We start from the raw sequence: 70,981 nt of genomic DNA, 5'->3' as shown, positions 1-70,981 counted from the left end.
AGTCTTTTTTTTCCATCTTGTCTTTTTTTTCTATGCAAAGAATTATTTTATGTATAATTTAGATCATGTGGCACATACAACTTTGTCTTCTTTTTTTTTCACTTAACATTGTCACTTGAATATATTCCCACGTCATTAAACTGACTTAGAAAACGTGATGACTGCCTATGATTCTCTCATGTGGGTCATAATGTATGTTACCACTTGCTTATTGCTGAGCATTTAGTTTGTTATCAGAGGATCATTATCATGTACCAGTTGCAATGAACTTTTGCGTTTAGGAATCTTTGGTTAGCTAGTTCTTTTTGCAAGGTGGATTCTTACTAGTGGAATCATCGATTCAAATAATTTGGACATTTTTAAAGCTGTCAGTTTTTCTGGACAGATCACTACCTGTGATTGGAAAGACTGTGCCGATTTATGTCCCTACCATTCAGCTGGTTTAAGTCACATTGGGTATTGCCCCTTTGCCTCTGCTACTGTTTCCATGCTGACTTTTGTGGGAATCAGATATGGGGAAATAATCAGAACTCTTTTTAAATGTATTTTATGAGTATCTTTGGTTATATGTCAACTATTCCACATGTCTAATACTTAGGAACTAAAATGCCTGTAGAGTCAAGCTGAATAAAATGTTCCCTTAATTTCTTTTTTTTTAGTTTCCTTAGATAAAAATGTTGCCATTTAGTTACTGACAATGAAAAAGAACAGAGATGATATTTTGGTGTGTTTTCCAAGGCACTTGCAGCAAAGGGTGTCCAAGGGAAGCTTTGTGGGTACTTGCTGTGCCTGATGGCACCAATTTCAAACGTGGGAAGATTTTCACAAGCTGAATGCATGCACTTACGATTGATCTTGGGCTGGTTTCATCCACCTGGCTCCAACTTCTTTGCATGTCAGCAGGAGATAGGCATTTACTCCATTTTCTGCTCGTTGGTCTCATTATTTTAATTACCTTTCTGTGCATTTATCTGCGAGACCCACATCACTGCACTAAAACAATGATCTTTCTGTTGACTCTGTATCTGAGTGTATTGAGGATATCAGAGGTTTGTTCCAGTTGGTGAGGAGACCAGACCCAAGAGCCTGAGGGCCAGAAGAAGGTCAACAACCTGCAGGACATGGCAGCAGGGCGCTGGGCAGAGCTTGCTGGCTGGAGCCCCCCTGCGGTTGGTGGCGGGTTTTTCCAAGATGGCGGCTGAGGATGGTACCAGGTTCTCTGAAGTCGGAAGTAGGGTCTCCCCTAGGGCAGCGATGCATTTGAACTCTTCCGAGGCTGACTCTGTGTTTATAATTACCAATCAGAAGCAAAGACAAGAAGGATTGTGGCAAGCTGGGGTCAGAGTTGCTGGGGCGTTTGTGTTGGGGGTCCTTCAGGCAGACACAGGTAAAGCTAGGGGGAGGGGTAGAGCTAGAAGGAGCTGCAATAAATACCAAGTCAAACTTTGAGAATGGAGGTGAAAGCTAGAAACCCAGCCTCTGACAAAACAGAACATGGTAAGTATACGTCAGCAGAAGCCAGAGGGACGATTGGTTTTCACAGGGAGGAAGTCATAGTGGTTGGTGCTTTAATTGCTGGGATGAATTTCTGGCTCTGCCCTTTTTGGTACAAAAAGGGCCTAGGCCCTGAGAGGCCAAGCATTAATTTCTGATAAGCCTGGTGTTTCTTCATTTATATGGGCATTGAACAAATGTTTATCGAACACCCACTACCTGTGATGCCAGGTGCCTGTACGCAGTGACAAGAAGACACCATCTGCCCTAAAGGAGCTCACCTGGATTCATGTGGCCCAGCAACATCTGATCAGCCAAGAACTATAAATTATTATACAAAATTATTGTAACATTTGTCTTGTGGAGACAGACTGGACTTTATTTCTGCAATGTAAAACGTCGGTCAATCGAATGCAAATTACCCCTGCCCAAGGACCCATCAGGTTTTTTATGAAGGTAACTTAGCACCAGTTGGCCTGGGAGATATTTTGGAAAAGCCCTTTGTAGTCGGTGCCAACACACCAAAATTGGGAGATGTGGGCCCAACTACAGCATGGCAAAAATTATTAAATCACAGTGACCAGCGGTGATTAATTATTCCCTTTCTTTGGGTGGAGAGGGGGTTCTACAAGCTCTCCCCAAATCCTGCACTCATAACCATTACCAGGCTCTGCAGATCTAAACCCCGAAAAGAGACTGCATTTGAGTGAATCAGTGGGGGCAACAGTAGGGCCTGGACTAGGGTGGGGCAAGGGAGAGGGTGAAGGGGTAAAATTTAAGGAGGTGTTCATCCTCAGGTTTGCATCTCCTTAAATCTTATGCCCTAGGCCTCTTCTGTGTCACACTTTGGACCCAGTCCCAGTTTGGAGGAAGAATTCCTACTATTCTTACTATTCACTGTGGCCTTGACACCCATGCAAACATCCTGAACAAAACACAGGGTTAACCACTGTAGGGTTAAAGAAAGGATAGGGAGATTGGGCTTTCTGAGGGTGGTATAGCTCCTCCTCAAGAAAATGTCATCATCCTTGCTAATGTTAACAACTCCTTACTCTGTGGAAAGCATTGTGCTTTAATCATCATAACTCCCTGGGAACTCTCATCTTTCCTCCTTTATAGGAAGAAACAGGGGCTCAGAGAGGTTCTGCAACTTGACTACATCACACAGTGATGAAGCCTGGATTTAGCCCAATCATTTTTTTCTCTATTAACCCCAAACGAAAAGAATAAATGGTCCAAAGAGAGCTGAGAAAGTTGATTGCTGTGCATTGCCTATAAGTGAGCAAATCCTTATTCTTAATAGTAGAAGACATGGCTATGTGCCATAGTTGAAGAAAGGTGGGGGGAAAATGAAAAATGTACTGAGTTTGGTTAACAATGAAAAGAATAAATAAATTAGCTTATTCCCATAATTTCAGTCGGTGGAAAATATCTGGAAATCAATTTTGCGGAAGAGACTTTGACCTATTGACTGAAGTGATGACTCAGCTGGTGTTGAAATTATCTTGACTTCAGATTTAGAAGGTAAATAGAAGGTAAGTTATTACATTATTTCTGGTTAAATGTTTTCTAAGGGAATGGGAGTCAATGCAAAAAATTGTATCTGCTGGTTTCTGTCATCAACTTTTGATATCTTCAAAACAAGGTGAGTAGTACTTTCAGGCGAGAAGGAAGATGAGAGGTGAAATGGTCATCTTCTAATGGGCCCTGTGATGGGCTTTGTGGGGCTCTTGGACATAGAGATGCTCAGAAGAGCTGCCTTACCATTGGAGGGTCCGGGGGTTATAGTGAGGCCACTGAAGTCAAGTAACTCATCCCACCTTAGAAAATCGAGGCACTTCTTTATCTATCATGTCGATTACTGGGTTTGGAATGGGTCCCTTTGACAGTGAGTGAATATTTTAGATTCTCTAGATCCATTTATTGCCTGGGATTCAGTATTCTCTGGAAACGCATTCATTAACTTCAAAGGGATTTCTCAGACATTTACATTGTACAAGGTGCTCAGGAGACACAGATGAGAGATACAGCCCTTGTCTTCAAATGGTCACCAGTGGGTCTGGCTCTACAGCACGATGTTGGTTATGATGAACACACAAGAGAAGTGTAAGCTGTTCCTGTCCTCAGCCTGCATTAAATCCCGAGGAACACAGTCCCTTGAGATGGAAGAGTTCTCACGGAACAGCAGTGTCTATGTCATTTTTAATCTCGTATCCCCGGCACCTGCCTCCTGCCCAGTGCAGATTGGGCCCTCATGACCGTGACCGAGAGGCACTAGGGCAACTTCCCACTCAGCTCAGAGGCACCCACCATCCTCTGTTTGAGGACGTTTAGATACAGGAATCTCTCCACCCCGCCGGTAGTCCATTCTACTGCAAAATTGCTCCAGTTCTCAGGAAAACTTTCCTTCATATTGATCAACATCTGTCTACTTGTAACCTCACCAGTGGGCCCAGGTTCTCCCCTCAAGATCTGCATGGACTAGGTCAACTCTCTGGTCTATATGGTGGGCTTTAGGGATTTAGAGACATCCATGTTTTATCCCGCTACCCTTCTCTGACCTCCATCATCTCTTTCTGCACATCCTTCTCAGGTGACTTCGTTTTGAGACCACCTCATCATCTAATTGAATAGGCAAGTCTGGCACCAGTGGTTAAAAACAGGGTGAATGATCCTGTAATTGGGAGTCCAATGAACTCCACAGAGCTCTGAGGGGGGGCAGACTTGGGGATGCAACTGTGTGCACAGGTGAAAGACAATTCAGCAATTAGTAGGCAAGAAGAGAGGCCACTTGCCACTCATAGGACTGGAGAATTTCTCCTGGTTTCCAGGGACTTATCTGGACTCTCAGAAAGAGTTACCATGAGACCAAGAAACAGAGAGGCCATTTTCCACAGATTGCCTTGATCGGACTTCTTGAAAGTTGAGGGGGGAAAATGTGTGAGGTTAGTGGAAGACCTCTAAGAGGGGAACAAGTTTCCATTCATCGTGAATCTGACAAAGCTCTCAGCTGGTGACATGTCTTCACTGCTTGCTCCCCGATCTCTAGAAGTTGTGTGATGATACAGAATGTCATGGCTTCTGGCGTTCCTGTTAGGACATTAGGAGGCCACGACTTGAAATAGAGAAGGTGCCAATCATACGGCCAGGGCAGATAATGGGGGCAACTTTCCCTTTCTGTGCTGGGATTGCGCAACAGGCAGCCAAAGCATTCGGCCGGTTAAGTAACAGTTGAGCCTCCAGGACTCCGATTCTAATGGAGGCTGAGGCAGTGTGAGGATGGAGACTAGCAGGAAGGTAAGGCTCAGTAAGATGGAGGGGGCCAGATTGGGGGTGGGAGAGGACGGGGACGCGGGAAGGAGAAGACGTGGGAGCAGCTCAGCTTGATTAGGAGCCCTGCCGTTAGAGTCAGGACCGACCCCGGTGCCAAGATTTACTAACTACGTGAACTTACGGGAGATTTCTTGCTAAGCCTTAGCTTCTTCATCTGTGAAACACGGGCAGTGTTAGCAGAGATGTGCTAAGGATTTAATGAGAACATTCGCAGATTCTCAGCCTAGGGTAGTACACGGTGAACTATCAATAAATGGGAGCTCTTAATAACCCCAATAGCACATGAGGACTGAACGCAAAAAAGTGGTACCATGGGGAAGAGAGACCAAGATATGGTCTTTGCCTTCAGTTAGCCTATAGACAGGCAACACAGCCCAGTGGGTAAGAGTAAGCACGCCTTATTGTTATCATCTTGGGCAAATTGCTTAACCTCTCTGAGTTGGCTTACTCATCTATAAAAGGCAGAATAATAGCAGCACATATTTCAAAGGATTAAGAGCATTTAATGAGATAGTACACTTCACATTCCTGCATCAGCTGAGTATCTATATTACCACTTAGAATAAAAAGAACAGGTGGGTGCACCCGGGTGGCTGTCAGTTAAGTGTCTGCCTTCGGTTCCAGGATCGAGCCCCAAGTGGGGCTACCTTCTCAGTGGAGAGTCTGCTTCTCCCTCTACCTCTGACCCTCCTTTCCTTGTGCTCTCACTCTCTCAAATGAATCTTAACAAATGTTTTAAAAATCTTTAAAAAAACAAAACAAAAACGGGGCACCTGGGTGGCTCAGTTGCTTAAGCAGCCGCCTTAGGCTCAGGTTATGATCCCAGGCTCCTGGGATCAGGCCTCGCATTGGGCTCCCTGCTCAGCAGAGAGCCTGCTTCTCCCTCTCCTTCTGCCTGCCGCTCTGCCTACTTGAGCTCTCTCTCTATCTTTCTGCCAAATAAATAAATAAAATCTTTGAAAAAAATCTTAAAAAAAAAAAAAAGGAAATAGAACAGGTAGGAGAGTGTTACCGCGTTTTTGCGCCGGCATGCTGGCAGGGACAATCATGTGTAAGGGACAGTGGGCATAGGGCAGCATAGCTGGGGGGCTCAGGGAACAGCACCTTTAGCTAAAAGCCAGGCATGTGGGTGCTGGGGTGCCTAACTGGGTTCAGGAAGGCTGGCAGCTCAAGAGGCTCCCTAAGAGGAGATTTGAATAGGCATTTAAGTGATCACGTTTGTCCCCTGGACCTCACAATTTCCCCTGGGGTGTCCCAGTCATCATCCAGCCAGCTAGCAGGGCGAGTATCCTGCACAGTGATGTGTGACTCACACTTCAAAGGGCCCTGCCCTTGGTATAATGCTCTGCTGTAGCCATCCTGAAAAGTTTTAGTACGTTTTGAACAAGGGGACCTGTGCCTTCATTTCACGTCGAGCCATGAAATCACGTATCCAGTCCTGTGAACGATAAGTGGGACGTAAGGGGAACCCAGGACTATCAGCATTCACAGGAGAAGGGGAGACTCCTTCCCAGCTGAGGGTGGGCAGGGGAGAAGAAAGAACAAGTCATGGATGAGGACACATTTTTTAATCTGACCCTGAAGGATGGACAGGTTTCAGACAGGTAGAAATGAGAGTATGGTTGTCTGATTGGAAGAAGTATATTGACCAAGTCGGGAGGTAGAGACGGAAGGACTGTGTTTAAGGAATGGTAGGACCCCTTGTAAACCCAAGTTCCTGACCCTGAGAGGGAGTGCCATGCTTAGCTGGCCTTCCAGGGGCCAGCCCTTTCCCCAAGGTCTTCCTTCGTCTTTCCTCCCAATGCCATTCTGCTAGATGGCTGCTCAACTAGTAAATGAAAACTAGCTATGTTATTCATAAGAACCAGAAACAAGGGAAGGGCAGGGATGGGGAGAGGCAGATATAACAAATAATCGAATAGAAGTTCTTAATTGAAAAAAAGAAGAAATTCTTAATTGAAAAGTATGGCTTTTGGAAAAAAAAATAAAAATACTGAAACAAGGAAAATAATAGATCAAATACACACCCAGAGAAAATTCAATCTGGAATCCCCATTGTCTGACTTGTCCTCTCTCTTTTATAATGCAAATTCTGTGCAGACATTTGCCCAGCAGGCTAACAGTGGAGGTGGAATTCGGACCAGGGTGCATGTCTTGCCCTCTTCCCACTACTGCACATGGCCATGACCCCCATTTCCTTCCATAGCACTAGGTTGCCCCAACCAGAAGTCTGGAGTGGAACAGGGAACAATGCAGGTGTCAGCATTTATGCAGCTGGCGACACGGATAAGGGACAACGCGAAGGGGAAAACATCATTTTCTTTTAAACATCTGTCTCTTCCTCAACCTTATTGTCCTAAAATGGTCATTTCGGATTTTATTTCTGTTAACACATAGATCATGAATGACATGCCAATATACATTTTGCTGTATTCCAGTGTGATTTGCATGTGGACTAAAGTTTGCCACTGGATCAACATGTTTGATTTTTCTTTTATTGAATGATTGATTGAATTTTTTTTCTTTTCCAATATAAATGTGTCATGGTTTCTAAAAGTTGGAGCTTCCTCTCTTAAATTCAATGGGACCAAGTTCCATAGATAGCTAGTAGGTTCTGTGTGGCCCCAGAGCCTCAGCCTCGTCCCAGGCTGTGTTGCCGCACGTCTGAAGACTGGTGAGCCAGACACCAGGACACCATATGCAGAAGGGGCCTTCCGGGGGGAGCCCACCTCCCTGGAACAGAGCCAAGACTGAAAGGCCTGCCTGGTACTGAAGCCTCCTCCCTGGTCAAAGGGAACAACAAAATATTGTCTGTCACTGGCCCTGCTTTGAACTCATTATCTGAGCCCTATTATGAGGAGGAACTGAAGAGGGGCTGTCCCCAGAAGACCTCAGGAAGTTCAAGCATTTCTCTTTTGATGCATGTTGACAGCCTGTAACACAGAAGAGCAAAGAGAGCTCCCTGCACTGTCTGCCCAGAACTCACTGGGGGCCTGGATGCTCCTGGAACAGAGCTCAGGCAGAATAGGGTGGTGCCTAGCAGTCAGGGTGCCCAGACAAGGGGCCAGCAGGCGGAGGTACAGGGCTGTGGCGTCGGGGGTGGTATGCAGAGGAGCCTGGGGACAGGCAGAGGTGCCCTGCAGAAAAGCATTGCTCTCACACAGCCTGTGTCATTAGATCACTGTTAGAAAACAATGTCTACTCACTCCAAATCACTAACAGTATGTTTTGAGAAGTGAACAGAAAATAGGACATTTAACGAAAGACATGTGGGAGTATCACATTGGAAAAGGAATAGGAAATGGTTACTCAGGACAGTTTAAACCAACAGAGAGGGGGTGGCAGCATTATCTCTTTGTATAAAATCCAAGACTAACAGTTCAAGGTTGATTTACTTTCTGATGTAATAAAACGTAGATCGAAAGTCAGTTTGTTATTCTTATGTCTTCTGTCCATAAGTGCAAAGACAGGAGCCAGGGAGTTTACTGACTGGAGAACCTGAGACAAGGTGGGCTTGCGCCCGTGGGGGGCGTAGCCCTGACCTCCATCAGCACTCCCCTTCCTTTGCTATGCCTGACTGCTCTTTCCTCTGTAGCACATTAAATGCTATGTGAGTGTCACATCGGACACTCAGCTGCCTTCCTTCTCCTCCCAATCAGGGGACCCTGAACCCCACAGCTGAGTAGCAATGTAACACTGCCGTGCCTGAGAGCCTCTGTCCCACCTCCACTCTGCGCCACCAACGGTGTCACCAACGCCCTGGGACCCGGTTCCCCACTGGGGTGCAGAAAACAGCCTTAACCCCCCAGGGAGGAGTTTTTGTGCCCTGACAGGCAGTGGCAGGGTCTAGCTCTGAGCTATGCAAAGGAGAGGCACGCAATACCATTTTCAAAGAAGGCGTGTGAAGGAGAGAGTAGGTGACCAAGGCCACGGTCTAGGAGCAGACTCAGCGTGTCATTAGGAACTGTCCTCTCCAGAACCAGAACCTTCTTCAGCAAACACTGGCCCAAGGATGACCCAAGGTGCCTCCTTGTGTGCCCATGGCCTCGTGGACTGGCGCACATTGCTCGCCCCAAGCTCTGTGTTGGCAGGGCGTCTGAGCTGAGGGGTCAGTGGGTAGGTTGCGGAGGGAACGAGCCTGCACCCCCACACTGGACTGGCCGGGCTCCTCCTCCAGAGGCGGGCCCCTAGCCATCCCTGCGCCTCAAGGCCTCCAAAGGTCGCCATGCATATAGCGGCTGCTTAATAACTGTGTAATGAATCAGTATTGTTTTCCTCTCCTGTTTCCTTTGGACACAGTCTGCAATTGGTCCTCCTTGGTTTTATACCAAATGAAGTCTGTGAAGTCTTCCACAGTCCAGCTCTCTCTCCCCTTAGGTGTAATTTTGCTCACTCCTTTTCTCCAGCAGACACCACTGGGCTTGTCTCAGGCTTGACGAGAGCACAGAGAGCCCCTGCATGGGTCATCCGGGGCGGGACGGGTGAGCTAAAACGACCAGAGAACACACTGGAAACCTGGCAGCCAGTCTGTCCAAAATTCCGGGCGGGGCTCCGTAGTCCTCCGCTGTACCGCGGCCCCATCCCCTCCACGGTAGACAGCGCCCTCCAGTGGAAATAAGGAAACATTGCGGGTGCTGGGCTTTCCCCTCGGGAGGGTTTTTGCAACCTCTGTCCCCAAGCTCAGGCTGTCATGGGGCCTCTGAGACCAGCCAGCCGGCAGGTGCTTGCTGTTCTAAGCACAATACCACTGTTCACAGAAAACGGCTAATGTATTTTATTATGTAAAATTATAACCTTTAATGAGTGTCTTAAGCAGATGCCTGGCTCAAGACTCAAAAAATAAATAACCATACGCAACAAACAGACAAACAAACAAGAGAATAAAACAAGTCAAAGTGTGAGAACTGCACCAACATACAATCAGAAAAAATAATTTCAAAGATGTTTTCAGAGAACTTTAAGCCTAGCACCATGTAAGAGGTCTATATTCCTGGCATAAATGGATAAAGTTTTTCATTAAAATAAGCGGAAAACCAGGAAATGAAAGGCAATGAAGTTCACAATTTAATCATATAGTCAGTATATGCAATAATTCCTTTTTCTTCAACGTTCTAAACCAGGTGAATGTATAGCTTTTTCCAAAGAAAGTCATGTTCTCCCTGTCCCCTGTATAATCATCCAAAGTGGAATGTTGTTTTCAAGGCATGTCAATCTTTGAATAGTCCTGGGAGTGGCACTTGGGCACTGGCCTGCCTGGGCACACTCATCCTGTACTAGCTGCCCCGGGCCCTGCTTCTCTGGGCCTCTGTGCACGTGTCTCATGGCATCCTCCTCCAGCAAGCATTCTCAGGACTCAGCCAGGCTCTAACCCCTTGGGTCCCATCGGCTGTCCCTCTCCGCTGGCCCACAACGTAAATGACACGGACTCCACGGGTTTCTGGGCAAGCTGCCCTTTCAGTGACAGACCCTCCTGGTTTGCCTGAGACTAAGGGGTTTCTGGGATGGGGGACTTACGGCTCCCAAACTGAAACAAGTCCCAGGCAAATAGGGAGGAGTTGGTCCCATCAGCACCCCCCACACCATGTGCTGATGGGAGTCACACCATGCACTGTGAATCTTCCTGTCACAGCTGTGGGAGCAGAGGCGCACAAAATCTGAGGCCTCCTGATGTGTACATGTCGCAGGTGGGCTCTGGAGATAGCTGCTTTTATTTCTTGTAAGGCTCTGCGGTTCCTTCCTTTTTTCACCTTTCACTACTTAGCCTATGTCTCTCCCAGTACATTCCTCTTTCTGTGCCTGGAGCGGACTGAGAATGTAGTGCCAGTTTCCATTGCTTCTCTGCAGAAACCCTTCAGCAGATGCACCTGTTTTCCAAAGCAAGCGTGTGTGTGTATGTGGGTGTCTGGTGGGGAGTTGTCACAAAGTCAGAAATCCACACACGTGCAGGTCAAGGTGTGTTTTATAATGTTTGACAGTGGGGATAGCCAACCCGTTAGTGTTTCAAAAAGACGATGCTTTACCAGAAATGCAAATCGCTTCAAAAATAGTTGAGTCACATTTATTGTAGAACAGCAATAATAACTCTTCCCTCAAGCTGTTACAACAAATTACCATGACTGACACTTTAAACAACGAACATTTATTTCTCACAGTTTTAGAGGTTGGGAAGACCAAGATCAAGGTGCTGGAGGTCCCGTGGCTGGTGAGGGCTCGGTTCCTAATTCAAAGATGGCCGTCTTCCCGTTGTGTCTTCACATGGTGGAGGGGTCATCTCTCTCTCTCAGGCCTCTTCTTATCTGGACACTAATCCCATTCATGAGATCTCCAACTTCATGACCTGAGGACCTCTCTGGGACCCTCTAAATACACCTCTGATACCATCATACTAGGGATTAGCTCTTCAACCAATGAAGTTTTGGAGGGGGGCACACTCAGTCCATAGCAATGACTAATATTTAAAGAGTATTTGTGGGGCCCCTGGGTGGCTCAGTCAGTTAAGTGATTGATTTCAGCTGAGGTCATGATCTCAGGGTCTCAAGATCAAGCCCCGCATTGGGCTCCAATCTGATCATGGAGCCTGCTTAAAATTCTCTCTCCCTCTCCCCCTTCCCCTTGCTTACCCTCTTTCTCTCTCAAAAAACAAAGAGTGCTTGCTGTACATCAGGTACTGTGGTAAGTTTCAAATACATCATGTTGGTCAGAATATGGTCTGAATATGGTCAGACCATATGGTCCTAATGGTCAGAATATGAGATAGGGGAGGAGACGGAAACTCAGAGAGGTTAAGATGTTTATCCAGGGTCACAGAGCTGTTAATTGGCAGAGCCAGGATTTGAATCCAGACAGTCTCACCACATGTTCAACACATGGACTCAGAACTGCTGACTTGGGGGCATCTGGGTGTCTCGTTCAGTTAAGCATCTGCCTTCAGCTCAGGTCATGATCCTGGGGTCTTGGGATTGAGCCCCACCTCAGGTTCCCAGATCAGCGGGGTGTCTGCTTCTCCCTCTCCCTCTGCCACTCCATCTACTTGTGTTTTCTATCTGTCTCAAATTAATAAATAAAATCTTTAAAAAAAAAAAAAAGAACCTCAGATGTGGAGCTAGGCACTGCCTCATTTGAGTTAACTGCTGAGAACCCTGCAGATTCACAGACTGCTTTCCCGGTAACGGTGGGGCATATCAGTCAGTGTGTCTTCTTCCTGGACCTATGTCCAGATCACTGAGGAGGCTCTCAGGTTCTATAGTGAGAGTTAAAGAATATCTGTGTACTCTAGGAATTACCCAGAGTTTGGCCGGATCATCTGAAATTCCATGATCATTCTGGATTCATATACTGCCCCCCAAAATTCCAGGGACAACATATCCATGGCTACTAGCCCATAGCTACTTCTCAGCTTGGCCAGTTCCTCTTGAAAGTGAGCCACAGCGATAAGCTTGAAACCTCAGAATCACCCGAAGGTTTGTGCTTCAAAGGCCACCGAAGAAATGAAAAACTCAGTGTGCTATTCTGTGACAGTTTGGGTTTGTATCCCCTTTGATCAAATTCTCTGCATACTGGAGCAGACTGCTTGGGTTCAAATGCTGGTCCCACCACCTGTAGGCTGTGACATGAAACAATTTCCTCAGCCTCACACCGAGGGTAACAGCTTCTCTTCCATACAAATGAGTTCATCCATATAAAGTACTTGAACAGAACCTGGCCTATAGTAAGCACTCAATAAATATATTTTACTCAGAAAGAGGGCAACTTTTCACGGTTCCTCACTTGACAACTCTGTCATATGTAGAAGCTTCTGGTTGAAAACAACATACATACGATGGCTACAATCTCCCATGCCCAAGAACCCTCTCTGAAACGTTCCCAGATAGATGTTTATCTTTAGTCTACTTGGTAGGGAGCTAGCTGTCCCAAGGACCAGCACTCCAATTGTGGACGGCACAAAGTTCTGGGAAAACAGGTGTACCATAGTGCAAAAAGCTTGGGCTCTGGATCCTGGTTTTAAGATCTTCCCATCATTTACCACCACCACTATTCTGCCCCAATGGTTTATAACGAGAAGAATCTATGGAATTTTGATACAAATCTTTCCATGCTACTATGTGCTTCAGATAAAGCTTAAAGTGAACTGAAGCTGTCAAATGATAAAAGAATATTTTTTTTAACTTCTCAAATCATGGCTATCTGGACCATGGATTAACTGGACTGACAAAGCCCCCTTAACATTATTATTACAGCAAAAACACTATCTCTATGGGATCGTTCTAGCCAAGACTAGTAACACTAGCTCTTAGGATGTGACTGACTCTTGGAAAAGTCTTAGAAAGAGAGGGACAAGCAAGGGCAGGTAATGATCAACAGTTCTCTTGGGCTAAGAAATGGACAGGAAATTATTTCTAAGAAATGTTCAAGTAGTAACTCAGTACATAGTGAACATCAAATATACAAGTCCACTAAATATGTATGTACAAAATAGATTTCCAGCATTTCAAATAAGCCTTTTAATTTTGTTCTTTCCTTCGTAGGGGAACACACAGTTGTACTCACGTCCAAATATTATCTGACTGAGGTTAAAAGTGTGCCGCTGCTTTTCCTCTTAACTGTTCTAAATTGATGAAATTTTCTTTTTTTCCCCCATTCCACTCATTTTTGTAAATCAGGGCAAAATGCAATAAAATGGCAAATAGTAGCATTGGCTACCTGAACAGATGGAGATGGGAATGCTGCTGGAACTCCACAGATGGCAGGAAGGCAGCTGCACACACCCAGCAACAGAAATTGTTCAATACTATTGCACCGCTCACTAGCTAAGGTGAGAAGCCCGAAAGTGTATGAAGAATAGTGTGATGGGCCTGTAGAAGAGTGAAGAAGGTTCAAAAGTCAGACAGACTCAAGTCACATGCCTTCTGAATTAGGGGCCACTCAGGGAGCCAAAAGGATTCTGCAGGTCTACCCTACATTCATTTTCTAGAACCAGTGGTACTGCTAGTTCCTAACGCAAACCAAAGGCTTTTTAATCATGAGGTCAACTGAGATTGTATATATGAAAAGTGCTTTCTGAACAGTAAAGTATCTGTGTTAGATTATTCCCGGATTAAATGAGAGGAAATGTACTTTCTCAGGAACAGTTAGATCTTTGTGTAATCTTGACTCAGTATCCCAATCTCTAATCTACTCAGTTCCTTCAAGTTCCTTTCTAGAAGATACCGTGTGTGTTTACTTGGCCATGGGGAATGGATCATTACCACCCTTTTGCAGACTTATGTGTCCATCTTGCCTGATGGGAGGACAACCCAACTAGCCACAGGAAGCCAGGGGGACGCTGGGCAGATCAAGGGAAAGTGATCAGATGGAGATGGAAGGACAACAAGGTAGCTAAACCAACAAGAAACGAGTCAAGAAGAAAATAGCAACAAAATGTATTTAAAAACAGACTTCTCCAGTTGTCATTTTGAATGAAATAGCTAACAATTAACCCCAACCCTTTATATTGTGTTTCTTTTGCTCTTGGAGTCCTCTTGCGGCTTTAATTCTTGAAACTCAGGCAGCAGCACCAAACATTAAATCCCCAAAGGGAGAGGTATTATTAAACCTTTTGCTGGCCAGCCTTTTCTGAACACAAATGGACAAATTCTTAAGCCCTCTTATTCATCTCATGACGATCATTAGGAAAAAAAAATTAAGCCAAACTTGCATATTGAAAATAAGAACAAAAACAGACACAAAAAAAACCCCTGTAGATAATAAATATCGCTGATTCACTTATTTTAAACAAAGTCCAATTTTATTCACTCTTAATACCCTTGCAGTCCATTGTATACCTTCTGCACTGATCCTTGGTTCAGTAGCTGTTTGATGCCTGAAAAAAGAGGGAACAAGTGATTCCATCAATAAAAGGTGATTTCTGTAGAGTTTAAAGAGCAGGTTTCATGGGAAAGCTCACAAAAGGCTGTACGACAACTGTGGATCCAAATTAAACAAATAACTACCCATGTTCAAGTCTATTGCATGTGGATCCCCTCAACCCCCCACAGGCACATGTATGTCCAAGACTGCCCCTTGTCTCTTTCTGTCTCTCAGGCACACAGACCACACACATATCCCACAAAACCCTATCCAATGAGAAATGAGGAGAGGCCATCAAAAAGGAAGTAAAGCTCTTCAGTGATCTTCTGTTCCTTCTTCTTTGTCCTCTTTTCAGTTTTGACCTCTTTCACCACTCTCCTTCCTCTTCCTAATTAGGATGCACCAGCAGGCCCTTGCCTCAAGCAGCCCTTGCTGACGCCACCCCTCTGAGCCTCTAGCCCTGCTAATGTCTACCTGATACTTCCCTTTATGGTTTGGTCCAGCTAATTTTTTTATATGATTCCAATTCACATGCATTCACATTCACACATCCTCGGTTTCAAAGCCCAGCTCATACAGCTCTTTGTAAAACAGTGACAGAAGAATTCTGTATATCTCCTTTACAGGAAGTCAAGTTCATTTTCTGGTCCTGTGTTTGCTGTCTGATGTCCCTGGAGGGTTTTGTTTTTGTTACCCGTCCTCTTTAACCACTGTTCTCATAGTCACATACCACAGACATACACACATGCGCACACATGTTCTCTCTCTCATTAGACTGCTCACCTTCTCTTGCTTCCTCTGTTAACTGTTCTTTTGGAAAATCCACATCAAAAGTGATTATCAAAGAGCCCTTGATGTTGTTGTTGTCAAAGTTGGGGAGCCCTTCTCCTTTCTTCCATAGCTTGGCTCCTGGTCTGGTGATCTTATCCCGGGAAATATGTACCTAGAAAGCAAAAGGGTAGGGGGCACCTGAGTGGCTCACTTTGTCGAGCATCTGCCTTCAACTCAGATAATGAGCTCAGGGTCCTGGGATCAGGCCCCACGTCAGACTCCCTGCTCAGCGGGAGGCCTGCTTCTCTCTCTCCTCCTCACTCATGCTCTCTCTAGCGATCTATGCCTCTTTCCTCAAATAAATAAATACAATCTTTATTTTAAAAAATTTTTTAAAAAAGATGGGGCACCTGGGTGGTTCAGTGGGTTGAAGCCTCTGCCTTCAGCTCAGGTCATAATCCCAGGGTCCTGGGATCGAGCCCCACATCAGCCTCTCTGCTCAGTGGCGAACCTGCTTTCCCCTTCTCACTCTGCCTGCCTCTCTGCCTACTTGTGATCTCTGCTTGTCAAATAAATAAATAAAATATTAAAAAAAAAAAAAAAGAAAGAAAGAAAGCAAAAGGGTATGGGACTGGACTAGGACTCTTGAAATACAACACACGGCTTCTAGTGAGCACTGGTGTCCAGAGCTCCTGTCACAACTCAGCACAGCATTAAAGATGAAGTGACAAGGGAAACATCACTAGGACACTGCAAGCCAAAGAAATACGTTTTCAAAATAAAAAGAGAAATCAAACACGTATCCCCAAACCACCCACATGAAGGTTTTAAAAGGACAGGAAGCAGGAAAATTGGTGTGTTTACCTTGTGGCCATCCAAGTGAGTAATATCCATATCAAAGCCCACCAGAGACTCCACTAGTGAGATTGTCACATTTGTGTATAAATCATCTCCTCTCCTTTCGAATATTGGGTGTCTAAAAACAGAACAAGGTAAAAATCAAAACTTTCCATCTTTCTTTGGAAAGCATTCAAAAATGTTTTAGAAAAATCTGTGGAAAGGATGAATACCACTCTTTCAAACAATAAACATTTATTAGATATTCCTTTGTGTATAGTATTAATCGAAACTACAAAGTTCTCTAAGATTTATTAAATCCTAAGCTTAAGGAGCTTATAAATCAGGAGAAGGCAGAGCACATAAGTAAAAGTAGGAGTAATTAGATTACAGAAAAGAGAAAGACAACTTATGGCAGTGAGGACTGGGCGATGGGCATCAGGAACAGGTTTGCGAAGGTCTCCAGAGCTGGGCTCAAGGCCAGGTCGGCTATAGAGACGCAGATACAGTAGAAATGGGGGAGGGGTGTGGGGGAGTTGGGGTACGAGGGAATTCTGGCAAAGACCAGGACCTAAGAAGGTACCACATTTATTTTTATTTATTTATTTATTTATTTACTGGTACCATATTTATTCAGGGAATAGCACATGTTCAAGTTTCTCTGGGAAGATGTGAGAAAGATAAAGTATGTAAGGAAGCTGGGGAAAGTCCTAGGCAGTGAGGGCCCATTTCTCCATATTTACATGGGAAACTTGTTTCAATAAGTCCTTAGAAGCAGAGGTATCACTGCTTCTCAAGGTGGTAACAGGAAATAAAAAACCAGAAAGCTGGAGTCCCGGGCAAAATTCGTACATAACCAGCACTTCATGCTAAAGAGAAGCTGCAGATTATGTCATAGAAGGTACTTTCTAACCCAAGTCTTCCATCCTTGTATGGTGCCATGCTTCCTCAGTCAAAATCTCGGGTCTCCTTGAGTCGCATTTGTGTTTGCCTCTCTTTTACAACTCCTTACTTGTCTTACCAGTTTTTCCTTCCAACATCTTTTGGTTTTGTAGGTCCTGAGTAAATATGTTAACAGCTCAATCCTCAGCCACAACCGCAAATTTTCAGTATTGTTGTAGAGTTACAAACGATCGTTTAGGGTATGAAGGGCATGGACAGAGAGTAAACTCTAACAGTGTCCCGGTGGCTATCCATTTGTCTCTATCCTAATGCAACTCATCTGAAAAGCAGGGGCTAAAGAGAAGGTCTCCAAAATCTGATCACTTACTTGACAACTTTGATTCGGAACCGCAGGTCCCCTGGCTCTCCATCCACGTGAGGCTCACCTAGTTCGAAGAAATGATGGCACATTTAAGTCGCACATTGTGCATGCTGCAAATCTATCTGCAGTTTAGGAGAATTTTTTAAAGCCACTATCTTAGGTGTGGTCTATCGAGTCTATCTGTGAGAGCAGTGTCTCTAACTGGTTATATCAAGTTTTGGATTATTAGTGAAGATCACCTGTATCTCAGGCACAGCAATAAATAACTTGACCTGTTTCCTAAACAAAGAAAGATTCACTGATTTCTTGAACCTAAAGTCTTAAAGCTTCTTTTCTTTCAGAAACCTCAAAGGGGAGGTCTGAGAGCCTTTGATTAATGCCAACCAGAGCTACATATCTTCTTTCACTGCTGAGTTAAAATTAATCCATTAGGGTCTGAACACCCTAAATTTTGAAATAACTTAGACTACTAGATAAAAAGTTACCAGGTAGTTAACTTTTGGCCGTGGTATTCTAAAGATAATCTGTAGTGCTATGGTTTAATGTGGACATCCAGGAAGGCCATGAAAGGCTTTCTGCGCCCTAAAACTGACTGGAGAGTGTTGGAAATGATATGTGCATTTACTACGTGGCCATTAGGATATGATGTGAGCTGGGGGTGGCTGGTATTCACAAGCACACAGAGAACACAGAATTATGACAGTAAAACATCAATATCAGCGTTTCACCTTCTCCAATAAAGGGGTACTCCATGCCATCTCTCACCCCAGGTTCTATTTCTACCTCCAGTGTTCGTTCTTCATTCACTAGTCTGAAATAGGATTTAAAAAGAAAAAAATGAAAATACAAACCAAACTCCACACACTCATAATTAATTTTTTCTGTTCTATCAGAGTTGTTTCTTGAAAGACTATTCCATGCCTCTAGTTGAGCCATCTGAGATCTATTTATATCTCCTACATGCCAAAAGCCAGGGCAAAACTACTATTTATTATACAATCTTGTGGCTGTTGCCTCCAAAGAAGCCTGCAGTAGACTGATTACTTTAAGCTGAGTGATCAATAATAGAGAAAACTACTCACTCTTACATAAATTTCCATCTGGAAGGACAGGAATCAGAAGCAAAGTTTATCCTATCTAATATTTTTCCTGATCCCACAAAGAACCGATCTAGTTTTGATATATATATAATACACAGTCAATTAAATAGTTATGTTTATGACATAATCAGCAAATAGTACTTCTCTCATCTGCAGTGTTAGCTGGATATATGTGACTGCTCTACTATTCCAAGTAGGAAAAATGTAACAATATTTGCTAAGTATATTCAGAGATAAAAGGCACAGCTTATTAGTTCAGAAATACAGAAGGAGATATAGGAGACATACTTTTGGGAAAAATAAAAAGGTACATGTCTTTTCTCTATCCTTTGGTGGAATGTGAAAAAGAGAGAAAGGAGGGTGTCGGGAGATAGGGAAAAAATCTCGGTATGGACCACAAGCATTTTATGAGACAAGTGAGAGGATGAGTGTCTCTTGGTGGAACAGAGAAGGTGCTCACTTGACCTTACTTGACGTGCTTACTTACTTGACGTTAGGGCACTCATCACAGACCACCTCCTGGGTCATCTGGAAACGCCCGGGGCCCAGCTGGGTAGTCCGCATCTCTTGCCGGCAGTTGCATTTTCGTTTGCCCGGAGCCTGCCTTGCCACAGGTTTGTTTCGAACTACCTAAGAAGTACATAAACAACATCAGCTTCTCTCCCTATAAAAGAGCCTCCGGTTTCCTCAGCTGATCAGGGCTGCACAGGTGCTGGGGCTGGAATGTTCCCTTCTCTGGCAAGCTATCCCCCAGGGAGACCTAATGCTGAAAGAAGCCTTTGTGGAGTTACAAATCAGCCCCCATCCCATGCAAGAATGAAGCAAACGGATACTTAAACGACTCCACGTCTGAAGCTGGAGGAGAGAGAGGGGATTAAGAAAGAAGAGAACTGAAAAATGAGGTGGATGATATCAGTATTTCTAAGGCACAACTAAACACCACTGAGTTGAAGCAGTTCACATAATTACTATCTTTTAAGAAATCTGAGCCATGCAAAGCACAACCCCTGGAGAACAACCATGGCCTTGAAAAGCTGGTATTGGCTGCCACCATACCATTAGCTATGATAAATCTAATGAAAACACTTCCTTGTTTCAGGCAACTCAATTTAGGACAGTTGCCCACTACTATCTCACATCAGATACTGAATATGTGAGGGACACAATGATCATCTCTTTGTCGCTGCCTGCAACCAGACACACTGCTCCCTCAAGGTACGTGGGAACCCAGACACATGAAGAACCGTATTCCAGGTTTTGCCTGTTTCATCAGTCAGACACCTAATCATAAGGCACATGTTCACACAGCAGGATGACACAGACGCTCGGGAGGAAAGCCCCCTACAGCCCACAAATACATGAAAGCCTAGGTCAATGGAATAAATGGCAACAGTAATTAGAGCAGACACTCTATGACACTTACTCTGTGCCAAACCATGCTCTGATCACTTTTACATACATGAACTTGCTTGATCCTTGCATCAACCTCATGAAGTAGATACCGATATGGTCTCCGTTTTATAAGGGAAGTAATGAAGGCACAGAAAGGTTCAGGAACATGACCAAGGTCATGTAACTAATATATGGCAGAGCCAGTATTTGAAATCGGGCAGTCTAGCTCTGAAGTCTGTGCTTTTAATTACCATGCTTTCTTCAAGGTCATTTTTCCTTGAAAAAGAATTTTCCATGGGTCATTTAAATGGCAAGGCAGACATCCTTTACAACAACTGGATTTTTGTTAGGGATGCGCTAACTGTGAAGAGTGATGTACACAGGGTATTAGTAATGACTGCAGACAACATGTCTGGAGGGAACAAGGGAGTTCATTAGGCTCACCGCCTTCTCCCACCTCAACAACCTATCTTGCTTTTGAAGGAGAGATGTCCCGAATACTCAGTGCCCCTCCCCCTGCTTTCAGACCGAAGCACTGTATCGGAAGCCCGTGCACCCTCTGTAACTATCCAGTCTTCTTTCAACTACTCGGAGCAAAAGCACAACTAATGAGAATGCTTCCTGTCAAGCTGGTACGTAAGCATGGGCTACTGGCTATCTCCTCCAAAATCCTCTAAAAACTAAAAGAAAACACGGATTTCAGGAAACAATTATAACACACAATTGGTTAGAAAATTCCAGAGATGGAAGGCTGTTTGGAACAGGCATGTGTACAGTGTAGCGGCTACAGCTTCGGGCAGCAGCTAGTGGGGGCCACTGCGGAGATGCTAGAGAAAAGTAGTTGAAGTTCTGCTCTCATCTCTCTCTTGAACTGCCTTGGGACAAGCACTGTTTGGCCCCCCTCTTCCAAAACAACAGACCCCAGACACCAAACAAAACCAAAAAAAACAAAAAAACCTTCAAGAACATAGACAAATAAAACACAGTTAAAACCACTACAAAAAGGTTTGCCTCAAGATGCTCTACCAGGGAAAGAGACTTGCTGACACCCATGGGGGAAATGCAAGCTCAAAGGTCAAAAAAAATTTAGACACTTGAGGAGTCCAACTATATACCCTCCACTTGCAGAAAAGACAACAAACTGGATAAAACATATATTTTAAGCAAATGTATTAGAGAAGACAAGCCAAGAATTTAAAATAAGCATGGTAATATTTAAGGAGATAAGGAAAGACATTAGCAATAATGTAAGGATCCAGTACAGTTGTTATGTATAAAAACGTGAATTGAAATAAAAAAACAGCCAATGGGATATTATTAGGATAGACATAGTTGAAGACTATAGTGAGGCAAAAGTCCAAAATAAGGCACTCTCCTAGAAGGAAGCAGAGAAGGCTAAAGAACTAGAATGGGTTTTTTGTTTGTTTGGTTTTATATTTATAAGAAAGTTACGAGCAGATAGAAGGAGAAATGCCAACAAAGAGGATTATGTATTTGAAAAAATAACAGAGATAAATTTTCCAGAACTAAAAAGAGATGAATAACCTCAAATGAAAAGATCCCAAAGTTTTAGTAGAAAATATAAGTGACCTGTTTTCTGATTTTAGGGCAGAAAAGAATTTTTTTTTTTTTTTAAGATTTTATTTATTTATTTGAGAGAGAGAGAATGAGAGGGTGAAAGAGAGAGCACATGAGTGGGGAGGGCCAGAGGGAGAAGCAGACTCCCTGCCAAGCAGGGAGCCTGATTCGGGACTTGATCCCAGGACTCCAGGATCATGACCTGAACCAAAGGCAGTCACTTAACCAACTAAGCCACCCAGGCATCCCCCAGAAAGAATTTCTTAAACAAGATACAAAAACTAACCATAAAAGTAAAGACTGATAAATTTGGCCACGTTAAAATTAACTACTTCTGTTCATTTTAAATAAATCTTCAATATAATGGAAACACAAGTTACAAACTGATTGGTTACCTCTAGCCAACAAAGGTTAATAGTAAGAATAAACTATTCTTAGAAATCAATAAGGGCAAAAAAAAAATATATGGGCAAAATATGAACAGACATTTCACAAGAGAGGAAACAAATATGGCCACTTAACATATGAAGATGTTTATCCTAATTATGAACTAAGAAAATACAAATCAAGACCACAATGACATAACATCTCTGCCCACTTGATGGGCAAAAACTGAAAAGTCTAATAATTCCGTTTTAGAGGGGCAGAAGGTCTGCAGGATCTCATGAACTGCTGATGGAAGTGCTGGTAGTCATCAATGGAGAAAACAATACAGAATCATCTTGTACACATCACACTAGTTCAGATTCCCCAGCAATTTCACTCTTCCATATATACATCCAAGAGAAATTCTTGCTCACATGTACTTAGATGTACGTACAAGTTCATAACAGCACTGTGAGGAAGTGGAAAAAAGAAAAACCACCGTGGAAATAACCTACATGCTTACTGATAGAATAAAATTCACAATAAGATAATGTTCAGCAGAATTACAGTGACAGCAACAGGCACCAACCTTGGTAACATAACAGTGAAAGAAGCCAGTCCCAGGAGGTAAGGTATGGTGTGATACCATTTTTACAAGGTCAAAAACAATGAAAACACAACGACATATTATTCAGGTATTCATACACATGTAATACAACAAACAGACAAGTGTAACAAGGGAACGATAAAGACCAAACTCAGGAGGGCAGCTAGCTCTGAAGGGAGGCGGAGGGATGGAAGCGGGAGGGAGCACAGGACAGATAAGAGTGGTGGTCTTCTTGTAGTTAGTTCTTGGGCTGGGCGACGAGTTCATGAAACAAGAGCTGTGTGCATCATGAACCGACGATTGACGATTATGATTAACTCAACTCGGTACATCTGGTCACTCCCCCGACTCCCAGAAGACAGAGAAGGTACTCAGAAACTCCTTATTTTTGGTCAAAAGAACAAGTTCTGGGAGTTAGTATGAATAGCTGTATTGTTTGAACTTACTTCCACAAAATTTCCTGCATATACTTCTTCCAAAGTGACTTCTAGATCTACAATGATATCACTGCCTCTTGGAATATTTCGGTCTTGCTGACGAGGGGTTCCTCCAAACATGAAACCAAAATCTCCAAAGAAGCTGTGGATAAGTGTAAAATCATCAGGAAAAGAAAGCAGAGCTCGTATCTGCAATTATTTACTTTTCTTCACATGGATACAATACTGTCTCCTACCAACATATTGTATAAAACCGGACATTTTTAATACATTGGAGTCATACATCATACACAATTTTTAATTTATACAATATCAACTATATTGCCCCCGCCACAAAAAAATTTTCCTTTTAATAAATATTATCCAGACATATAGCATAGTGCATAAATACAGTGTGCCAATGAATTCAAAGTTGGGTTAATCACGAAAATAATAATTTGTTTTAATATGGAGGAATATCAGGATATAATGGACTTACTGAAAAAGGGCATAGTATTTATAAACTCAGATGATGCTGACTCTAATGGTAATTTTGAACATTTTTAGCATTCACTTTGTATATTTAGAAACTAGCTCTAGTTAAAGAAGCTACTGTTCTATATAAAACTCTTGGGTACATAATTAAATAAGCTAAAAAAGCATCAGCCTTAGTAGAATGCTGGACCTTAAGAAAAAGGAAGCTCTGTTCTCTACAAAACCTAAATCAATTTTTCTAAGTAACAAAAACATCACTTTGAATTAATACAAACAATGACCTTCAAATGTACAGGTGTTCTAATCTTAACATTAATTTTTGATGCTAAGAAGCCTCAGATATTAGCAAGTGATGACAGCTAGGTAACTCCCTCCCACCCACCAACTAATCTTGGTGAATAGATTCCCTGAATCTTAAACAAAAACAGACAGGGAGGATTTACAGGGTCCGGGGACAGGAGGTAGTTGCTGCAGATGGCAGCTTTCTCCTTCTGGTATCACTTCTAATAGCCAAGGGGAACAGGACACTTTCCTAGTAGGCTAACACAACCAAATCAATCCTGGGGAAGAGAAGGATTTCCTAATCATACCACTCACATACCTTCACAAGTCCTGAAAAATCTACAGTTACCCCCAAATACTAAATGGGGTAAACTACTGTATGCAAGAATGATTCTTAACTTTCTTTGGGAAAGGGTTCACAAAACCCTTTTAAGAAGAAAGCAATAAACCCTCTCCCCATAGGAATGCATACTCAAACTTTTTTTTTGTTTATAACTTGATTTGAAACCCCAGATTAAGATCTTACATGGCATCATCAGGGCATATAGAAATTCAATAAAGAGGGGTTCAAAGAGAGTGAGAGAAAGGTGTGGATTATTCCAGCCATTTAGCACTCCCAGAAAGTGATGTGCAAAAGGAGATAAAGAGCCCCTACCCTAATTCCTTCCACCAATGCTGATTACCATAGATACCCCTCTCTTGTTGACAGAATGAAGAGGAGGCAGTTCTGGGTACGGGAGTAGGGATTTCCCTCACTCTGCTTATGAGAATAACTTTGTGCATTAACAGTTTGCAGATTCTAAGAGAAGAGACAACACATACTGGTTTCCAACACACAGGGCCCCCAACATCGTCAGGGTCAATGTGATTGACACAGTGAGCTGCATGGACAGCACTTTCGGGGCTACCTATTTTGGAGCTTTATGAAAATAGAAGAGTGCATTCCCACAGGGAGGAGGATGACTGACCTCTTGGTCAAGAATCAGTTGAATTTTAATCTTCATCAAAAGCTTCTGAACAAGGGAGCAAGGATAAATCTTCAATAATCATCCAGTGATCCACTCTCAGATACTAACTTTGCAGATAGGCAAATTACTTACTGTGAAAAAATGTCTCCGTGGGAGCTCTGATGACCATCTTTTAATCCCTCTTCACCGTAAGTATCATATTGTTTCCGTTTCTCACTATCTGACAAAACCTGGGGACAAAAGCCAGCAGAGGAAAAGATCATGAGTTGGTTATATGCAATTAAGGTACATTTGTATTTATGCTATATTTTTAGACTGATACTGTCTCTATGATTTTTGTGGAATGCAGTTTTCATTTGATATGGTATTAAGGCAAGTATATATTTTCTCCAGCAGACTAAATTATTTGGTGCACTGTTCATTTTGGAATTTCACAGTGCTCAACTCATGTCTTTACCAAAATTGGCCTAGTCACATAAAAATCATATCTGAGATTAGCAATGTGGGGGTAAAGGGGAGGGCAACAAACAGAAAAGAGGTGAGATGAATTCCTCAGGTTTATTTCCCATGCGGTTCGATTCTTGTGGTTGTGCTGTTCACCTCTATGACACAGTAGATCTCTGAACCATAGATTAGGATAGGACTATGACAGATTGTCATTAGTGATAGCAGCAGCAAAATGGGACAGCCTTAAAATCTGTCCAGGTCTACATGTCCACACCATATATGTGCCTCCCCTCCACACACATTAGAAGACTGACAGGTCAAGGGAATCAAATGACAGTCCCTTCCGAAAGGTCTATACTACTATATTTCCATTATCCCTTTTCCATTTGGGGGTTATGTAGAAATCCTTTTGTAGAAGAATGCTGTCTGCCACATATATGTTTAAGTTTGTAAACTTCTGAGTCTGAATTACAGAGTAAAACAACAAAGAAACCGCTGCTCTATGAAGACTGCTCAAGGATTATTTCACAGCTTGAAAAGATTGGGCCCATTCCATTTATAATACTGAAGAATATAAAAACAAAGTAAGCTTCCATACTTTATAAAATCTGCTTTCAACTTGCCAAAAAAAAAAAAAAAAGCTTCCCACCTATGTAGAGAAATCTGAAGTATACCCACACATATAATTTTGACAACTAAATAATTTTATACCTCCTTTGTTATTTTGAATCGAAATATTTAGACAGCAGATTGAAGAGGAAAGTTATTTCAAACCCATACTTGCACTGGCTCAGGGAAAGAGAGGCTGGAAGTAGATGGGACTTGTTGACTCAGCAAAAGAAACGGAAGACCTGCCTGGCATATATAAACAGGACACACTTTGGCTACGGGCTGAGTGATGTGTGAGAAGCCACTGCAAAAATTTTCTTTTTCTAAATTTATCTGACATGTTACAAGAAATTGAGTGTATGAGAGAGAACATTCTATTTTTTTTTTTAAGATTTTATTTATTTATTTATCAGAGAGAGAGAGAGAGAGAGAGAACCAGTGAGCACAAGCAGGGGGAGTGGCAGGCAGAGGGAGAAGTAGGCTCCTCGCCAAGCAAGGAGCCCAACGTGGGACTCAATCCTAGGACCCTGGGATCATGCCCTAAGCCAGAGGCAGACGCTTAACCAACTGAGCCACCCAGGCATCCTGAGAGAGAGAGCATTCTTTTTTTTTTTTTTTAAGATTGTATTTATTTGACAGAGAGATAGAAAGCATGAGTAGGCAGGAGTTACAGCAGAGGGAGAGGGAGAAGCAGGTTCTCTGCCGATCAGGGAGCCCGACTCGGGGCTCCATCCCAACCATGAACTGAACTGAAGGAAGCCAGTTAACTGACTAAGCCACCCAGGCACCCCAAGAGAAAACATTCTTAAGAGCAAAGACATATGGGTTAGTTCAGAAGTGACCAGAGTAGTTGACTAAAGGTACTATGACAGTTCACATGAAAGGAATGTTTTAGTAAATATCCTTAAAAAAATTAGCTATTTCAGGGAAGTAGAAATGGGCAAACTTAAAAAACAAACAAACAAAAAAGACAACTCTTATTATCATGTGATCTGGACTTCCAATATTTTTACTTTCAAGTCTCCTGTGGTTTTATCTGGACAAAGAAATGAACCCCACATTTGGGTCTATAAGAAATACCACTTCAAAACCCCCAACAGGGACATCTGGATGGCTGTCGGTTAAGCATCTGTCTTCGGTTCATGATCCCAGGGTCCTGGGATTGAGTCCCACGTCAGCCTCCTTGCTCAGCAGGGAGCCTGCTTCTCCCTCTGCCTCTGCTGTTCCCCCTGCTTATGCTCTCTCTCTGACAAATAAATAAAATCTTTAAAAAAAAAAAAAGCCACACACACAAAAACAAAACCCCCAAAGACTATTTTAGAGTCAGTCTTTTTATGGACAGCAGACTTCTGGAGTAACTGCCCCCCCCCCCACAAAACTATCCTTAAAGTTATCTATTATAATTCACTTCCTCCTCAGTTTTTTTTTTCTGTCCAAGGAAAGTGATTTTATTCCATGGTCTTGGAAACTATTTTATTTTCAAAAGAAAATAAAGGTTCTTAGATGATTGGCCAATCAACCCAGAGTCTCAACTAATTAAGATGCCAGCAGTAATCCCAGTTCAGTAGAGAAGACAGATTTGTATTCACAGAAGACTCTTCAACTTAACCGGGATTTTGATTTGTGAACACTAATTTATCGAAGGACCAAAGGCAATGAAGTGAGTGATACAAAGAAAAAAGAAAATTTGAACTAGTGACTAGAAAGGTTCTTAGAGTTAAATAAACTGCAACCTCATAAATGATTTATATATAGCCTGCTTAGGTTGTCGCTTAAGAACATGGTAGACTCTAAGGTTTTTGTTTTTTTAAAAGACACACAGAGAGAATGAGTGGACATGAGAGTGGTGGGTGAAAGGCAGAGGGTGAGGGAGAGAGAGAATCCCAAGCAGGCTCCACATTCAGCATGAAGCCTGATGCAGGTCTCGATCCCATGACCCTGAAATCATGACCTGAGCTGAAATCAAGAGCCGGATGCTCAAACAACTAAGCCACCCAGATGCCCCAACATGGTAGCCTCTTTAAAGAACATGACAAATTCTTAGCAACAGCTTCCCTAAAAATTATTTTGGACTATTGGGTTCCTAGTAAAAAAAGGAAATATTTATGGGAAAACAGTGCAAAATAGGGAATCCATATTATCAAGAAGAACCAAAATGTTACATAGAATTTAAAAGAGTCCACCAATACTCTCAAATTTATTTGTGGGACCTAGGTTAGGAATTCCAGTCCTATAGGAGCCCTGAAGGTGTCAATAGAAGAAAGGGGGGCCCCATTAGATTTAGGTTTCTCCTGGGTATAAATCACTGTTTTAGTTCAGTGGATTCTTTAATCTAGGCTTTGGGATCCCTTACCTTTGGGGTTTTTCCCACTACTAAAATATTTTTCAGATTTTGTTCCAGCCTTCTCTCTATCCAGGGATTTAACTTGAATTCAGAAGTTTTAGCTCCATAACTTTCAGAGTTAAATTAGTTTTTCCTGTGCCCTTTTAGAAAATGGGAGTGTTCTCACTAGAGTGATAACACTGTAATATAAAAACTGAAATCTGCTAAGAAAGCAGAGTTTAAATGTTCTCACCATAAAAAGAAACAAATAAGTGAGGTGCTAGATGTGTTAGTTAATTACATGGGAAGAGTCCTTTCACAATGTACACATATATCAAATCATTAAAGATGTTATCATTTTATTTGTCAATTATATCTCATTAAGGCTGAAACCCCTCCCCCACCCGGATCTCTTAATCTATTTCTAGAGGAAAAGTGAATTGCCACGTATGAAAAATAGCTTCCTCCTAATAGATGAAAGATTATTAGAACTTATTTGTAAAATTTTTTCACCATAGTGTTGAACGAATCTGTGTACAACAATTTTCCAAATAATAAGTAACTTATTAAGCATTCAAAAAATATTCCTTGGTGTAATTAACAATGGAATAAAAAATGGGAATAAGAATATGCCCAGCTCTGCTATATTTCATGGTATCCTAGTGCAGATTAAATGAGATGATACTGATAAAAGCATCTACGTCTCCTGATTAGAGGCTGCAAATTATAAACTGTAGCTGTTTTGTTTGATCTGCACAAAAAAGAAATTTTAATATTGAATCAGTCACCAACATTTTCCAATCAAAAGAATTACACAAAAATCTGGATTTCCACTTCTCTTAAAAAATTACATGATCTGGCAACACTGTTTCCATTTGTACATGGCAAAAACTGGCTGGGTTTCAGTAACAGCTGTCCCCTTGAAAATGGGCAAGAAGGCTTCAGTTTGTCACAGTCCTCAACAATCCCTGTTGATTCCGAACATGGAGGCAGAATGTTCACTGTCACGTTTTACCTTATAACTGCCCTGCATGTCATGCGTCTGCTCCATGTATGCATGTGGATTTACAAACCTCATTTAAATTTTGTTTCTATTTCTGGCTCTAGCTCCCAAACTGATTGAATGATGATCAATCTACTCATTAACCTACCAATCTTTCTTTCTTTCTTTTTTTCATGTTTTTCACCTGGATCTCCTTAATCAAACAAAAACTAGTATGAAAAAAAAATAGGAAATAGCATATACTAACCTTAATATACAATATAGCAGTAAGCACTACTTTTATTTTTATCTATTGTCTCTTTTTAAAAAGAAGTGACCTGAAAGAAAGGAGTGTTACTTTGTGTTATGCTGACTTTTCTCTATCCATAGGTTTTATTCATACTTCATCCTTTTTCCTGACTCACCTCATAAGCAGCACCTAGATCCTGGAATTTCTCCTGAGCTCGAGGATCATCAGGGTTCCGGTCAGGATGAAGCTGTAGGGCTAGTTTCCTGTAGGCCTTTTTAATGTCTTTTATAGAGGCACTTCGAGGTACCCCTAAGATCTTATAGAAATCTCGCCTGGGGAATAGGGAGGGGGAGAGGGTACTTCATTAAAGAGTTATACATTACATTTTTAAAAGCCAAATTTTTTCCTTTACATTTAGGTTTGTATATGAGCAAAGAGTATGAAAATGAAGGTATACATGTGACACACAAAAAAGCAGGACTAAAAAGAGAACACATCAGAATTTGTGATGAGTCTTATATATTGAAATAGTCACAATGAGAGGCTATGCACTTTTTGAACTTGGCTAGAATTATTCAAAACATCTGTGGTACACTTCTCTTAGAACTATCTTCAGGCAAGAAAACTATTTTACTTATGGCCACAAGTTATTTTCAACCAAAAACCACATAATCAAATTAACATTCTCCTCTTCCCTTCCCTCTATTAGTGACTTAAATGACTTCTGGCTGTTTCCAAAGGTCAAATAAAAACCAAAAGATGATTTTCTTTATTCAAAAAGATTCCATCACATAAATGTTCTAATAGTAGCTTTGTTTGGAATGTTAAACATAAAGTGACTGAAATTAACTTGAGAGGTTACCATAGAGGTTAAGCCAAAATCCAGTAAGAACCCTGAAGAAAGAATAACATCCATTTGGATATATGAATTGTGGTGTTATTTTGCTAAAAGTGAGAGAAAATATCAATCTTGGTGTCACTGCTAGTGGTTATACTGGTTTGTCTGGGTCAAGTCTTAATTACAGACAGCTGCTGAAGCCCATATGCAAGAGCCTAAAGTCTCAGCAGCTACAAATATACATATGGCAAGAGCTAGGAGATAAAGTACAGATTCGCTGACCTCCTGGCAAGGGACTATGCTGGAACCAAATTAACTATAAAAGGAATCTTTGCAAGAAGGGCCAATGGATGGAACAGACTATAATAAATTTTCAGAGCAGGGACTACAGCCTATAGAAGACACCAAAAAAATAATCGTTGAATGAAATGAATAATTAAGCATGATCACAGAAACCTACTCCTTTTGCCAGAGTCAGTTTAGCCATCAAAATTTATTCTGAAAATGCATTTCTCAACACAGGGGATGGGAAAGTTGTTCACAATGGACATGCTAATGTAGTAGCGATGGTGATTTTAAAACGCAATGGGGATAAAATGCACTGGGGTGCTAGGAGAACAAGTCAGAACATTGAACAAATTATTTCATAAGCTCTTGGTCCCATTTTGGAAAGTCATTTAATCATTTCAGGTATAAGTCTGAAAAATTATCACCCCCCCCCCCAAGGGATTCCATGAAAAATAATTAGATGCTTTATCCTCTCCCCAAAAATCTGCAAACGCCCCAGAGATCTCTTGAGACAAGCATTAAATAAATAAAAAGGTTCACTAAAATTAATAACAAAAGAGCTTTTTAAAGAATGAGGCTTACTTAGAATATGCTTAATATAAAAATGGCTAAGTAACAGCCCAGAAAAATCAGGGAGAAGATGGCTGGCATAGTTCAGCATCAATATTATAGTTCCCAAAAGACTTCTCCCCCCCACCAAAAAAAAGGTTGGCATTTAAAGCTATAGAATTAGCAAATTCATACTGACATTTTGTTTAAACATCTTGGGATATGTGTTGCTTTAAGTGAAGTACTAACAAAAACATACTAAGAAAAACAAAAGAGCATTACCTAGAAGAAACTAATTTTTTTAGCAACTTAAAATGCTTTACAAGAAAAAAATGACAGTAAATGTAAGCATATATGTACAGGGAAAAAAACTTTCAAGAAATAACAAGCACTTTAAAGTTTTGCTAACCAGCATCTCCTCCAGTTAGAGAAACTTACGAATTGTTAGAAGCTAAGATGTCCCACACTCTAAAACATGAGCCTGGCATATCGTATCCTGTGGTCACCAGGCTTTAATACCATGGATCTAAAGGGTTGGAAGGATCCTTAAGAGTTCAGTTGGTCCTACTCCATACAGGGGGCACCTTATTATCTTCATGCTACAGATAAGACTTTAGGTGGTTCCTTAAGAGGCACAGAATTCATAAGTGGGTTGGGGATGTATGGTCTTGAATGGCTCACTACCTGTTGGTGAAATGCTCTTCCCGTCCTAAGATCATAAAGCTTCTCAAGAAGATACCACAAAGAGAGACAGTGAAGCATGATGACAGCTTAGGATGAATTATCTCAAGAAACCGGGAAGTACAAGAACTCTCCAAAGAGTCTGCCTTGCTCCCTCAATCCAATTTCCTTCAGTCCCAGCATGGTTTCTCTGTCTGTTCCTACTTCCTCACTCAGCCTCGCATTCATAACCCACCCACTTTAATGTCAGCCCCCTCAGTGGCTGGCTGCAGGCTATACATTGTAGGGCCCTCTTCCACAGCTCAGCAGCAACCCCACCCCCACGGTGTGTCTGGCTGTGCATCCAAATCCCACTCTTTGGGGCAAATCTAGCTCCAGGGGCCTCTGGACCTAAGCCCCCTCACTCGTGCCATCCACTGCTCTCCTGTCCACCCCCCGCGAGCCTGGCCCACAGGACCCATTCTTCTGCCCCCACCGCCTCACCTCAGCAACGCCCCTCTCTACTCCCTCAGTCTGGCAATGCTCCCTCATCCCCAGCCAAGACTGACAGACTCACGGGCCCCGTGCCCGCGGGTGCCTGTTCCTCACCCGGCGATCACGGCCCCGAGGAGGTAGAGCAGCAACAGGCAGAAGGTGCCCAGGTTCTGCGGGGCCATGGTTTCTCGGTGCCGGCCTCTGTGCCGGTCCCTAGCCCACGCGCTCCTCACAGCCTCCGCCGCCGCCGCGTCGGCTCACCAGCCCACCCGGCGCAGAGAGGCCGCCTCCCACCGGGCTCTCCTCCTCGGTCCGCCGCGACAGCTAGCTCGCCCCCTCCTCTGCCAGTCTACTTCCCGGGAGTCCGGAGTCCCTGTGAGAGAAGCCCCCAGCAGGCGAGAGCCAATCGCTGCTCGGGACATCACACGCGGCCGGCGCCTCACCGCCAATCGGCGCAGTACACTTCACCTCCGAGGCGGCGCGGGCGGCCAGTTAGGCCTCCGAATTGCAGCCGCAGCTCTGGGCCAATTAGAGGAGGAAACGTCAGAGAGTCGCGCCGCCGCAGGGATCCGCTCAGCCTGGGTAGCCTCGAGTCGTAGAAAATTACGTAAAAAGGCGGTAGGGGGGAACCAGGACCAAGACAGGGCATCCAAGGTACATGAATTCCCCCCGCCCTCCACCTCGGACTCTCCACCAATCACAAGTCCCCGCTTCCAGTACCGACCTATTAAGGGAGGGACGATTTATCTTGTTACAAGTCTGGGAATTTCATTCATATTGAACTTTACGCTGGATGCGGGAGCGGAGGGACACAGGAGAAATGGGCGGAGACAATTACTCTAAGCCAACCGTGAGGGCGAACGCGTTGCTTGAGATCTTATTTTACCCTCTTGGAACAAGCCGGGTAGAAAATTACCTCGGTTTCACTGAGAAGAGGCCGTGGACGCAGACAGGTTTGGATTCGGATTCAGCTTCCATCACTTAGCGGTGAGAACATCCCCCTTCCCTTGCCCCCCACTCTAGCCTAAACTTTATTTACAAACCTGAGGCGAAACATTTTACTGGCAGTGTTGTGAAATTTTAATGGGAGGAAAGCTGTAAACTGTCTAGCACAGCGTCTGGCACACTAAGCCCGCAATGAATAACTATTATCACACTTAGGAGAACTCTTTGATTCTCCCCACCTCCTTGTTCATGACAAAGTTCTAGGTGTCTCCCTTGATTCCGCCCCTGTATTCCCTATCCAAATCTTTGCCTTTAAACTATATCCTGAATCTGTCCAGTACTGTTCATCTCCACTACATCTCTGCGCCAAGTCACATGATCCTAGCAAGACATCCTAAGTGATCCCCTGCTTCCGTTCTTAATATTTTACTCTTATTAACTCCTGACCCCCAGCCCCGTGATTTTTTGCAAGCATGTCATGTCATTCCCCTGCTCAAAACCCTCGAATGGCTTTTCATTGCACTTAACACCCCAACTCTTTATGCAGGCTTATAAAACTCTGTGTCTTAATAAAGCTGGGGGAAAAAAAATTTAAGCCCACTATGATCTGTGCCCTCACCTAGTATATTCCTTATCATGTTCCAGCAAGACTAGTTTTTTTTTTCTTTTTTGAATACACCAAACTCACTCCTAAGGCCTTTGTTCTAGCTGTTCTCTCTGCCTGAAGCACTCTTCCCTTAGTTTCTAACATGAGTGACTCCTTTTTACACTCAGATCAGTTGAAATGTCACTACTTCAGAGAAGTCTTCCCTGACCAATGAAAAATGGCCACTGCTGAGTCCCTTATTCTTACACCCTCCTATTGTTTCCATCCCTGCTGCCCACACTCACACAACTGTAGGCCAGTTTCAAGAGAGCATAATCTAAACTGTTCACACCTGAATAGGACAGCATCTTAGAACGGAGCCTGCCACAGAATAAAAGTTGTTTCAATTGTGATCTTCCTATGCTGGCTTCTTATACTTCAGTCCTCAGATCAAACTTGACATTGGTCCCCTCCTCCCCCTTCCAAACTTATAGCGTTTATTACATTACGAAACTGTCCAATTTTTCCTTAATATGTATTATCTATTCCCCTTATTAAAATATGCACTCCAAGAAAGCAAGGATCTTATCTGTTTTGTTCACTGCTGTGACCCTAGTGGCTAGCACTGTGCCAGACCCACAGCTGTGCTCAATAATAATTCCTGTTGCAAAAAACAAAGGCATAGAGAGGGGACAGAATCTGTTCAAGGTCACTGAACTATTTAGTGGTGCAGCTTGAATTCTCACCCAGATCTGTTTGAATCCAAAGCCCCTATCTACCCTTGGCTCATACAGAGGTAAGGGGGAGCACAAGGCTACTACTTTCAGGAAGATGCCTACTGGAGGAGAAAGGCCACATAAAAGAGGAACTAAATTGCATTTTATGGTCATATTTACCTTTGCAACTCCCACACCTATACAAGCCATAAACGAACTAAGAAACCAGGAAATGGCTAAAATTCATTAACTGGAGACTTCGAGAAAGGAGTGGTGTCTTCTGCAGGGTGGAATCCAAAAAGGTTTCATGACAGTTGTAATGTGGCGGGAGAGCTAAGAAAGCTAGCCTGCGGGCTCTTTTGTTAAGGAGCTGATAATGCCCGGGGCACTCGCTTCAGACCGCCAGGGTTTCTATCCTGGCTGCTCTCTTGTTGTGACCTTAGGGGTGTGTTACTTCCACCTCTCTACGTCCTAGTTTAGCTGTAGGTAAACCAAACGTACTCAACTTAAAGGGCTCTTGGGGAGACTGAGATAATACAAACAAAGGTGCTTTGCTTTACACAGGGCCGGCCCGCAGTGAACACTATAAATGTAAACTGTCATTGTCATTACATTACTGATCAAAGCGTGCCGACCTTACCAGCAGCTATTGGCTGACTATGGATGCGCAGAGCAATAAAAAACTTCCTGCTTCTCTGGACTGAAAGGCGCGATACCAGAAGCGGCCGGGTCCGGCTCCAGGTCCCAGCGCCGAGGACTCTTGGCTTCAGCGGAGCTAGTTCTCAGCCCCGGGGAGAAGCGGGAGGCCGCTCTAGCAATGTCAGCCTCCAGTTCTCGGTGGTGCTTGGCCTGGCGCTTGCGCAGTAGGGGAGACGGCTGGCGAGGGGCGGGCCGGGCGAGCGGGGCGCGGCGGCGCGCGGAGGGTGCGGCGGAGCGGCCCTGCCTTCGCAGGTAACCGCGCGCGGGCCGGCACCTGGGACGGAGGGCGGGCCGAGGAGGCTACCTTTTGGATCGTCAGGTCTCGGGTTCGCTACGGAGTTTGCCGGCTGGGGCTCCCCGGTTCCCAGAGTCCCGGCGGGCAGCTAGCGCGGCCCGGACCGGGACAGCGTCGGAGGTGGCGGCAAAGCCCCGGGAGGACGGCTGTGGATCTGACGCCCATCTCACCGCTTGAAAAACCCCACCCCAGCGCTCCCTGGGGCTGCTTTTGAGAGGGAAAGAGCCCGTGTTTAGGAATTTAGCCCTCTAGAGTTTCAGAATTCATTCCTCAGGATCTGGCTTTGGGCTGCGCACTTCAGGAACAGGATTTCAGGATCTCGCAGCCTCTTTTATTTTGGGGCGAACTAAGATCTTCCTCACGTAACTTTCATCTCTTTTCCTCAGAGCAGCGCTAAGCCTTCCCGTGTGAGGAGACAGTTACCGTTTACCCTTTCACACCCTTCTTTTGCGTTTCGTGCTCTCACGTTCTTTTACCTGGCCCTATGTGGCCTCACTTCCAAAGCCACTCGTTCTGGTAATCCTCTTCTGGATCCATTCCCATTTTCTGGAGATTTTCCCAAAAGCTGGGTTCCTAAAGTACGTTTGTAAGTAACGCGGTTCTCAAGTCAGACAGACTAGAGTTCTAATCCAGGGTGGTGCTAACCCAAGTATGTGACTTCGGGTAAGTCCCTTAACTTCTTCAAGCCCCAGTGTGCTTATCTGGAAGTGGGGACAATCATATTATCTCTAGGTGGTTTACGGCAAAAAGAGGTGCAGAACGAAAAGTATTTAGCGTGCTACCTTGAACATAGTAAGCATCCGGTTAATGTCAGTTAATTTTTGACCAGGTAATTCCCCAAAGAAGCATGATGTTCTTGGAATGAAATGGAAAGTATAATAATAGCAATAAAACATTTTCCATCAGTCATATAAAGAAGGTTTTTTACGTGATGTTACTTAATGCCGAGGAGTGCTCATTGGTCAAGTGGTCCTTGATGGTACCTTGGTCAAGTGATGGTGCAGTTTGATACAGTCATCTTGGAAAGCAATGGAAATATGCCAAGAACTTTAGAAATGTAACTTACTTCATTTAACCAATGCATATCTGAAAATTTTCTTGGAAATAATCATAGGGCAGAAAATTTGCAGAAAGATGGTAATTATAGCATTATTTATAATTGTGAAGCATTTAAATTTTGTTTTATTATTTAAATTGAAGTATAGTTGATATACATTATATTAGTTTCAGTTGTATAACATAGTAATTTGACAATTATATACATTACAAAATACCTGGGTGGAGCAGTTGGTTAAGCCTTGGACTTGGTCTCAGTTCAGGTCTTGATCTCAGTTGTGAATTCAGGCTCTGTGTTGGGCTTCACACTGGGTGTGGAGCCTACTTAAACCAAACAAAACAACACGCACAGTAAGTGTAGTTGCCATCTGTTACCATACAAAGTTACTACAATATTATTGGCTATATTCGCTATACTGAACTTTTCTTCCCTGTGACTTAATTGTTTTATAACTGGAATTTTATACTTCTTAATCCCCATCACCCTTCACCTACATTTAAATTTTCTACAGTGGAAAATTTTAACATATATGGAAGTAGAAAGCCACCAATGCTCATTATCCCACTTCAACAATGATTAGTATCTTGCCTATCTTATTTTAAACCTACTTAGTGTCCAAAAATAGGAGGACAGGTGAATAAACTAGGGTACCTTTATGTAGAGTGCTGTGAAGCTTTTAAAATAACAGAATTGTATATATGCTATTATCATGAGTTTTGAAAATTCAAAAACTAACATCCAATTTGTGTAGAAAAAGAGATGGAAAGGAAGTACAACAGAATATTAACTAGTTTCCCTTTGATGGTGGAACAGTGGATGATTTCCCCCCTTCTGTTTTTAGATATATTATAAGTATTCCATAAAAATTATCTATTGTTGTTATAACAAAGAAACAACAAACAAAATCTGAAAGCACTGCACCTGAACTCAGCACAAAGAATATGCCAGAGCAGCTTCACTGTTACAGAGAATAAAGATATCTCTTTCTGCAGCCAGCATTTGTGGGAGCATTCGTCTGCCACATCATGTTAGTGCTTCATATTGAACTAAATGTCAGCTAACAGGTCCACATCTTTAACCCACCATCTGCTCTGTGTGATTTGACTCTGAAATTTTATTCCTCTTATTTTGACTAGCATTACCCCTCAGCGTAGGCAAAGATTTCCTGTGAAGAGATGTCTCTCCCATTTCTTCTTTTCTTTCTTTCATGAGCAGGATTCCAACTCCTACTTCATGCATTTTTACACTCTCCCTAAAACAACCACTTCGAACCGTTTAAGTAAGATAATTTTGTTTTATCACAGAAGTTTTCTTATTTAAATCGGTTGTAGTAACATCTGATAAAAAATTTATTCTGCACTTGGTTGATAAACTGGATCTTCTTTATTTTTTGGTAAAGATTTTATTTATTTATTTGACAGAGAGAGAGAGAGAGAGAGAGATCACAAGCAGGCAGGCAGAGAGGGAGGAGGGAACAGGCTCCCTGCTGACCAGAGAGCCCAATGCGGGGCTCGATCCCAGGACCTTGAGATCATGACCTGAGCTGAAAGCAAATGCTTAACACTCTGAGCCACCCAGATGCCCCGGATCCTACTTTTAAATTGACAAATACCTCTTTAAACAGTGAAGGAAGGGGATCATCTTAAAGAAAATGTGTAAATGGAAAAAACAACAACAAGAAAATGTATAAATGAGTTTTGTTTCAAATCAGTGTGTGAAAAACTTTTGTTTCCTAGGTATGCCAAGAAGCCTTATCACACAGATGTCCTTCGAGATAATATGGATCAGTCCGGAGTTCACCTCTGGGTGAAAGCAGAACCCTTTATAGTGGGTGCCTTGCAGGTTCCCCCTCCATCCAAATTCAGTCTTCACTATCTCAGGAAGATATCCACCTATGTGCGAACCCGGGCCACAGAAGGAGCTTACCCACGCCTATACTGGTCCACATGGAGGCACATTGCATGTGGGAAGCTGCAGTTGGCTAAGGACCTGGCCTGGCTTTACTTCGAAATATTTGATAGTCTTGCAGTAAAGACACCAGAGGAGCGCCTGGAATGGTCCGAGATTCTGTCCAACTGTATGTCTGAGAATGAAATTGAAAAACAAAGAAATAAGGTATGGATTTATATGTCTGTGTATGTGTGTTTAATTATTTTGAGAAATAAACTATCTTTAATTTTTGTACTAGCTGTGCAGAGTGTGGTTTTAGGTTAATGGCTATTGTGATTCCAAAGTGCCATTTTTTTTAACTGTTTCATTTGGGCAGTATTTAATGAATTAGCCCTTAGAAATCACTACTCACCTACTTCCAAAGCACTAATGTTACAAAAACCCTGTAATTTAGGGAAATGCTTTCACTGACTTTAAAAATATTTTAAGGTGAGTGAGTGGCTATGAATCATTGATATGTTACAGTTAGAGAACCTGACTAATTTTCAGTGAGGATCTCCTATGTGCTGGGATTCAAAAATGACTGGAACAGCATCTCTGCCCTCATCGAGCTGTTAGACTAGTAGGGGAAGCTGGAGTGTAAAAATAAGTGCTGTTTGATAGTGTAGAGTGTGTAATAGTCAGAGTGTGCATAGAGTACAGAAATAGGATAGGGAAGAGAATGGTTAGTTCTGGTGATGGGGAAAGACTTCACAGAGAAAGTATATTAATCAGAGTAGGCTCATTACAGTAACAGGCAATCCTGCCATTTCAGTGGCTTAGCACAGTAACAGTTTTTTCTCATTCATGCAGCAGTGTAACACGGGGCATCTGGTTGGATGAGTCTCTAGGCTGCTGTTGTCCAAGCAATGACTCAGGGATGTAGTCATCTTCTATCTCTGGAGCCACAATGTTATTAGCTTTGCTGCAGTTAAAAACAAACAAACAATGACATTCTAATGGCCTACAGTAACAAAGGTTTGTTTCTTGCTTATTTTACACGCAGCCTGCACTTTAGCTAGGGCTAATGGTTATGGCTTGGCTTTGTGTGTCTACTCATTTGGGAACCCAGGCTGAAGAAACATATTCTGTATAGTTGATGCCTATTCTGTGACAGAAGAGAAGAGCAGCAGAGCAGGAGAAAACTCATGATTCCTCTTAAAACTTTTTCTCTGATGGGACATAAACTGTAACTAGTTTCATTCCATTGGCTAAAGCTTTGTTATATGTCTGTGTCTAAAATCAGGAAGATGGGCAGCTAAACTACTTCACAGGAGGTAGGGAAATCCCATGGCCATGGATCAGGCTGTATAAACCTCCTAGAGGATGTGGAAGTGAATAATTGCATAATTATAATAATTATAATAAAAAAGTTTGCCCCAGCAGTGCCCACTAGGGCCTCAGAGTCCTTCACTTCCATTTCTTCGTGGAGCATTTTTGGGAGACTTGAAAGTGGCGTTTGTCAATCGCCCACATTCCTTTGACTGTAACCCAGTTATACCATGTCTAACTTCAAGGGAGGCTGAGAAATGCCATCTAAATATGGGCCCAGGAAGAAAAAATTTTTAGTTAGTATCTAGAAAAATATTTAGTTAGTATCTAGCCACTCTCTGCCACATGGGGTAGTATCTAAATAAAGTTTGGAAATTGAAAAGTTTGCCACGAGAGGAAGGACATTATAGTTATTCATTAATTAAATGTTGAGTGCCTACTGTGTGTGAGGTACAGTACTAGATGCTGGATTCAGAGATTAATCAAACCTTCAAGAAGCTCCACAGATTTTTTGAGTGCTTATTATGTGCTAGATTCTATGCTGTGTACTAGGAATGTAAAAGTGAAAAAGATGAGAATCTTAAAGTCTCATGAAGAGGAAGGTATATGAATAATGGTAATATAACATAATTGTTAAATGGAAGTAGGTATAAAATCAAGGAATTTTGCTGGGTGAAAAAAAGCCAATTCCAGAAGGTTACATACTATATAATTCCATTTATATAACACTCTTGAAATGACAAAATTATAGAGCTAGAGAACAGGTAAGTGATTGTCAGGGATTAAGGAAGGAGTGAGGGTGGGAGGGAAGTAGGAAGTAGGTGTGGCTATAAAAAGGCAACATGAGAGATCCTTGTGTAGATGGAAATGTTCTGTAACTTGGCTGCATCAATGTCAACACCCTGATTGTGCTACTGTATTAGAGCTTTGCAAGATGGGAAACTGGATACAGTGTACATGGGATTTCTCTATTAGTTCTTAAAACTGCGTGTGAATCTACAATTATCTCAAAAAATTTAAGAAAGTAGCATTTTAAAAAATATGTAGATTTATGGGGTTCTGATTGACAGTTGATCAAACAGGTCTAGATAGTGCTGAGAATCCGCATTTTTCAATTCCTTAGTTATATGGTTTTAGCCAGGTTGGGAAGCAGAGTGAATAGAGCTATAGTATCAGATGTATTACATTTTTGTGTCTCCTGTATGTGTATGGGAATGGATATATGAGGGTAGTCATGAGCTTCAAATCCTGAGCTTCAGTACCTTTCTTCAAATAAGAAATGATTTATAAACACCTCTCAGACCAACAGTATTTTTTTAAGTCAAATACTCTTAAGAACTTGATGCAAGGGGCACCTGGGTGGCTCAGTGGGTTAAGCCTCTGCTTTCAGCTCAGGTCATGATCTCAGGGTCCTGGGATGGAGTCCCACATCAGGCTCTCTGCTCAGCAGGGAGCCTGTTTCCCTCTCTCTCTGCTGGCCTCTCTGTCTACTTGTGATGTCTCTCTCTGTCAAGTAAATAAAATCTTTAAAAAAAAAAAAAAAGACCTTGATGCAAACCTGAGTCCTCCTCCCCCACAAAATGCAATTTCATAATTCGTAATTCATAATTTCAAAGATTACATACAATTTCAGATCTTGCATTAATATCCTAAACTTTTTGGAAAAGTCTGTGAGCCTTAGGTTAGACTAAACTGCATATTTTGGCGAAATTTCCTTCTTCCTTCCATTTATTTATTCAAATGACTAAAGTTTGTCTTTTTTTTTTTTTAACTGCAATTTTAAACTTCTGAAATACTATACTTTTAAAAAAATATGTACTTCATCCTCTCCTCTTCATTGATTCTGGGGAAAGAATGTCTATGGCCATAGAGGCTGCATAGCTTTCCGAGAAGGTAAGTGACTCTAGTTTAATTCATTTTTGAAACTCCTATATCTGGGTATCAGAAGCATACATATCAAATGCCAGCCACTTTCTACATTTTTCTTTTTAGGATTTGCGAACTGTTGTGAATTTGTCTTGCTGTATTAATTGTAGACTAAGAACTGATATGGTTTAGGACATGTATTCATCATCTCTTTTCTTTTTGGCCAGCTTTCAGTGAACACCCTACAGTTTCTGCTCTTCTTATACATACAGCAGTTAAATAAGGTCTCCCTGAGGACATCTTTGATTGGAGAAGAGTGGCCTAGTCCCAGAAACAGATCTCAGTCTCCTGACTTGACTGAAAAATCCAGTTGCCATAATAAGGTACTGTTTAAATCTTGGTCTTCTTCTTTGAAAGGGACAATTTATGAAGGGGATGATTTGCCTTCATTAAAAATCATGTTGGGATTACTTATGTAAGCGAGTCCTTTGTTGGTGTATTTTGTTTGCCTTTTTCGTTTTTTTCCTATTATAAAACAAAATAAATATTTGCAATCTTCGTCCAAGTAGAGAAGTACTTTCCATTCATTCCTTCAGTGACACAAAAATCACATGATTTGGGGACAGATTATTCACTGTACTCTCATTAGCATTCTCGTTTTTGCAAATGTTAATGAATTTGAATCTACTGATTTGACTAAGTTAGGATAAATGAGAAGATGTAGTATTTACAAAGTCTGTTGAAATCTACTGAAAAAATTTCTACAAAAATACCTTCTTATATGTTTAAGTGATGTGCTTTCATATACTTAAGCTCAGCATGCTTGTGTCATATGATGACATATTTATGTCATATGATGTGACAACCTAGAAGTTAAACTTAACTGCCTCACATTGTGAGTTTTAGAAACTGTGTCATTTCTTTTCTCTTTTTCTAAAGAAAACTGAAATGTTTTTACCTGTTTATGTCAAAGTATTCTAAAAAATCTTAAGCAAAACATAGATCTCAGTATGACTGCCATGCACAAGTTCTTTAAAAATGTTCTGAGGCAAACAGCAGCAACAAAAACTTTTCTGATATTTGGTACTTTTATAATCTCCTTTTTCAACTAAACCTATCCACCTGTATGTTGTATGATAAGATTCCTTCTGGTTGTGCTTCTCATGTTTCCTGCTCATTCTTCTTCATGAGCTCCCCACTGGCCCCTACACGCCACTATTCCCCCAGGATTCTGCCTGTGGCAATTTTATCTTCTCGCTAGACATATTCTTTAAACACAATTCTTCTCATGACTTCACATATCTCAATGACTCCTGAGTTTGTCTTCATCCTAGATTTCCCTCCTCATGTAGGTGTTCTGTCTATACCTGAAATTCAGAATGTTCAAGTCCAGGTGTATTAGCGAGGCCAGTCATTGTCTGTCTTTCCACATGAATGGGCACCATGTAGAGATGGGGTTTTGAACTAAGGTGGTCTGCATTCAAATTGGCTCTTACATTCAATATCACATGATTTTAGGCAAGTTGGTTAACTTTTCCTGGGCCTTGGCTTCTCTTCTGTAAATGGGGATGGTAATGCCTATTTCTGAGTGTTGTGGGAATCTAGAATACATTAGCGTGAGACTTGTTGCGCAGTAAGCATCAGCAAATGGTGACTCTTAGTTTGTGCTATAGAATGACCTCTCCGAACAACTGATTTAGACCAGATATGGACACATTCATAGGTATGTATTTGAAATTGGTCTGCTTTGAATGGATGACCCGGCCCAAGCAGTGCCCCCAGAAACTGAAGAAATTACCAGTTTGTGCTGGGTGCTTGAGCTGGGAGCGCAGGTAGCATTGGTACCAGAAGATCCACCATATTCATGGGTGACCTGGAGTTATGAGGGATTAGAAACTCTGAGGTAGTCGGAGAAAAAGACAAGAATGGAACAGACGTGTAGAGATGCTGGCGAGAGAGAACCAGGAGGCTCAAGATGGCCTTCCAGTTGCACTTCTGATGAGACCTACCTATACTTTAGTTTGGGAGATGACTGTCTGTCCCTACAGTAAAATCTCCCTTTACTCGAATTGACTTATATTCCTGAAGCCAGAGAATGTTACCACCAGCTACCAATGCTCATTCTCTTAGCACCCATACCTAGTTTTCTGTCAAGTCTTTCTTATTCTGCCTCAAAATAACTCTGATTTAAAAATCTGTCCCTCTTTGAGTGGCTGGCTCAGTGGGAGGGGTGTGTGCAATTCTTGAGCTCAGGGTTGTAAGTTCAAGCCCCACATTGGGTTTACTTTAAAAATAAAATCTTTAAAAATAAGTTCTGTCTCTTTTCTTCCTCTTATATAGGTCATACTGACATTTGGGGGAGGCCTTGATTTCTATAATTAGGTCCTACCTGGTTACCCTGCTTTTAGTCTACCCTCCACCTACTACACAGCACTTTCTAAATGCAAAAGGATTCTGTTGGTTTTTGTCAAAACTCCCATCAGTAATTATCATTGTCACTATTGTTTTCATCTCGTGCTCCACGAGATGAGAGCCTGCTGTGGATGAGGGGGATGCAGTAAGAGGTGAAGAATGGCTGCTCTGCTTTGACATGTTCTGTGGTGTCTCAGTGAGAGTGTATTAAAAAGAAAAATAGGGTTAGCTATTTAGAAAACAGTTTTAAAGTCCCTGGCACACAAGATAAAGCCCAGATGCTTTAGTGTTTTAATAGGCCTTTCATGATTGGTCCCTACTACCAGTTTTCTGAACACAGCAGGTAATGTTACTGCTGTGGATCTTTACATATGCTATTCCCTAGGCCTAGAATGCCTTTTTGCCTTGTCTGTTGGCATAACTACCAGCATTAATCAAGAATCTGTCCAAACAGCACTCTGATGATTTTTTTTCCCCAAGAGGGGTTCCTTATTCCTTTCAGGCTCATAGCATTTCTTTACAGATCTCTGCTGTAATTCTTATCTCATTGTATAATAGTTGCTTATATTGTCTTTTCACTACTTAGGCTCTGAGTTCTTGAGGATAAGAACTATGTCCTATTCAGTTTGCATAATTTATCACCTAACACTGTTCATACCACATAAGAGATATTCAAGAAATACATGTCAAATGAATGAGCCAAGTCACTGAGACATCTGCCAACTCAAAGCTTATTCCAAAAGTGGTAACTTCTCTTAAATCTAGCTACTGTAAGGGTAGTTGCATTGTTTCATCCAGTGGAATTTGAAACTCCTCCTGTAATAAGAGAAGGTAAATAAAGAAAGCCCGTGTTTCATGGAATGAATGTCCAAGGTGGCTAATTTTATGTTAGATCTGTAACTTACTTACTAGCCATGTGACCTTGGGCGGGTTTCTGAATCTTTCTGTATCTCCACTTCCTCATTTGTAAAATGGGCATGGTAACGGCATCTGTTGCAGGATTCTTGCTAGGATTATTAAATATGTTGAAGTTTGTACAACACTTTGTGGTTGGCGCACACTAAGGTTTAGCTATAATATTACTTTTGAACTAGCTAAGGAAGGGAGAGATTCTGTTTATGTCTATCACATAATATCAAAAAATCATTATAAGGTTTATACTGTTGCCTTAAATGCTTTTTTAGGAGATGAGGCAAAGTAGAAATACAAAATAACTAAAATATACAATTTTCAGGTCTTATAAAATCTGTTCTATTAAGAGTGCTTTATTTTGATATTTTTTAGAACTGGAATGATTACAGTCACCAAGCATTTGTCTGTGATCATCTGTCAGATCTCCTTGAGCTACTTTTAGATCCAGAACAACTCACTGCATCATTTCATTCGACCCATAATAGTCTAGTCTCTCGTGAAGCTGTTGTGGCCCTCAGCTTTCTTATTGAAGGTACAGTGAGTAGAGCCAGGAAGATATACCCACTTCATGAACTTGCTCTGTGGCAACCACTGCATGCAGAAAGCGGCTTCTCACGGATCTCTAAGACCTTTTCTTTCTACAAGCTGGAAGCCTGGTTGAGAGCCTGTTTGACTGGGAATCCATTTGGTACATCTGCTTGCCTTAAGTCTGGAAAGAAATTGGCTTGGGCTCACCAAGGTATTTTTTTAGTATTTTAATATATGTTTAATTGAATGACAAGATAAGGAACCTAATATTCTCTGGTTTATTAATAATCATACATCTTCTATAGACCTACAAAATATTGCTACTATATGAGAGAAAGAGGGAACTGTTCTCTTTTGTCTATGACTTTTTTTGTCAAGGCAGCAGTAGTCTGAGAGAGTTGATTTCAGAGTCTGGGTCATTCTGGTCACAGTTAATGGAACTCCAACTTCAGCATTTGTTTCTTTGCTCTGCTTTTCTCTCTTCTGATCCTTTCTCCCTCGCCTTCTCTTGTGCTCATTTGTTGAGGGCCTTCCTGTTTTCTCCACACCACAGCTGAATTTGACCATTCCACGGTTACAACCTCAGAGAGTTGTTGTAAAAATGGGATCCTTTTAAGGTTCACAGACACAAACAGAAGAGACTTTTCTAAATTGGAAATGTCAAGTTAAGGTAGAGAAAATCTGGCCTTGGTTGCATCAGATACCTATTTCTGACAGTCCGGCGAAGGCTCACAGGATAGGTTCAGGGGCTGTATGACTTCTGGGGGCCCAGGTATAAGTTTAAAGAGGAGCAGATGCCTACACTGAGACAAATGCCAGGCAAAATTAATGAAAAAAGGGGAAAAAAATGAACTATAGTTCCACAATCTCTGAATTTCAGGGATAAAGAAGAAAATAGGTTCCATGTAATTTTTAAAAATCAGTTTTGTGTCAAATTTTTATAATGCTAAAAAACAAAATGATTGAACAGTGTCTACACACTCTAAAGCAAAAAGATTGTGATCCAAGAATTCTATATCCAACCAACCTATTGCTCGAGTATGAGGTCACAGACTTCCAGATATCTAAGGGTCCCATAAATATATAGGATACTACATAATTCTTGATGGTGATAAAAGAATATAGGCTCAGGCAAGTTTTTAAATGTTGTTACAGTAGTCCTTAATAGTAAGAAGAGGATATCTAACCTTTTTAGGATTATACCAAAATGTTAGCAGAGCTAGATAATAAGATCACAAATAATTTGTATCTTCTTTTACCACTAGTATTTAAAAATTATTTACAAAAGCCATGTATTACTTATTTAATAAAAGGAAGCATTACGAATTGGTAATTTTTTTTTTAAGTAATAGCATACTTATGTGACCTCTTCATATTTGACTAGTATTCTTTATGGAATGTCCTGCTGGCTTTCAGAGAGGTACTGTCTTAGAAGCCAATCACATACGGTGGGACTGTATAAGGAGGGCAACCTCTCACAGAGTTTTTGAGTGTCAGTTTGTGCAAGGCACTGTGTATGAAAGGAGTTTGTGCTCTCAGTTACTAATGATGTAGGGATCAAAGGCCTGAATCCAAATAGAATTCATGGAATGATGTGGTAAGTAGCTTAGGAGAGGGTTGAAATTAGTATTGTGGTGATTTAAAGAGATTATTTATGGATTGGTATGATAAATTAAAGCAACTTGGAGACGATACTTGAGTTGTTGAGTTGGGCCAGCTCTAGCCACATGACCTTAGGCACATTACTTGAAAGATACACATGAAAAAAAAAAAAAAAACTTAGATCTGTAGGCAGTCTTAATGGACTAGAAGTTTTAAACTATTTTTATCACAGAAAATTATGAAATATTGCAAACATACAGAAAAACACAGAGAACAGTATAGCAAATACCTCTTTACCCAATGTCCAGATCGAACATTTTTCCAAAGCTTATTTGTATCTGATTTTAGACACTTACACACATAGGCATATGTAATCTCATATGGTTGTTTGTTTTTCTTTGGTTGAAACTTACCTCATTTATTTCTCTTTTTCTTAAATAGTTGAAGGGACGACCAAAAGAGCTAAGATTGCTTGTAATACACATGTGGCCCCTCGGATGCACCGCATGGTGGTGATGAGCCAGGTTTACAAGCAGACCTTGGCCAAGAGCTCAGATACTCTGGTGGGGGCACATGTGAAAATTCATCGTTGCAACGAATCTTTTATATATCTGCTCTCTCCCTTACGGTAAGCATGGTTCTAATATTTTGATTTTTTCTTTGAACTGGGATTGATCCTCTTTTGCCATCATAGAATAATTTTGTAGTCAGCTGTTCTTTTAATCTTACTCTCATTTAGAGGAATTTACCTCATTTTTTTCATTTTTCAGATCTGTGACCATCGAGAAATGCAGGAATAGCACCTTCGTGTTGGGCCCTGTACAGACTGCTCTTCACCTCCACAGCTGTGACAACGTTAAAGTCATTGCTGTTTGCCATCGTTTGTCCATCTCTTCTACAATAGGCTGCATCTTTCACATTCTGACGCCTACACGCCCCCTTATTCTCTCTGGAAACCAGGCAGTAACTTTTGCCCCTTTTCATACCCATTATCCAATGCTGGAGGATCACATGGCCAGGACTGGCCTCGCTACGGTGCCTAACTATTGGGATAATCCAATGATTGTGTGCAGAGAGAACTGTGACACAAGTGTCTTCCGACTCTTACCACCTTGTGAATTCTATGTATTTATTATCCCCTTTGAAATGGAAGGGGACACAACAGAGATACCTGGGGGTCTTCCATCTGCATATCAGAAAGCACTGGGTCAAAGAGAACAGAAGATACAAATCTGGCAGAAAACTGTGAAGGAGGCTCGTTTGACAAAGTGAGTGTTTTCTAGAGAAGAATTTGTCTTATGTAAAACTCCATGAGAAAACAAATTAATCTGTACATGTGTACAGCTGCACTAAAGTAATAAAAAAGATGTGTCTTTTGTTAAGGTCAGTATTCCAGGCTTTTTGGTTGGGGGATGGGAGCAAGTAGATATTCAAGAATTAGACTCCCTTCTTTTTGGAAGCTTTAGTTGATAGTTAACTTATGTGTATGAAAGATCATATGTAGAACATGCCACATGATCCAATACTTACATGAATTGGTTTTAGTTTTTAATTCTCTAAACTGTGTCATTGGTTCTCAACTTCGGTTGTACAACAGTCTTCCAAGAGGCTTGTTCAAAATATGGATTTCCTGACTCCTCCATACCACAGACAGACTCTCCGAGGGCGGATTCCTAATGCTGCTCCATGGACTAATGCTAGTTCTTGTCCAAGTTTTCCCTAATCCATGGTAAAATGTGAAAAATAAGTACAGTGTTGTAAAACAAAGCTAAATTTAGTCTGCTTAAAATGTTGTTTTTTATTCTGAAATTATATCCTTCCTAAACTTGGGGTGCTAAAATATCTTATTTCTAGATTACATGCTTATGATAGTAAATGGTTGTGGTTTATTACATTCACCACAATATTTTATCTCAAGGGTACTGGTCTTTGAACTCTAGAACCCAGGGACATGCTATACCTTTAATAGAGGTTCAGGAAACATCAGTGTGGGTGGTCAGGGATGATTTATAGAAGAAGTAGAATTTGTGTTGGACCTGGAAGAATTAGCAGTGTTTGGATAGGAGCTGAGGACTGGACAGAATACTTTTATGGTGCATCTGACCAATCTTTTTTTTTCCTTTGGGGTGGGAGGGGTGGCGGTGTTACAATGTCAAGAACTGAACAGAGCAGTTATCTGGAGGGAATAAATGGAGAACTAGAAATAATTTTAATGTCTATCCCATTAAAGTACCTTATAATCACCTGGAATAAAATGAACATGAATTAGTGTTCTTACATTCTTTTTGCTCTTGATGGCACTTTTAGGGATCAAAGGAAGCAGTTCCAGGTACTTGTGGAGAATAAGTTTTATGAGTGGTTGATTAACACGGGACATCGCCAACAGCTGGACAGTCTTGTGCCCCCTGCTGCCGGCTCCAAACAAGCAGCAGGATAAGATTCCTACGTGGAAACACTGGTGGGCATTTATAATGTAGACCGCTTAGAACAAATTATCTTGGGAAAATCTTACAAGCATGCTGCAGAATATGATGTTACTGGCCACTGCCTCTTTTTCTCTGCCAGGCCCACTAGCATATACAGACTTTTACATACCCATTTTTACCACATCTTATAGTGAAGACCAACCAAACTATTCCATAGGTGGAGCCTATGGAATAATGGGCAAATATTAACAGCCAAGTTTTGTCTTCTTTGCTTCTTACCTAGTATAGGTTGTACTGTTCAAAGATACTACTTTCCCCATACATAGCTTTAAGTTGTATTTCCCCTTTCTAACACATCTCTCGTCTTTCCCATCACCCACACAGAAATCAATTAACTGATATTTGTTAATTACACATAACATTAATAAATTACCAGAATTAATCCAAATGAAGATTTGAATACTGAACACTAGAAGATCACAGATCCAATAGAAGAGAGCATGGATACAGACAAATTCATTAGAAGTCCTTTAATCTAAATAAAAAATATTCTCTTTTTTAATACAGAAATTAGTTTACTTTTCTATTTTGAAGCCTTATTAAAGACTAACAATAGGAAAACAGATAAAGGATTTCAAATAGTTCACAGACAAATACAAACACAAAGATATCTTTACTTACAATTAATGTAAGATACTGTTTTTCTTCTATCAGATTGGCAAGGATCAAAAGCTGGTATATAACACTGGTAAGGTATTTTGTTTACCACTGGAAAAAGTGTACATTTGTACAACATCTTTGGAGGATAGTTTGACAAAATAAAAATTGTAAATGCACACATTCTTTGACTTAGCAATTTCACTTCTTAGAATTTATCTTATACATACACCCATGTATTAAAGATTTAAACAGATCTTTAAAAAATATGTTCATTGCAGCATTGTTTGAAATAGCTGTAGACTAGAAACAACCCAAGTGCTTTCCAATAGACGGCTGGTGCCTAATGCATTGGTTCCTCTATGTTAAAGAATGCATCTTTAAAAAGAATGAGGTCTATCTGTAGGTGAGATAGTAAATCTCTAAGCTGGGGATTTGGAGGGGTGAAGGCAGAAGAGGAGGAGTAAAATACCGCCTGTCTGCTTGAAAAAAAAGAGGGGTTATCACATGGCTGTATGCTAATTATATGCCTTAAAAACTTCTAAAAGGACATAAATCATTGAAAGTGTTTGTCTTTGAGAAAGGAGACTAGATGTCTACAGTGATTGAAAACTTATTCTTAATTTTTATTGATACAGAATTTACATACCATGAAATTCAGTGACTTTTATTAACATAGTGGCAAGTTTGTACAACCTTCACCACTAACAAATTCAGAATATTTTCATCACCCTAAAAACAAAGCCCATACACATGGACAGTCACTCTTCATTTCTCAACCCCCAGTATCTTCTCTTTTCTCTAGTCCCTGGCAAACACTAATCTACTTTTTGTCTCTTGATTTGTCAACCCTGGGCATTTCCTATAAATGGAATCTTTGGACATGTGGCTTTTGTGCCTGGCTTCTTTTGCTTAACATCATGGTCTTAGGGTCATCTATGTTGTAGCATGTGTCAGTACGTCCTTCCTTTTTATGGCTGGGTAGTATTCCATTGTATGGATATATCACATTTTATCTGTTCATCAGTTGATCTGAGATTTGAGTTGTTTCCCCTTTTCAGTTGTTTTCATTTTTATTGTGAATAATGTTGTTATGTACTTTAGTGTACAAGTTTTTGTGTAGACATATGTTTTCAATTCTCTGGGTACATACCTAGGAATAGAGTTGCAAGTTTATAGGTTTAACTTTTTGAGGAAATGCTGAACTGTTTTCCAAAACTGTAAAAACTTATTCTTGTTTATAGATTGTTTGCATTTTAAATTGTGTATTACTTATTACACACAAAAAAAGTTCATAATACTTAGTAAATGCTGAGATTAAGAATCAGGAATCTGATGAGGATTAAAATCCAAAGGAAATGAAAACTGTAAGAAGGTGAAACTTTAGTTGAGGCCAACCCTGAATAGCCTGCCACTTTTTCATGTCTTTTCTTCTATTATGAACTAAAGTGACCTTCAGAAAGAAAGAATATAATTAATCTTAAACCTTATGTATTTAGTACTTTAAACTCTCACCTGACCTTGATTTACATGATTTTGTAAATAGAAGTTTTTTCTTACTATTTGCATGAAGGCAATAGAAAATTAAGTTACTAATATTTTTCTCTTGTTATTTTCAGGGCCCTGGAAACAGGAGGGTGAATGGAAGATGGTACATGTCTTCAAACTCAATTGGGAAGATGCTCTTGCTGCTTAAGAGACATTGCAGTTTTTTCCTTCCTATTTAAGACCGTTCCTTGATTTCCATTCCATACTGATATATTACTGCTTAGGTCAAATTTTAGATGAACTTCTGACTATCTATCCTATAAACAAATGTATTGTTTATAGAACATCAGAAAGCTCATCTTTGTGTTGCCAGAATGAAGTTGATGAAGGCAGTTTCGTTGTATGTTAATATTGAAGTAACTGATTGTAGATTTGCAAGTAAATTTCACATTTTAATTTATATGATGAAAGGGTCTCATCCTTTCTGTAGTTAAATAAGAATTTTATAGTTCTTTGAAACTATTTAAAAGGAAATTGCTACTCCTTTTAAAAATAATTGGAATGAAAGTATAGTTTTTTGGTGTATAAATATAGCAGAAATAGTTTTATACAAAGATATTTTAGTCCTTAAAAGTATGAAGCAATGAAATCGTGTAAATTCTTTATTTTTCATTTTCTGCTTCACATTTTCAAGAAGCAAACTCTAAAAAGTAATTTTCTCCTTTTGATAAAAAGATAGAGATTTAATTTTAGAAAAAGTTTTATGGGGGGAGGAAAGAATTTTTCCTTTATCCTAGGTTCTTTAGGCTTTAGTCTATTAAATCGACATAAGACAGATTAACAGGAGGCAAACTATTTTAATTAGATATCTCTGGGCGCCTCATAAGAATATGAGTCCCAGGAACAAGTCAGGCAGTTGGCTTGTATGCCACCATGACCTAAGTAATGGAATATAGGCCCAGGGCTTCAGAAGGGAGGAGAGTAATTCACAGTATGTTAAGAAGAGCAGATGTGTGGCAGTTAGATGTTTGCCTTGTCATACAAATGGCTCATTCAGATTAAAACTTCCCTGTGGTAATAGCTTTCCTTCTGGGCCAGGCCCCCTATCTGAATTATTTTAGGTAGTTAAGGGAACTTTTTCTTGAATTTACAGGGTCTTCATCACCTTTAGCTCAAAATAATTCACATACTAAAGGAGCACATTTTGGGGTCATGTTTTCTCCCTCTCGGTTACCAGTGTCACTTCGTGATGTTATAGCAAAATAAAGTTTACATTTGATTGGGGAAGCTGTATTCTTTAAGATAAAGGAAAAGGAAATATTAAGTTATTAAATAATTATTAAATTATTAAATGAATCTGCTGATAAACATTGTTTTGTATGCTCAGTGGTCATTGAAGTAGTAATTATATTAAAAAAGGGCTTGATCTAAAGTGAAAAATTCTCAGAATATGTGTTAATTCTAATTGAGATTTTCAGTTTTTATTTTAAGATGAAATTCAAGAGAGAATTCAATAAACACTGGAGTAATAGAAGTGTGTTTTGGAAATTGCTATTAGTTAACAAAATTAATGGTATCACTTCGATACTTTCTTTCCTATTTACTGAATTCAGGAAGATAAGCATGTAACATTGTTTCTCAATAATCTTCCTATCAAGGCACATTTGCCATTTTTTGAATTAACCATAATTTATCTTGGGAGAATCCCATTTGTTGGATGGCTTTATTCATGAAAACATGAGGAAGATGGACTTTTAAGAAGAGTGTACTTGACCAGGAAAATGAAAATAGAGAAGGATTGACTTGTTTTTTTTTAATTTACATAAAATGTAATCTCATTCCAAAAGTCAGATGTAATAGGTGCCAAGAAACGTCCTCTGAACAGGTTCCCATTGACTATCATGGCAGAAAAATGCCACCAACCAGGCGGCAAGCTGAGCTTAGCTCAACCTTGGCAGGACCGTGATTCTCACGGTAGCTTTCTGTCCCTCAGGCTGCATTCTGTAGAGCCCTTTCTTGTGGATCAGAACTTGTGTGTGTGTCCTGAAAATTTTCAAACTTAAAGAACAGTTGCAAGAATCTGAATCCCCACGTATGCCTCATCTAGCTTTACCACTTACTAACATGCCATACATTCACTTTACCACTCTGGATAGTAATAGTATTTTTGCTCAGCAATTTGAGAGTAGGTTGCAGACATCTTAAACCTTTACTCCTAAAGACATTAGCATGCATTTCCTAAAAATAAAGACATCTCTTCTGTAGTTGTACAAATTACTAAATTGACAAATTCAGGAAATCTCACAATAGTACCATATACAGTCCAGATTAAAATTTTTGCTAATCCTCCCAGAAATGTCCTTTGTTGTGACATTTTCCAAACATAAGATCATGCTTTGTGTTTAGTAGTCATTACATTTTGTTGCTTTGGAACATGTTACTTCTGTTCAGAATTAGAGGGTGGCTTTTTGACTCTCCCACAAGCTCTATTGAAGAAAAAAGAAGACACGGGGGATTTCAAGGTGGTAGCTTGCTAGAAAACTAAATTGCCCAGGTAAGGGAGACTTTTTTGTTTTTAACTTTGAAAACTTTGGCTGGGTTTTGGTGCCTTGACTCAGCAAAGTCTACAATACAGCAAAGCTTGGTAAGCATTAGAAGGGGTACTGAAGCTTTCCTTTATTTCATAATCCCAATTGTTTTTCTAGAAACCATCAATAGCCTCTAAATGACTGACTCAATTTTTGGATCCTATTCTCATGACTAAGCAAATGTTTGATTTGAAACCAGCCCAGTATAAATGTCTCTGTGCCTCTAACTCTCTGTAGCTATTCCGGATTCCAGCACTGGGGAAACCAGTCTATGCACCAAAATGTCTAAGTCTGGAACCAAGGTAAGTAAGCGGTCACACTCGGTAGCCTACCACTTTCTTTTCCTTTGTACCTTTCTTTTCCAGTATTCCCTTTCTTTTGGAATATTTCCTCTTTTCCAATGTATCTAAAGATACGTTGAAAGGAATGTGGAGAAAAGCTTTTGCTTCTTTGCCTGGAGGTGAGTATGACTGGTTTTGAATGCTGGGACAGGGGGAGAGAAGATGAAGAAATGCTCATTATATTTTTTACTCTAACAGAATTCCCCAACAAATTATTAAGGGTTTATCTTTGTGTTGGGGGTGGGGGGTGATGTTCAATACTGTGCAGGTATATATCAGTTAAATATCATCATGATTTCTGCCTTCTGGCAACCAATTTCCCCAGAAATAGGACATGCTAATAATAGGTGGAATAGAAAACTTTTAGTATTTAGTTAAAAACTGCTCTGTAAGGTTGTCTGGTCGGTTTAGTCAGTAGAGCATGTAGCTCTTGATCTCAGAGTTTTAAGTTTGAGTGAGGCCCATGTTGGGTGTAGAGATTACTTAAAATCTTTAAAAAAAATTGCTCTGTAAAAGTTAACCTCAACCACTAATGTTTTTAAAAAATCAATCAAGTGAATTAAATCCTACATATCCACTTCATTCAAGCAGCTACTCTTACCAATTTCCTGAAATAAAGTGCTTACTTACATTAGGAAAATTGCCTCTCAAATATTTGATTTACAGTTGTTGGTCTGGAAATTGATCTCTTACACTGGCTTTAGGAATGAAGGGATCTATGCCTGATTTCCTCACCTGCACCCCCTGCCAATTCTTTACTTTGAAAAGTTTCAAACCCATTACATCTTAAAAGAATAAGAAAGAGGGGCACCTGGGTGGCTCAGTGGGTTAAGCCTCTGCCTTCAGCTCAGGTCATGATCCCAGGGTCCTGGGATCGAGCCCCACATCGGGCTCTCTGCTCAGCGGGGAGCCTGCTTCCCTCTCTCTCTCTCTGCCTGCCTCTCTGCCTACTTGTGATCTCTGTCTGTTAAATAAATAAACAAAATCTTAAAAAAAAAATAAGAAATGTTGAATAAATACTTCCATATCCCTCACTTATATTCTTTAGTTGTTAGCATTTTGCTATATATTGGGTCTCTGTCTCTCTCTCTGTACTAAACCATTTGGCAGTAGACAATTCTTTTGCCATATTTAGGCATGTATCTCCAATAAACATACTATCATTATCTTGTCCCCCAAATTTACAATAAATACAATACCTAATATTCGGACCATATTCAAATTTCCCCCAGTAGCTTCCCCAAATGTGCTTCATGGCTGGCTTTCACCCTGATACAGGATCCAGTCAAGGATCATGCATTACCCTTGGTTGCCATGTTCTTTAACCATTTTTTCCTTTAGCCTCTTTTATATGGAGCAGTCGCCCTACCTTTTTGTTGTTGTTGTTTGAGACATTAACATTTTTCAAAGGCCAGACCAGGTGTCTTGCAGAAAGTCCTGAAATCTGCATTTGTCTGATTGTTTCCTCATATTTAGATTCAGACTAACCGTCTTTGGCCAGAAAGTTACATAGGCAATATCAAGTATTTCCCATCACATCATGTCAGGAGGCACCTGTTAACTTCTTCCAGAATTGGTAGTGCCTGATTTTTTTTTCCACTTGGAAAATAAAACTAATAATGATACTTGTCATCTAAAAGATTTCAGGAGAAAAATGAGACAGTATCTATAGTGCTCTGAGGTTCTTGAAAGTATGCCGTGAAAATCCCACTGAAAAGAATAGTAAATCCTTAGATGAGTATCCGTGTGCCTTGAGGAAAGACTGTTACAGAACCCTCTTTGGGGGCCTGGGTGGCTCAGCCAGTTAAGTGTCTGCCTTTGGCTCCAGTCATGATTCCAGGATCCTGGGATCAAGCCCCGTGCTGGGCTCCCTGCTTAGTGGGGAGTCTACCTGTCCCTCTTCCTCTGCCCGCCCCCCGCCCCTGCTTATGTGATCTCTCTTTCTCTTTTTCTTTCTCTCAAATAAATAACAAAATCTTAAAAAAGAAAACCCTCTTAGATGAAAATACCCCTGCTTTCAAAGATTTCCAGAGCAGTAATAATGTTTTCTTATTTCTTAAAGCTGCGTTGTTCACGGTGGTTAGCTAACTTGCTTGCTAAACCCAAAGAGCATGTTAATCTTTCTCTATTGCTTCTCCCTTTCCCTCTATCTTACTAGCAATCTAATCAGAGTTACGGAGCTTGGCAAAAACAATGCATTATACCAAATTTGGTTTTGTTACCTGGAATACAAAACATTTTTCTTTCTGCTATACTGGATTAATGGGCTATTTTTTCAAAAACTAAATGAAAATAAGAGGAATTTTGTAATAATTTCTAGGCAATCTCCAGCACTATTTCTTAGCCTTCTCTACAGATTTTTTTTGTCCAAGAATCTCAGCTCACTATAGAGTAGATTTCATGGTCCTTCTGCAAATGGAAATTGAGTAGAAGTACAACATTCTCTGGGCTCTGAGATTTGGAAGGTCTCCCACTGAAAGGAGAGCTTGATTCATGGAGCTCAGTCTCCATGGCAACACAGTACTTTGTTTCAACCTTGGGATGGTTGGTTAGTCTGCTGAAAGGGTGGCCAGCAAGGCGACCTTATAGAACATTGTGTATATTTCCACTTCTCAGATTCAGATGTCAGCCAGGCAAATGTGCATAGGGCACTAAGTATGGGAGACATTCAAGTAAAAAAGATACTAACTTTATTGCCTATAGCATATCCCTTGCAAAATTTCTTTTTTTTTTTTTTTTTTTGGTGACTAATTGACCAAAAACCAAAAGTAAATTAAAGTTAAATTAAGGAGTTTAGAATCTATTCATTCTTAGTGAAGTTACCTTAGTTTTTCTAAACATCTTTCCACAGGCTTTGGGGAAAGCTTCCCAGACTCAGAATCAATCTCGTTCCATTACTAGGAGAGTAAATGGTGTTTGTGAAACAGAGCTAGCTGTGCAGGGGGGGAAGACAGCAAAAGGAGAGAAGATAAAATGAATCACAAGTCACTGACCAGGACTTTTGCACAGCAGTCCACTCACTTGCCTGCAACGAACTCGTAACTAGCTATTGACCTTAGGCGAGTCATTTAACTTCTTCATCTGTTGCCACAGTAGCAAAAGTCTATTGGCAATTATGACCCCGATTAAACTAAGTGCTTTATTGGTATTATCCCTTCTCAGAGCAGCCCTCTGGAGTGCATATTGTTACCCAGGTTTACAAATGAAGAGCCTGAGCTTTGGAGAGTGGTTCAGTGGCCTATCCAAGGTCCCAGAGATAATGACTGGTGGGTGCTGCAATTTTGTTTTCATCTGTAGACTGAGACGCCATGTATCTCTCAGTCTGCTATGCTGAAATGGAGGAAATGGAGGTGGAAGAGAAATTTGGGAGAGGACGAAAGGAAATGGAGTCAATGATTTAGGGGTGAGAAGGGGTCGGGAAGCTCATAAGGAACAGAAAACGAGGGGAGAGAGACAGGAAGGGTAGATTAAGGTGGCAGGCAATACCCATCAGTAGGCTATGATCTAGAAAGTCTCTCCTGGGGTAGAAAACCCTGAGGTTTTATGGCCTTTTGAAAGTCATTCTTGGTTTCTGACTCTCTATCATTCCTTACATCTCATCAGTCACCAAATCCCCGGTTCCATTTGACTGTTTGTTCCCTCCGTGTCACCAGCTAGCAGTTGCCATTTGGCTGGCCTGCACCACCTCTCACCACACTCACGGCAACCACCTGCTTCCACGCACACCAACCAAAGGGATTCTAGCATGGCATCCATTATTTCTGGGTACTTCACCACATACTCTATATGCGCCAAGCTTGAACTACTTGTCCCTATGGTGGGCCATGTTCTTTTATTCCTTGCATGGGCAATCCTTTTTTCTTTTTCCCCAGAAACCCCCTCCTTATCCTTCAATCTTCACCTCAAAGATCCTCTCAAGACTACCTGGCTCTACTCCTTTCCTATGAAATGCTTGACCTGGTTTTCTTCTTCTAAACCGATAACGCCAATTAGCCACAAGGTGGCAGCATAACGCTAGGGAATTAACTGCTTGACTCGATGGCACCTGTTCTTTCCCTTTCGATTGTAAACTCCATTTATCTTGGATTGTGGAACTGTAGAACAAGAAGGGGCAAACTCTGCCGTCCATTTGGCCTGGTGGCTTTCAGAAGCTGCGTTAAGAAGCCCCAGAAGCGCCTAGGAACTCTGTTTCCTGCTGCAAACAGGAACGTTTAATTTTTACACCCAGGCCTTCAATCTAGTGTAGTCCTTCATCTGACAAGTGGGAAGCAGGAGCCCAGAGAGGCAGCTTGCCTGAGCTAGTGAGTCTGACTGTAGAGATGCAGCTCAAGAGCCCAGGTTTATAATTTCCCAGTTCTCGGAGCTGCATACTGCCGTGCCATCAACGGTCTCAGGCTTACCCCACAGGTTGTGGGGGGGGATCTTGGGAAAGTTTGAGGAAAAGAACATTCTTGACTTGCCATTTTGTTGCCTTGTAACTATTCTGTTGGCAATAAATTAATAACACAGAGCATAAAATATTGTCATGCATATGCTCTATATCCATCTGAGATAAGCTCCATAAAGCTAAGGTCTGTTATACTTTTCTCTGTATATCTTCATATCACCTAGAGTGAATGTCTGCATTTGGAACTCTCTCATCTTCATGCAATACTGATTGAGGGTTTGTCCAGTGCCGGGTGCAGGGTTCCATAGCTTAAATAAGGCTTGGTCCTTGCCCCTGGAAAAAGTCTAGTAAGAGTCTGATGGGAGAGAGAGATGTAAGTGGATAATTTATTTTCTTATGTGATGAGTACCGTGAGTTAGGGGAACAAAGAAGAGGAAGCCATGAACTTGGGTCTGGCTTATCTTAGGGCACTCTTTTATTTTGCTTCGTTTTAAACCTTCAGAAAGTTCTCCTTGCTGTTGTTGACCGCTTAAGTCGTCTGCCGGAAGGTAGGTGTTGGGAGGTGAGGTAGAACTCCGTATTTCCTCCTCAACATCGAAGAGAAAGGAATTTCCAAAGTGGGGACTATGTTCTTGGTCTTTAGTTTTTTAGGAATAAAGCTGCCCAACTCCCCGGTTCCTCTCTTTATTCGCCTCGCACTTCAGATCACTTTCTATGAGGACAAGCACTTTCAAGGCCGCCACTATGACTGTGACTGCGACTGCGCCGATTTCCACATGTACCTGAGTCGCTGCAACTCCATTCGAGTGGAGGGAGGCACCTGGGCCGTGTACGAAAGGCCCAACTTCGCGGGCTCCATGTACATCCTGCCTCGGGGCGAGTACCCCGAGTACCAGCACTGGATGGGCCTCAACGACCGCCTCAGCTCCTGCCGAGCTGTTCACCTGGTGAGCCTGGGCCGCGCCACCTGCCTGCTCGCTCCCGGCTCGCCTGCTGCGGCTCTCTCCGTCTCTCTCGCCCCTGCTACCCCGCTTCCTTCTTTTTTTTTTTTTTTTTTTTTTTTTAACATTCATGTGGAAGCATTTTCTTAACATTTTCCTACCCTTTAATGGCATGTTTTCTTCTGTTGGCTGCTGAGGCTTGCATAAAACCTAGGGTGAGTTCATCACAAGACTGAGTACATGAATTATTTCCAGAACACTCTCTCTACCTCCTGAGTACTTTAAGGCATCAAGTTTTTCCCACCGAAGGTCAGCTGTTTCAGTCAGTACGCAGCGGGGATGGGAGATCAGACCCTCTGGCTTTCAAGATGGTGGGCTCCCAACCACGCTGTTCTCGGAGTTCTTGACGTGTTGGTGATTTCCATAATCATCGTAGTTTATTTCCTCCTGTGTTTTTCCAGTCTAGTGGAGGCCAGTATAAGATTCAGATCTTCGAGAAAGGAGATTTTAATGGTCAGATGTACGAAACCACTGAAGATTGCCCTTCCATCATGGAGCAATTTCACATGCGAGAGGTGCACTCCAGTAAGGTGCTGGATGGCGTCTGGATTTTCTACGAGCTACCCAACTACCGCGGCAGGCAGTACCTCCTGGACAAGAAGGAGTACCGGAAGCCCATCGATTGGGGTGCAGCTTCCCCAGCTGTGCAGTCTTTCCGCCGCATTGTGGAGTAATGACGTGGAGGGGGCCACAAGCTTCTCCCGGGGGGCCATGTGCTGGCCAGCCTTGTCACCCAAATAGGCATCATAAATAAAACAATTGGCATGCATTCCACTGTTGACTATATGCCTCTCCTTAAACAGTCTTAGGGACCAGTAAAACAGTGCCCACCGCTGTGGGCAGTTACACAAAGCCGCTCATCCTTCAGATGACCAGTCTATAACTTTGTGCCAAACAGAATGGCACCGCATTGAAAGACAAGAAAATCATACTGCCCTGTGGTGGTTCTCATCCCTTGAGTCTGGTATAGATTCAACAGGTACAATAATAATAGCTACTGCCTCTTGTGTGCCTTCATTATCCCATTTTCTCTTTATAACAACCCTGTAGGAAAGGTGGTTTCTTTGCATTTTACAAATAAGAAAATAGAGGCTTAGAGAGACTAAGAACTTGCCCAAGTTCACCAGCTGGTGATCGGAGGAACGAGGTCCAGGATATTTGTTTCCATAGCCCCTGTTCTTTTCCCTTCATTTCCAACTCATTCATTCAACACCCGCTGGCTGGGGGTTTATGTGCATAATGGAAGTACGAGACCCTGAGAAATTTAAGAGGTAGAAAGTGCAGGGTCCCCAGAATTTCTCATGGAGGAGACAGAATACCTATCAAGAATGGACAGTGAGGGGCGCCTGGGTGGCTCAGTTGTTAGACATCTGCCTTTGGCTCAGGTCATGATCCCAGGATTCTGGGATCGAGCCCCACAGCGGACTCCCTGCTCAGCAGAAAGCCTGCTTCTTCCTCTCCCTCTGCTGCTCCCCATGCTGTGCTCTCTCTGTCAAATAAATAAATAAAATATTTTTAAAAAAGTGGACAATGAAAACAGAGCCATCATTTGGGAAAACAGTGGAGCCATAAGTCACCTGAAGGCCTTTGTTTAAGATTCAGAAGTTGCTGGGTCAGTGACCTCTCAACTTTAAGCTCAGTCTTTCTGTAAAAAGCACAAATCAAATAATTTGTCCCAACTTTACAACAGTTGAAATGGAGTTTTACTGAGTTTTACTCACTTTGAGCAACCCCTGAGATTTTTCTCTGCTTAATCTTGATGAAGAGGAGAATGGTGAAGGAAACCCAGTGTCATTAGGAATACTTAGCATCTGAGTCAACCTGAGAATGTTCTGGATGCGTCTGTCTTTAAGAGAGAGGGCAGAGCCCAGGTCTCCTAGGAGTTTTTCCAGAGAAGGACAAATTGGAACTGCTAAGGATATTCCCTTTGTGTGCATCTGTCCATACACTAGTGTGTTATGCTTTCTCTCCCCCAAATATTTTTATTCATTTTGTTAACTTCCCCTGCCTTTTGTCATTTTGTCGGTTTTGAATGAGGGACCTTGAGAGATTTGAGTAAAAGTAAAAGGGAGGGAGACAGGATGAACCATAAATGAAGAATGGGAGGCCACCCACTGAGCCACAAAAAGCTCTGGGCCTCATCACCCTACCATGAAGAGCACTTGCTTTATCTCCAAAATGGGGGCGTTAAACCAAAGGCTCACTCAAGTCACACTGAACATAAAAATCCTAATTCCTTGGAGGTCAGGAGGAGGGTGCAGAAAGGCTAGCTGATGACTGAAGACTCCTGACACTTTCAGTGGCACAATTTCTGGAACTGACCTCAGAGATCTTGTACCTCCTTTTCTGCAGAAGAAACTGAGGCCATGGTAACCGTGCACTAGGGCCAGCCTCTGCTCTCCTATCAACTGTTGCCATGTTCCGGGCCCTGAGAAGTTGGTCACGGTCTGTTCAAAACAACCAGAAACCCAGCGCTGGCAGCAGGATAGGAAAACAAGTGTCAGGATGACTTACCCAGTCTCGGAGAAGTAGAAGATGGCTTTTGACAGATAAACCAGAATCATCATTTGGGGATGTTACATGCCTCTGGGTTCATACCCCGATCCAGAAAGGGATGGCCACCCTTCTCCCCGGCTATAGGCACGTCAATCAACTTGCACTTAACAAGCATTTTACTTGCAATTGATATTTGAGGTCAAAATCCCTTTATGTCCTTCTCTATCAATCAGTCCCAGTTCTGGTAGAACATTCTGCTGTTCCAGCACAAGCCAGCGTCCCACCTGTCACGCACACCAGAGTAGCCCCTGGGGTTGTTATTTAGAATTATTATCTTCCTCTAGCTTCTATTGTTTTATCTCTCTGAAATGGGAGATCTCAAGAAACTAAGGCCATCTAGACCATGTTAGCCCTGTTTCATTCTCTAGCATTCCTCTGAGACAAGTCTTTGAATAGTTCCCAAATATAGAACATGCTTCCTCAAAATGCAGCATCTGGGGCTCCTAGTTCAGGCCTCCAGGGTCGGGCTGCCAGATTGAATGTGGGACAGTATTAGTAAATCACAAGTACTGGGACATAACTAACTATAGACACAGCACAAGTATATCACAAGTATTGCATGGGACATATTTACATGAAAAGGGATTTGTCATTTGTCTGAAACAAATTTAACTGCGCATGCTGTATTTTTATTTGCTGAATCAGTCAACCCGATACTCGAAGGGCAATTCAAGCTGCACGTGAGTGATAGGGAGCGGCACAGGCTCTGGAAGCTGGAGACACACATCCCACAGCAGGGCGCTGAAATCCAATTTTTCAGAAATGCTATGAACCAACACAGTGTGTCTGCAGCCGGATTGAGCCTAGGGACCACCAGTCCCCAATCTTGCCCTCTTGGAGAGCTCTGAGAATCAGAAAATGTGCTCACCCTGAGTCACAACCTGCTCCTTGTAACTCTGAACCTGCTTTCCTTCCAGTTCTCAATCCCAAGAGAGCCCTAGAGGTATTTCAAGATCCCTCCTGCAGGTCCCCACACTCTCATTTCTAAGCTGAACAATTCCTGTCCCCGCCACTGCTTCTCTCTCTGTGTGGTTGGCACCCACACCCCTCATCTGGTGCCTCTCTTCTGTGCTGGTTCCAGATGGATCTTTTCCCCACTGACCAGACTACATCTGGAGGATCGTGTCCAGGTCTTTCCCCTTCCTTTCTCAGATAGGCCCTGTCCTTGACTTACGCTCAGCTCTCCGGAGGCCCTCCCACAAGCCTTGATACAGGCCTGGGCAGCCTTTTCTAAGAACTGGCATTCCGGCTCCCGGGCTAGAGAGTTCCTTTCCTCCCTGGAGAGTGAGAGAAAAATGGATTCAAATTCCCCCACTTCCACATGGGAGCTCTAAGTCCATTAATATGGATAACCTCAACTTCCTTACCTGTAGTGCAGACAGAACGTGCATTAAAAACACAGAGTGTGTGTGGCCACTGCTCGTGCTCGCAGTAGTTGTGGTCTATAAAGACTTGAGCCCTGGACAGCAGAGAGAACTTTCTGGAGAAAATACAGGGTTAGGTGCCCGGGAACTTCTGGTCACAGCGTTTTTGTCAGCAGATCATTACTTAACCTTTTTTTTTATGTGTTTTTCAGTTCAAAGACACCTAATTTGATGTAGATTGTTGATGCCTTAGCATCCAGGCCCGAATGAAGATTAACAAAGAGCTTCTCTCCGAGGGGCATGGGGCAGCTTTCTGAGGGAGGGTTGCTCCAGAAGACCAGAGGGCATGTCAAGGCTACACCTGTGAAATCACCAACCAAGAGGGAGACAAGGCAGAAAACACAGCGCTGTGTAGACGGCAATAAAACCAAACCAAACAAAAACACTTGTTGACAGGAGGAGAGCTGAAACCAGAAGGCTTTGTTTGGCCTCAGCTGAGAACACAAGCCCAGAGTGACTCAAATTTTTAGCTGCCCGGCTCATGTCCTTGAATGTCCTCCGAAGTACCACGAGGAGCGATTTTGGAAGTAACAGTAAATTTTAGTGAATGGGCAAATTCCTAAATCCAGAACTTGTACTTTACCATTATGGTTGGCCTGTTAATACTGTTTTCTTAGTAGTATTTAAGTACCTCTATTACCAAATTGTTTGGGGTTTTTTGCTTTGTGTTTTACTTGTCTAGCTTTTTTTATTCCTCTTTCTATCTTCCAGTCGTTTTCAGAAAAGCATCTCTGCATTTTTGGCAGATGTTTCAGAGCTGGGAGGGCATACATTGGAACCATCCAACCCATCCCACTGTCTTGAAATAGAGCGATGTTTCTATGGGAGTCTGGCCTCCTCTTCACTCTCTCATTTGCCTCACTCCCCCCAGCTTCCAAGGGCAGCAAGAGTTGTCCCTAGAGCTCCCACAAATCCCCTGCTTTCTAACTTCCCTCTTATTTGGGGACATGACAGGGGGCAGCAAATCCCCAAATCCCCCATCTGGCTGACCAGCCTGCGGTCCGCACAGGAGAGAAGGATCCCTGGTGGGTGGGTGTGACTTCAATGCAAGGTGAACCTCTCTGTCCACAGACAGACACTGCCCACCTCTTCCTCTTCACTCAAGCCCCCTGCATCAAAATCGGGCAATGTTAGAACTGGAGGAAAGGTTTGGGGACTTTCCTATATACCCCAACAACTTGGTAAGATGGGGCTTACTAACCCCAGGTTACAGACAGGGAACCAGAGCAGAGACAGGCTAAAGGCGTTGTCCAAGGTCACTGGCTCCAAAGCTCTTGCTCCTTCCATGGCTCCACATGGCTTCTGTTTCTCTGTCCGCACAAGTCAGAACCACCGTAGGACACATGAGAGTCTGAGGGAGTCGTGCAATGCTAGTCAGAGCATGGGCGAGTTCTCTTGGGTAGCTCTATTGAGTTATAATCCACATGCCCCACAAGGCACTGTTGAAAGTGTAGGACTCACTGGATTTCAGTATATTCAGAGACCTGTGCAACTATCACCACAGCCCATTAGAGAACATTTCCATTACCTCAGAAAGAAGCCCTATACTCTTTAGGGATGACCACCTTATCTCCCTGTTTCCCCCTGGTCCTGAGCAATCACGAATCCACTTTCTGCATCTATGTATTTACTTATTATATAATAATTCCCTTATTATATATATTCACATGTAATTACTTCTATGTCAGTATTTACATATACATACTTATTCTAGACATTTTCATGTAGACAAAATCATATATTCTATGGTCCTTTGTGTCTGGGTTCTTCTTTCTTTCTTTCTTTCTTTCTTTCTTTTTTAGGATTTTATTTATTTATTTGAGAGAGAGAAAGCAAGAGCAGGTGAAAGGCAGAGGGAGAAGCAGGCTTGCCGCTGAGCAGGGAACCTGACATGGGACGCGATCTCAGGACCGTGGCATCATCATCGCCTGAGCCAAAAGCAGAGGCTTAACTGACTGAGCCACCCAGGAACCCCTGGCTTCTCTAATTTAGCAGAATGTTCCCCAGGACCGTCCACGGTGTAGTATCAGTGCTTCGTTCCTTTTTGTGACCAAATCCTAATTCCGCCATATGGATGCTTTACATCTGGTTTACCCATTCACCACTTGATGGACATTTGAGTTGTTTCTACCGTTTGACTATTGCCATAAACATTTATATCCAAGTTGGCATGTAGACATATATGTCCTTTTTCTTGAGCACATAGCTAGGAGTACAATGACAGGGTGCACGAGCTCTTTCTTCTTAAATGCTGTCATCTTGTGGGGTCTTCACATGTACCTAGTTTCAATTCGCACTCTCCTGTTTTCTAGACGTAGTGTTTCGGGCAAACACACCTCTCCTAGGCTGAACCTTCTCATATAAATAAATAGAGGTACAATTACACCTCCCTCCCAGTGGTTTTGTTGGCATTGGATGAGATAATAAGGAAGAATTCTTAGCTCGGTGAACAACCCAAAGGAGCAGGTGTTCAATAAAAGCAGCTATTTAAAAATCTCCCAAGGATGGAATCCCTGTAGAAGGGGGCTTAAGAAGAGTTGGTGGGGGAAAGTTTGGGAACCCCATGGGCCGGTGGTGTCTCCAGCCTTCCCCTGCCTTAATGATCAATGACTTAGGTGCCTGCCCCCTGTAATTGTGGGGTCCCGCTCGCTTGGCCAGCAGGTGGAGGCCAGAAAGGAGGAGAGCAGAGGGAGGCAATGGTAGGAGCTGCAGGTGAGCAGAGCTCTGTGCAGTGCAGCCGAGGGGAGCGGGTCCTTGCACAGAAAGTGGAACTTAGCCTCCCTCGCTTCATTCCTGCCAGGGCTTGGGCTGTCCCCTTGGTCCTCCCTTATCTCTGCTAAACGATCTCATTTCCTTTCCCTTTGGTGCGATGGTTTCTCATTTCCCCAGCACCCGTGTGGCCCATTTTGAGTCAGCGACCATAGAGGCTCAGCTGCCTGGGTGAGTGGTTCTGGAATTGATTAGCTCTGGGGGAAATCCTGCCAGCACTTTTCCTCTTAGGGGCACAGCCATTTGTTCCCATTGTTTGCGCCCCACCTCCCTGAACAGGCCCCATTAGCCTGTTCACTGACCCATGGGGCCAGACAATGGCAGGCCAGGCTGGAGTGCTGACCACCACGGTTTCTCAGTGCGCACTGGGGTTGGAGCCCAGCGCACACTAAGCTGGGGGGCCCTGGCCAGCCCAGTGCTCCAGGATCCGGGACTCAGCACAGAACGCCTGGAACCTCTACATGGTGCTCCTGTAAGCAGGAGGAAGGGAAAGGGGGCTGCCTGCGCGTTGGTTATAAACCAGAAAGAAGAACGTCCCCAGCACAAACAAGCTCTCGGGGCCTCTTGTAAGGGCCGGGGCCCCTTGCCATTGCGAGGGAGTCACATTTTCATCCCTGGCTGCCTGTGACTCACAGTTCCCACAGGCTCTCATTGTTGCATAGTTTATGAAGCCATTTCCCATCTGTCTCTGCCCCTCTCCACGGTCATGCAAGAAAAGGAAGAGCGTTCTTGTCATTCCCATTTGACAGAGGAGTAAACTGAGTCACTGAAAGGTTACGTGACTTCAGGGGGTGATTATAGATTTCCTAGACCCCCGGAGTAAAGAACAGCCCTTTGCTGTAACAGGTGTTCATGCCGAAAGTCATACCTAAAGTGTATTACGTATAAAGTGTATGAAGTGTATAAAGTGCATGATGATTTTTAAAAAGCCGTTGCCCTCATTTTTATCATAAGTATAAGCCATACTTTCAAAGGAAGTGGCTCCTAGGATTTCATGATATTTAGTGAAATAGAAGACTGGGAGGAATGTGTGAGCATCTGCAAGCCCACATCAGAGAGACAAACGGAAACGCACCATGCTGGGGCGCCTGGTGGCTCAGTGGGTTAAGCCTCTGCCTTTGGCTCAGGTCATGATCTCGGGGTCCGGGGATCGAGCCCCACATCGGGCTGTCTGCTCAGTGGGGAGCCTGCTTCCCCCTCTCTCTCTGCCTGCCTCTCTGCCTACTTGGGATCTCTGTCTGTCAAATAAATAAATAAAATCTTTTTAAAAAAAGATAAAAAGAAATGCACCATGTTTATCAGTTGTTTTGTATTATTTTCTACCCTTCTACTCTCCATTTTTCTGATTTTCAGTTGGGCCCCGCCACAGTGAAAACACCCTCAAGGCAAATCCATCAAACAAAATGGAGGTGCGATGGGCTATCTGTCAGGTATACTCCCTTATAAGCAAATCCAACCCATGACAAATTGCAAATTTGCAAAACGAGTAAGTGAGGGGGAAGACAGTCATTTAAAAAAGACTACCTACAGAATGCTTGGGAAAAAAAAAAACATTTAAATTTCAACAAAAACTCAACATTCACAGAAGGTTTACTATTAAAGGGTTGTGTGGGGGTGCCTGGCTGGCTCAGTGGGAAAAGCGTGTGACTCTTGATCTTGGCACCACGTTGGTGCCAAAAATAAATAAACAACAAACTCAAGAAGAGTTGTGTATTAAGTGAGAGAGAAGTTGTTGGGTGGTAGAAGTTGAGGCACCTTTTGGAAGGTGATGTTCTCAGTCTGTGATGTTCTCCTGCTGTTCGTAGGCCCTGGAAAGGTGACTTTCTCCCTGCCTGGGGCCTGATCTTAGGAGGATCCTACATCTCACAGACAGCAAAATACGAAAATGTTTTCTCTTTAAATCTCTGTCTCTGTCTGTCTGTCTTTCTGTCTCTGATTTGGTAACTGAGTGAAGAGTAAGTACAGGAGAGGGTCACTTATGTTGAAATGGACCCCCCAGACCAGGGAAGAGGGAGAAAATCACAGCCTCTGTCCTGGGAAGCCAGAGAAAGATGATCTCCATGATTTACTTATTTACTTATTTAGGGGATTAGCTTTATTCAGGTATAATTTATAAACTATATAACTAAACAACTATACAACTATACAAACTATACAACATAATGTATAAATATACAAACTTTATTCAGGGATAATTTATAAACTATATAACAACTATACAGTTCAGGTATAATCTATAAACTATAATTTATAAACTATACACTTTTTAAAGTGTTTGGTTTGGTGAGTTTTGGCAAATGTATGCAGTTGGTAACCACCAACACAATCAACCCATAGAGCATTTTTATCCCCCAGTTCCCTTCCGTCCCTTGGCAGTTAATCCCCTCCCACTGCCCCTGCCTGACCACCACTGATCTGCCACCTCTCCCTGCAGCTTGCCTTTTCCAGAATGTCTTCTAGGTGGGATGGTGCAGTACATACGTAGCCTTCTGCGTGTCTGGCTTCTGCTTTGGACTGCTTTATGGGTTGTTTTTTACATGTCGTTACAGATATTGGTAGTTTATTCTCATTACTGGGTAGTGTTCTATTGTCTGGATGTAGCACATTTTGTTTTACCATTTACCAGCAGAAAGAGACTGGGTTGTTTCCAGAACGCCTGCTTTGTTTATAATTGCTTCAAATTATGCAAGGTGGGGATCTAGCCAGAGAAATTTCCACAGGATAACTCTGCTCTTTCCCTTCTCTTGACTCGGGTGATATAGTATTGGGAGGTGCTTAGAACTGCCTGGAAATCCTGAGTTGGCAAAACGGCACTGAGGGTGGGGTATGTGCCTATAGAGGCTTCCTGGAGACCTTGATTGTGTCACTGTCTGTCCCGAGTTGAGAGGGTCTAATCAGAGCTGGCCTGGCCTGAGCCAGCAGGTCTGAGTCACGCCCAGGTTCCCAGGTGGCTTGCGGGGGGCGGGAATGGGGGGAGGCTTGGGGTGGGCTCAGCTCAGCTCCTTTAGCCTCCGGGATGCAAGGGTGGCGACTGGGAAGACGGTTCAAGAGCCTGGCTGGGAATGCAGGCCAGCTATGGGAATAGCTTAATTTATAGTTTCTAAATATTTGGACATCTGGCGTATGTGCCTTCATTTATACTCTTGCTCAGGCCTGCAAAGGTTATGGAGGGCAGGTTCCTGGTTCTAACTGGGGAGGGCATCTGGGAGCTTCTTCTTGCACTCGGGTAACAAACCCGATTAGCCCCAGTGGCCCTCTAGTGGTTCAGGGAATAAATTTTGTATCCGAAAGCACCTGCTTTGCTCCCAGAGGGTAGCTTCTGTGCTGGGAGAATCTTACCTCATTATTCCATCTGGTTCCCTGACTGACAGCAGCTGTCAGGCCAGGAGAAAACAATCCGTGCCTGGCAGTTCTTCTCTGTGTCCCCAGTCTACAACCTCACACAGCCACCCCCATGGCAGCTGTTTCTTTCTCTAAGCCCCTGAACAGCCCCCACTCAATGTCCTGGTCTCTACAGATACCTCTGCCTCAGACTCAGTGGGGACAAGAAGGACCAGAGGGCCAGCATGTACTCAGCCTCCAGCCCACTCCCAGCACACTCGTTTCTGTCTCAGAAATGTAGGGTTCCCCGACATCTTTTTCTGAGTCCGCTTCACTCCCAATTTGGATGGCTTCAATTTCTCCTCCCTCCCTCTGCAGGAGTCTCACATCTATGTCCCCTGAGCCTGAGAACCAAGTTGCCAACTTGTCCTCACGTGCCCTCTCTTCTCTCATGTCCGATTGGATTTTGTAACCAGACTACCCTCCAATCATTTGCCAAAGCCTTCCTTCGGCTCCATCTCCCTGCCTTGTGCCTCTGCCTGAGTCCTCCCTGGACTCCCCCTGCCCTGGGTCCCTTAGCCTTCTCTTCAACTCCTCACCAATGGGTCATCCTCTCTGCTTCTAGAGTGTTCTCTCCAAAACACAGTTAGTGATTGTGTCACTTTCTTGACTTAAACCCTTCTGATGGGGTGCCTTAACTCAGTCAGATAAGTGTCTGACTTCGGCTTGGGTCATGATCTCAGGGTCCTGGGATCAAACCTCCGCTCAGCGGGCAATCTGCTGGTCCCTCTTCCCTTCCCCTCAACTCATGCTAGCGTTCTCTCTCAAATAAATAAAATCTTAAAAAAAAATAAACGCCCCTCATTAATCTTTCAGATTCTGCATGTTCTGAACAAAATCCAAACATCTAGAGCCATGACACATGTCCCTGATGAGAGTATACCGTGCCAACGGCCTCAGTGTACAGTTGCGCACTGTATGCACAGAGCCATCCGGCCAAGGAGAGGCGCTCAA

The 70,981-nt window shown here is 42.3% G+C and overlaps 3 protein-coding genes across 7 annotated transcripts; 2 read left to right on the top strand and 1 right to left on the bottom strand.

The window, feature by feature from the left end:
• Nucleotides 1-14,592: 14,592 nt before the first annotated feature.
• On the bottom strand, nt 14,593-32,573 carry DNAJB11 (DnaJ heat shock protein family (Hsp40) member B11). The gene is made up of 10 exons (XM_032875588.1): nt 32,305-32,573; nt 29,536-29,692; nt 24,882-24,979; nt 23,035-23,167; nt 19,133-19,275; nt 18,274-18,356; nt 17,552-17,609; nt 16,309-16,420; nt 15,457-15,616; nt 14,593-14,686 (listed from the first exon to the last, which is right to left on the bottom strand). Exons 1-10 carry the CDS (start codon nt 32,370-32,372, stop codon nt 14,622-14,624), a joined length of 1,077 nt encoding a protein of 358 aa, XP_032731479.1. The 5' UTR covers nt 32,373-32,573; the 3' UTR covers nt 14,593-14,621.
• Nucleotides 32,574-32,866: 293 nt separating this feature from the next.
• On the top strand, nt 32,867-52,040 carry TBCCD1 (TBCC domain containing 1). Of its 3 annotated transcripts, none has more exons than XM_032875586.1 (8): nt 32,867-33,177; nt 38,225-38,603; nt 41,783-41,938; nt 45,252-45,618; nt 47,451-47,637; nt 47,780-48,277; nt 49,317-49,467; nt 51,712-52,040. In XM_032875586.1, exons 2-7 carry the CDS (start codon nt 38,268-38,270, stop codon nt 49,444-49,446), a joined length of 1,674 nt encoding a protein of 557 aa, XP_032731477.1. In that variant the 5' UTR covers nt 32,867-33,177; nt 38,225-38,267; the 3' UTR covers nt 49,447-49,467; nt 51,712-52,040. The 3 variants fall into 3 exon arrangements, with proteins under 3 accessions (XP_032731477.1, XP_032731476.1, XP_032731478.1); XM_032875585.1 differs by lacking the exon at nt 32,867-33,177 and adding an exon at nt 35,318-35,388; XM_032875587.1 differs by lacking the exons at nt 32,867-33,177; nt 49,317-49,467 and adding an exon at nt 35,318-35,388.
• Nucleotides 52,041-53,135: 1,095 nt separating this feature from the next.
• On the top strand, nt 53,136-60,671 carry CRYGS (crystallin gamma S). 3 transcript variants are annotated; one of them, XM_032875591.1, is made up of 3 exons: nt 53,136-54,470; nt 59,601-59,843; nt 60,299-60,671. In XM_032875591.1, exons 1-3 carry the CDS (start codon nt 54,450-54,452, stop codon nt 60,569-60,571), a joined length of 537 nt encoding a protein of 178 aa, XP_032731482.1. In that variant the 5' UTR covers nt 53,136-54,449; the 3' UTR covers nt 60,572-60,671. The 3 variants fall into 3 exon arrangements, with proteins under 3 accessions (XP_032731482.1, XP_032731483.1, XP_032731481.1); XM_032875592.1 differs by having other exon boundaries at nt 53,136-54,628; XM_032875590.1 differs by lacking the exon at nt 53,136-54,470 and having other exon boundaries at nt 57,281-59,843.
• Nucleotides 60,672-70,981: the final 10,310 nt, after the last annotated feature.

The sequence above is a fragment of the Lontra canadensis genome, unplaced genomic scaffold, assembly GCF_010015895.1.
Source record: "Lontra canadensis isolate GAN:19392208 unplaced genomic scaffold, GSC_riverotter_1.0 scaffold56, whole genome shotgun sequence".
NCBI lineage: Eukaryota > Metazoa > Chordata > Mammalia > Carnivora > Mustelidae > Lontra > Lontra canadensis.
Note: the sequence above shows the minus strand (reverse complement) of the source record. Positions and strands in the feature narration are given on the sequence as shown.

Bases quoted from the DNA above. Each gene is read 5' to 3' on its own strand.
- CRYGS (XM_032875590.1), top strand. From the start codon at position 59,523: ATGTTCTTGGTCTTTAGTTTTTTAGGAATAAAGCTGCCCAACTCCCCG. The intron at 59,844-60,298 runs GTGAGCCTGGGC...GTGTTTTTCCAG, and splicing joins CCTGCCGAGCTGTTCACCTG to TCTAGTGGAGGCCAGTATAA.
- DNAJB11 (XM_032875588.1), bottom strand. From the start codon at position 32,372: ATGGCCCCGCAGAACCTGGGCACCTTCTGCCTGTTGCTGCTCTACCTC. The intron at 18,357-19,132 runs GTAAGTAAGCAC...ATCCTATTTCAG, and splicing joins GATGAGTGCCCTAACGTCAA to ACTAGTGAATGAAGAACGAA. The intron at 16,421-17,551 runs GTAAGTGATCAG...TTCTGTTTTTAG, and splicing joins TTCCGAATCAAAGTTGTCAA to ACACCCAATATTCGAAAGGA.
- TBCCD1 (XM_032875586.1), top strand. From the start codon at position 38,268: ATGGATCAGTCCGGAGTTCACCTCTGGGTGAAAGCAGAACCCTTTATA. The intron at 41,939-45,251 runs GTACTGTTTAAA...GATATTTTTTAG, and splicing joins AATCCAGTTGCCATAATAAG to AACTGGAATGATTACAGTCA. The intron at 45,619-47,450 runs GTATTTTTTTAG...TTTCTTAAATAG, and splicing joins ATTGGCTTGGGCTCACCAAG to TTGAAGGGACGACCAAAAGA.